General features: G+C 44.8%; 2 protein-coding genes across 2 annotated transcripts; one reads left to right on the forward strand and one right to left on the reverse strand.

Annotated features, from left to right (window-relative positions):
* The first annotated feature begins 356 nt into the window (after nucleotides 1-356).
* On the forward strand, nucleotides 357-20,083 carry LOC104065023 (interleukin-2 receptor subunit alpha). Its single transcript, XM_054057057.1, has 6 exons — nucleotides 357-628; nucleotides 11,122-11,307; nucleotides 11,533-11,655; nucleotides 12,227-12,463; nucleotides 15,844-15,891; nucleotides 16,785-20,083. Exons 1-6 carry the CDS (start codon nucleotides 568-570, stop codon nucleotides 16,826-16,828), a joined length of 699 nt encoding a protein of 232 aa, XP_053913032.1. The 5' UTR covers nucleotides 357-567; the 3' UTR covers nucleotides 16,829-20,083.
* Nucleotides 20,084-25,047: 4,964 nt separating this feature from the next.
* Nucleotides 25,048-31,180, reverse strand: LOC104065017 (endonuclease domain-containing 1 protein). The gene is made up of 3 exons (XM_009567438.2): nucleotides 31,028-31,180; nucleotides 29,064-29,373; nucleotides 25,048-26,728 (listed from the first exon to the last, which is right to left on the reverse strand). The coding sequence occupies exons 2-3, from the start codon at nucleotides 29,346-29,348 to the stop codon at nucleotides 26,183-26,185; spliced, it is 831 nt and encodes a 276-aa protein (XP_009565733.1). The 5' UTR covers nucleotides 29,349-29,373; nucleotides 31,028-31,180; the 3' UTR covers nucleotides 25,048-26,182.
* Between the last annotated feature and the right edge of the window lie 40,594 nt (nucleotides 31,181-71,774).

The following is a 71,774-nucleotide window of genomic DNA, read 5'->3' on the forward strand; positions in this document are numbered from 1 at the left end:
AACAAGTGGAGCTTTAACATCATCAGTCCTCCAAAAAGCCAAAATGATACCCTAGTGGGATCTTTTTTTTGTGTAGACAGAGCCCACAGATGGTGTCTGAGGTCCATTGCCATACACTGGACAACTATTCTACAGTGATGGTCCCTCTCAAATACTTGTCCAGCCATAGATTTGGGCTTCAATGACTGCATAAACCTGCTACAATCGTGCTTCCCTCTACTGACTTCAGCTGTACTGGAGCAGCTGTGGAGTCAGTAGCTCTGATGTGTCAAACCACTTCCTACACACGACGGCATGCTCTGCCACACTGAGCATCGAGTTTGATTTCCTGGATAAAAACTACTAATACCTGAACAGAGAGCAGCTTTTATTCTCTCTTGCAGAGCCAGCGAGTGAAACGATGATTTGCTGACCAAAGAGCAAAGTCTTTGTCAAGCACCCAACACAATGTTCCTCACCAGTCTAACCAGGGAGTAGACAGCTGCCTGGCTTGGTTGGCACCAGCCCATCACTTCTAAGAAACTTCATCATCCTCATCGTTGCGGAGAAAAAATGTGAGCAAGTCCCATGGAGCTCAAATGCCTTTTGATGTGGCTCTTGCTTGGATCCATCAAGGGGAGCAAGACAGGTAAAAGACTATTTTTGCCTTTCGGGGAGGGAAAATATGATTTGCTTTTTTGTGCTGGCTGCTAGAGGATGTTCACAACATCCTGACTCCTTTCAGATAAGGAAAGATGTTAAGAGTTTAAGGAATTTATTATTCTAAGGAAATGAGAGCAATGGGTTTTGTGCCCGCAAACCATCAACTGCAGACAATCCAGAGCACAGGATATTTATTGTCTGAGTAATGTATGTATTCCCCAGCCCATCGCTGGCACAGTGGGCAGATCAAAGCTGCCTTATGCACCTTAGGTAGCTCTTTGAATCTAGTTATTTTCCGTTTTGCATGTAACTTTAGGAAATATAAAAATAGACATTGAAATGTCAGTACCTCTGTAGGTAAAATAGATAACAAAGCTACTAGTTAAAAGGTGCCATCCAAGTTTACTATGGGTACTATAAATACCAAGTATTCTTTCAGCCACGCCTCCCAACCACTAGTGCCTATAAACTGTGAACAAAGGCAGCTAATTCATTCAGCATAATTTTACACATTTATAAATTGTGATACCGCTTATATTTGGCTTATTTATTGTGACAAGTGTGCGTGTTGATAAATGGTCTGGTGACATTTATTATTTATTATTATTCTGGTGACAATATTAGCATATTTGAATTTAAATTGCTTTGTTTGGAAGGAAACAAAAGAAATCTTACACTCTCAATGCTCCGTAAATGTGATATTTCCTTCTCTATCTAATGATAATGTCCAGGTTGAAAGGTATGAGCAGATACAACCTAAGGCAGGTTCTTACAAACACTGATGCTGTAACTGCTAATGGATGATCTAGCAGGGCTGCGAATTCTACCAGAGGCTGAACATCTCAAGGGGAGATTGTGTTGTTTATGACCAAACTCATTAACGCAGGAAGTACCTTCACAAATGTTTAAGCCTCAGGTGATTTTATTCTTGTTAAAGTATTTTGCTAGTAAACACCGTACCTTTTCTGTCACGGGACATTTTACTTGCCAAATGAAGTGCCAATGCCCATGGCAGTTGCTGAAGTGTTGCGTGCGAGAGCATCACTGCAAGAAGTTCAGCCAGAGATATGTAAATAGGATCAGTTCTGGGATGAGTCAGGTCCCATGTATCACACTTTCTGTATTACTGTGCCTGGGACACATTGTGAGATTTCTTGCTGGCAAGTCTCGTTTATCAGAAATCTTTCTGGTGTTTTGGAAAAAAATGAGGGGTGTTAGAGCAGTTGCATTTTATCTTATTTGATGCGACTTACTTCTCTGCTGAATGAATAAATGCATAGAATTGCATTCTTCACTGTATCTCTAACCTTTTCTTTTCTCAGCTTCCTGTATGCATTTTCAAAGTCTCTTTCAATGTTTAAATATAGTGTATATACATATAATTTTAATTTCTCACTGCAAATAATGCACTAAGGTCGAAACACACCTTTTATCAAATTAGGGAATTTTATTGTAGAGATGCCTGGACTATTGTGGCTGTAAGACCTATTGTTTTCAGTTCCTTAGAGGGATTAACAAGGAGAACTAGAAACAGACATAAGCAAAGAAAAGGGAAATAGGCTGGGTCAAACTGGTCAAAAATCAGTTGTGTCTCAATTGGTATGACACTATTCATGTTATTTTGCCTTAGTCTTTTCAGCTTAGCCCAGCAAGTTCGGTTTCGTAAACAGATCCTGCCATAGATGTTGCTTGCAAGAGGGTTTATGGCAAAATGCACTGTCAAATAAGTATTACTGGGGAAAAAGAAAATAAAAAGGCTTTATTTTCCAGAATAGTCTCACTGATAGATCTCAAAGTGCTGTGAGAGGGCAACATCCTCTGATACATATCTGGGGAAACAAAGGCATGGACTGATCATTCATTTACTAAAAATTAGACTACATCTTAGAGCTAACAAGGGTAAGAGAAACTGATTTTCTTGTGACAAGCATCACATTTCTCTCATTTACTTAATACAACAGCAGCGCCTAGAAGCTGCAGACACAGATGAGGCTTGAAGCGTGCTAGGTGAGGGTCAAATACAAGATAAAAGCTGATCTGTGCTCCTATGACCTTTCCATCTTGCTATTCATCTTACAGGAATAGATTTGCAAGTTAAACCTGGAAAGGATTAAAACTCACAGAAGAAAGAATTTCATTCAACTGAATTTCATTCACACAAGATGGGTACCAGATCTCAGTCATTTAAATGAGAGGAATTTCTTTCCCATTATACTTGCATATTAGTGCTCGCTCCCATGGATTTGAAATGCAGTGCAGAATAAATTAAAGTTGTCAAAAACATAGAAGTGTTTCTTGCAAGGTCAACCAATGAACAAATACCTCTATAACCCTTCCAGCCACAGTTGCCCTCAGCAGCCAAGTGCCAAATATACAGCTACAATTAAAAAAAAAAAATTAAAAAATTGTTAAATAATTGTGATCCTGCTGAGGAAAAGGACGTTACAGACAGAGATCCTGCAGTATCTGCTTCTGCCTTCAGATGGAGAATTCTTCTCCCCACCTCATTAGAGAAGAGATGTTATGTCTTTTCCTTTTATCAAAAAAAAAAAACTTTAAGCAAAAAAAACACTCTTTAGCTCCGGCTAGAAAGCCACTACCTTTAACTTTGTTCACTGTTGCCTTCAGAGTGTTGCAATTTTGGTCTCCCTGCTTTCTTCCTTGATGTTCAGCTTTGTCTCTCCTGTTTTGCCTATTGCATTACTTCTATCTTAAAAGCCTACCTTTTGGATGTTTTCTACCTGTGCTTTTCATCTCCCATCACTGATCCTGAATCTTGGAAGAACCTTACTTTCTGACTTACTTAGCGACTTGATCTAGTGGAACAGGAGTTGGAATTGGATGATCTTTAAGGTCCCTTCCAACCCAAACCATTCTATGGTTCTAGGATTACTGAGTCCTTGCTCCATCTCCTTGAGCACTTCTCGAAATCTCACACTTCTAAAGTCCTTCCATAACTTTCTCCACTTGACTCCCTGTTCCTCAGCCCTGTCAGGGCAGCAGCACTTTGTCATCAGCTACTTTTTCTTTTTGTTCCACATTTGTAAAGTGTGAGCCTTCAGATAAAGGATATACTACCCTTTTTCTTTGTAAAAATGTTTCATGCATTACAAGGTCAGAAAAATAATCAACACTAACAATTTCCATCTGCTCTTGAGAGCTCCAGCAAAAAGCTCGATGGCCATGCTAAGGCTACAAGTCAAATGAGACAAGTCTTAAAAAGGTATTTGAAATCAAGAGTTCCACCAGACCCTTCTTCGCTCCTCATCAGCCAGTTCAATTATTTTCAGAAAGGATATTCTCTACTGCCCTTCTAACCCAATAAAAGGCAAGGTTGAGGAAGTTCTAGCAGAAGAAAAGTATCTGAATCTCTACTGCTATTTAAAGAGCCAATTTTCTTTCTCAATAACATGTTTTTCCCTTCAAATGAAAATACCGAAGAGGCGGATGTTACAGAAGTCATAGATTTAAGCAAAAGTGTAGCCAAACCTATTCAAAACCCAAATGTCATGCACTAAAACAAGACTTTCACATATGATAGTCTCAAAACCAGACTCTGTTCTACCACATCATGTGCAGCAGTTGCCTTTAAGAAGTTTGAGTTCTGTAGCTTTATCACAGAACCGAGAAGTTTATAAACATCCAGAAACAAAGGAATAAGAAAAACAAATGCTCCTCATTCTACTCTTTGTACATTTTCTAAGCATTGCACTGTACTCACTCTAGTATTCCTCCATCTCCCTTCCTCAGGAAACACTCTCCCACATTCCTAATGCTTCCTCTTCCAACTCCACATTGCAGTCCGAGTCCCCAGCCCAGCTTCCCTGTAGGGCAGGTGTGAGATTAACTTCAGCTGTCTGCACTATTGTCTCCATCGAGCTGGACACGTAGACCCCCATCATAGCCAGGAGAGAGAAAGCAGCACTTTCAGTACACATTTCATCTACTACATTGCAGATAAGGGTACAATAAGTCATATCCTGTAACTGTCTTTCTAGTGACTACACAGGGAATTGAAATGTCTGGGGTTTATTGGCTGGGTGTCACGTAGTCCATGCCTTAAAACAGGGTTGAGTTGGAGATGAAGGGAGATAGTTGTGTTTAGGAAGAGGAGAGACAGATCTTCAGTCAAGAAACGTCTGTCAGTGGAAGACACAACCACCTCTATAGGCTCCTTTGCTGGGAACTCACAGCAAAGTGAGATGTAAAGTTATATCAATGCATTACCTAAATCACAGTAATTATCAATGTGAATATGTAAGAACATTCCTCCGCCACTGTAGTAAAAAGAAAAAGAGAAGCACCTGTATGCATTGCTTTGGAGAACTTAAGTTGGGTGTCTGCTGTCCTCTATAGAGGTCTGTCCAACTTCAATCCTTACAGGAGCTAAGTAGGCAGATTCCTGAAGCTAAATGATGCTTATCATGAAAAAAGCTTAGTCCACTGTCAAACCAACAAATTTCTGTGTATGGAAGGCTTTTTTGCACTAGATTCCACTGTTTAGGTCAATGCAAAAATAAGCCAAGAGATAAGAGAAGTGCATCTTTCCCAAACCTCATTTGCTATGGTGCTACAAAGAGTTAATTGAGAGCTCCTGCTGGTTCATATTCCAGCTTATTTTACACTGTCCTTCCAACAGAGACATCTTCTAGTACGGCAAACTCAGCAGGCACTGAACTGCTTAGTCCTTAGAACAGGACATACCTCTTCTCCACTACTAGGAATATTAAAACCCATCTCCTGCCCCATAAGGCTGATCTTTCCTCCATCGCTCTTTGCATTAAATCTTGTGCCTGGCGATTGTGTTGCATTTCTGTCACTTAAACTGCAGATCCATTACTACTAAGATGTCTTGTAAGATAAGCTCTCTGTGATATACAGTACAGCTAGCCAAAATCTCACAGGCAAAGTAACGTAAGATTCAGGTCTGCACCCTAGCCCCAGGGCTGGGTTCCATTGCCAGTTTACTAATCCACAGAGACTATAAAAGACATTAATCAGAGGAGAAAGAAGCAAGCAGAGCTGTAGCTAACTTGTTAATGGACCCTTTGGGAAAAAGTTTTAAAGTCAGGAAAAGTTCATTACCATTTCTGTCCAGTTGTCGGTATCAATTCCTTCTTTTCACCCATATCAGTTTCATCTTCAAGAGGCTTGCTTTATTCAGAGACCATGTAGTTTCAGGAAGCAGATGAACCTTCAGGGCTGAATTAGCTTCTCAGGCACATTGGGGAAAATATCTTCATTTTAGCATTGCTTGATTTCTTGCTGTCTCTGGGGAAAGGCTTTCTTCATCTCCGAGCTGGCCAGGTGCATGGACTGCCTGGTTTCTTCCATTGCTTCTACTCAGACCTGCAGAATAGCTGGTTTCCTACCAACCCATCCTATCACCTGTGTATTCAGGGGGAAATTGTCCTAGTTTTGCATCTTGCTGTTTTAACTTGATATCAGAATAATGTCAACACCAGTGACACACAGCCACATGACAGAGGAAATTCTGAGTTCAGGTTATCGTGGCATGACTCACTGTCTGTGTTTACCTAATACCAAAAATACCTGTTAGAAATTTTCTCCATTCACTTCTTCTAGACAAAAGATGTTGTTCTGATGCCTTTTCTAGCACTGCTCTGCCAGCTGAGACATGGACAAGAAATAGACAGGGGAGCTTCATAAATCGTAGTACTGCCAGCGTGTCTGCTGTGAGGAACTTTGTGTTGGGTCAGTAATGTATCAGTACTGAAAGAACTGACGATGATTTAGCTAGAGGATTTCTTCTCTCTGAGCCTAGATATTGATGCTCAATGTAAGAAGCATATGTGACTGTTGGAATGGGTCCAGAGGAGGACTACGAAGATGGTCAGAAGGTTGGAGGACCTCTGCTATGAAGACAGGCTGAGAGAATTGGGTTTGTTCAGCCGGGAGAAGAGTAGGCTCTGAGAAGACCATATAGTGGCCTTCCAGCACCTAAAAGGGCTCCAGGAAAGCTGGGGAGGGACTTTTTACAAGGGCATGGAGTGACAGGATGAAGGGGAATGCTGTTAAATTGGAGGAGAGAAGATTTAGACTAGATATTAGGAAGAAATTCTTCATGATGAGGGTGGTGGTGAGGCACTGGCACAGGTTGCCCAAGGAAGTTGTAGATGACTCCTCCCTGGAGGTGTTCAAGGCCAGATTGGATGGGGGTTTGAGCAACCTGATCCAGTGGGAGGTGTCCCTGCCCATGGCAAGGGATTGGAACTGGATGATCTTTAAAGACCCTTCCCACCCAAACCATTCTGTGATTGTATGATTCTATGATTCTATGCTAGATGCTGAGGGCAACAAAGGCAGGTAAGCTTTATTTAGCACACGGCAATTAACTGAAAAAAGACAGGGATTGAAGGGTGTTCTGCATAGCACAGCCTCCAATAACTCCTGTATGATATCTAACAGATTATGTGGAGGTCCTAGGTGCTTTAAGACCCCTCAAATGACATCAGGCACTGTTGCTTAAGCAGGAATAGCAAGAATCCCACATATCTTGTGTTTCAGATGACAAGGAATAGATTGCAGGTCTCAGAAAAATTATCAAACTTAATTTTCATTGCACACCAAAAGATAAAATAGTTGACTATTTAATTTTTACCTTTTATGGAGGTCTATCACCTGAATTGACAAGCCTCCTTTTAATTCCCAGGGCATGTCCCCATATGACAATATTTATGTGTTCCAAATTTTCCAGGAATGCTGTAGGCACCAAAAATCCACTGATATGGGGAGAATTCCAGTGTAATCCCAGGTGCCTTTCTTAGGTAAGCTACAGGTTCTAGCAGTTTTGCAACCAACAGAAAGCATTTCAGTACATAACGTCAGTAACTGTAAATGCAATGACAGGGATTCGCAGAGCACTATTGGGGCATAGGTAATGAGAAATGTAAGTGAGGGCTAATGAAGGCTGTGAATGAGAGAAAGGGAGGACATTGGATAACAACATTGGAAGAGAATGACATGGGAATACACAGTGCTTTGTCACGGGGATGGAGAAATTGAAGATGGGGGAAGGGAAAAAAAGGAGGCAAGCAAAACCTCAGATTTCAAGGTGATGTGAGGGCAGTCTTTTAAACCAATACTAGCAGGAGTGTAGCCCTGGAGCAGCTGTGGGGGAATGACTGACTCCAGAGGTCATTCTGCATAGACAATTTGATCCAGACCTCACCAAGTCTGCTTCCTCTCTGCACAGTCTTTTCACACTGTGCCAGGAGGTCCAGTGCTGTGAAACACCCCTGCACGCTTTTATTGGACCACCTATGGCCCCTGCAATTTTGCAGGACACATATTCTTCCCTGATGGGAGTTTGAATACAGCAGCTAGCTTGGATCTGTTATGCACTGGGAGCTTTTCTGAGTCAAACAGTAGCTTCCATTCTCAGATGACTTCACTCAATGTGTAATCATTACCCTGAGTTATTATCACATCTCCTTCTGCCACGCCTGGAGTCTTGCCTGATAATTAAGACTGATTTGTGTTAGGTACAGTAGAAATGGCTCAACAACACAGGAACTTCAGGATCCAAATATAAGACAAGAAAATACAGAAGCAATACTGATCAGCACGTTGGGTGCCTACTTGTTCTCTAAAGATGAGTAAAAGACCACTTAAAAAAACCCACTTCTGAAGATACTTAAGATATTTAAAGACAGTAAAAAGGAGTAATGGCAGTAGGTATCTTCAAATGCCTGTATTCATGCATGGCTTCTCCCAGTGCCCAGCGTAAGGAGTGGTACAACAACATACGCCAAAGCTGATGATTATGGCGTTAAACAGGTTGGTGAGGAGGTTTAACATGGAAAGGGAAAACAATGTTTTGAAAGGTTATCATGATTGATAAGAAGAAGGTACTTGAAAATGGGAGTAAAGTATTTAATGTGACAGTGAAGCAGTTAGAAGTCAACAGAGGGAAGCAAACAGAAGGTCACAGTGAGACCTAGGAAGTTCATCTTTCAAAATGCTTTCTGAATCAGAGACAAGGATATGGCTGTAAAAAACAATGAAGTAGTTACTGCTGTGGTTTAGATGTGAGAAGACAAGAATGAACGATGTTGATGAAATGAAAAGTCTGGATGCTGTGAGTGTTGCATGAGATCCAGCTGCGAAGTGGATGAGTTGATCCAAGAGTGCCAGCCTGGTGAGCATTGCTCGCCGTCACCTGTATGCACGATTTCTGCACAATACCTACAGACGTGTGCAAGTGCAGAAGAACCCTAATTTCATTTGATCGTCGATTAAAACAATAGTTGCCCTTTGCGATGAGTAGGGTAAATGCTGTGGGTTTTCTTAAGAAGAGACTAAAGAGCTGTAGATTTGAGTGCCTTGTACTGAGATTCAGATCTGCAGTCTGCTTCAAAGAGGCTTTTGAAGTCTTGAGGGAAGCATGCTTTTAGCTTTCAGGGAAAGTGAGAGTACATGATCTCAACTTGCTACTAATCTGATAACTCTTTAATTTTAATCACCCTGACAGTCTGTGGTAAACCATGTGGTTAACTATTTCGAGTGCAGTCACTTCTCTTGAAGCCACAGTCTGATGTAGTTTACAATGCAAATCCTTTGATAACCCAAAGATACAAGGAGATTGAAATATCCCTTATAGATCTTAGCTGTTAAGCCACTTACTATACTTTTCATTGTTGCCTTCTTCAAACTTTATGACTTATATCAAGTGGCAATTTACAATGAAGAGTAGAAAAGGCAGCAAATATCAAAGAGAGAAAATAATGGTTGGCTCTGAAAGAAAAGGGCATTCCAGGACTGGGTCTGGGAGTCACTGATTAGGTCGCTGTCAGCAAGGCATGGCTTTGTTTCAAGGAGAAGCACATTGGGGGTCAAGGGCGGACACCAAACGATTAACAGCTATCAGGGATTCAAGGCACTTTTGCAGTCATTCTTGCTGGTTGCTAAGGCTGCATTAATTATGGCTGCAGAAAATGTGAAGACATGATGACTAAGAAATTTTACTCGTAATAGCTGTTAATATTATGCATGAGCATAAAGGGACACAGATCATGCACTCAAAGATCCGGAATGCCAGCCCTGATGCAACCAGACTGTTTTATCTTTTAATTTCTCAGCCGTTAGGCCTTAAATAATCATTTAATAGTGCCTTTATCAACTTCTAGGGCTCCAGCTCAGTGGGCTTTTCAAGTGAGCTGAAATGGTCTAACTTAATTCATTCCAACTCATTGAGATGTATATTTAGATGTGATTTGCTGATGACACAGCACTTCACATCCTTGTTTTGGGACAAGTTATATTTAGGTTTGCAAACTTATTTCACAGTAAGTTGCTCTTTGGCGTTCTCAGACAAAACTGAGAGTCTACTCCCCTTTCCAATATTTGCTTGTAGATGATTTCAACTTCTAATGACTTAATTTTGCTTATCATGCCTCACTGGTGCAAGCAGCAGCTCTATGATGCGATTGTGTACAGCTCCATTAAGAAAATGTTGGTAGTGTTTCATGTTGCCCATCTTCTGGGTGCAGGAAAAAAGGGTTCAATTGCCTGCTTCAGGAAGCAGAGGCAGGAGCAGGCAGATAGGCCTGGCACTTTCCACCACCACTCTCAGCTGCTGCAGAACATCTTTGCTCCAGCACCGTTTCTCCTCTAGAAGAAACACAGAGGAGTCAAATCAGCACCTTCTAAGTGTAGGCAAATGCAGGCTTCACACCTCTTGGTGGACACACACACACAAGGAATTTTTCTGCATCCTGAACAAATCTATACTTGTAACATCGATGACAACAGTTAACTCCAATGTAAAGAAGGTTTTGGATGGTGGGATTGTGCAAAAATTAAAATAAAAAATTTTCACTTAAAATAATTAATAGTTTTACCAGACACTCAGAGCCTTTCCATGGCTCAGAAAAAAAATCAAAGAAAAAAATCTTTGATACCCCGATGTTTCCTTCATGACATCCAGCTTCATACCTTAGACCAACCTTCCAGTACTGAAAGGAGGTCTACAGGAAAGCTGGGGAGGGGCTCTTTATCAAGGAGTGCAGGGACAGGATGAGGGGTAATGGTTTCAAGCTGAAAGAGGGGAGATTTAGATTAGATATTAGGAAGAAACTTTTTTGCTGTGAGAGTGGTGAGGCACTGGCACAGGTTGCTCAGAGAAGCCATGGATGTCCCATCCCTGGAGGTGTTCAAGGCCAGATTGGATGTGGCTCTGAGCAACCTGATCCAGTGGGAGATACCTCTGTCCATAGCTGGTGGGTTGGAACTAGATGAGCTTGAAGGTCCCTTCCAACCCAAACCTTTCTATAATTCTATGTTTCTATGATCACTCAGCTGTGACTTTAGGCCTGTGTCTGGGAGCGGAATTAGGCTTACTTCACTGATCTCTGGGAATGATCTGGTATTGATAAGACCATAATAAAAATGTGGGAAGTCCACAGCAGATATGGTAGATGTGCCAGCTGTCCTGATTCTCAGGCTTTCTGTTTGCAGAAGAATGCCCAGATCTTCCAGTGACTGAATTTGCAGATGTTACTGCTGAAACGTATGCACCGGGGACCAAACTGTATTATCAATGTGACAATGGCTACACAAGAAGAAAAGGCCAATATTTGGGAATTGAGTGTATGAGAACAGAGCACGGTGCTTCTTGGGAATACGCGGTATTTCAATGCATTGGTAAGTGTTTATTGTCCTTTTTCTATGCTTCTAAAAGGTTTTTTTTCCAATGGGTTAGTCAGTACAAGACACATCTGGGCATTGCTCTAACAAATGATTTTTTATATTTATCTTTGCAAATCAGAACTTGCAACAATTCTATCCTGCATCTGAAAGTTTGGGTGCTCTGGTTTTGCTCTTCTATTGGTCCTGTTTGTAATTCGGGAAATATAACTTCTCCCACAGAGAGGAAAGATTTGTCTTCAGCAGCTCCCACAATGAAGTTAGATTTTACACAGAAGTCAGAAAGAAAAACAGAGAGCCCTGCACCCCAGAAACCAGAGAACCTGTCAGAGTTGGGCCAGAAAGGTAAGCAAGAGCCCATTCAGTACTGTAACACTTCTCCCACTGATTTCCATGGAAGCAGTGCAAGAATGATGAGTAATTTTTAATTATTCATAGAATCATAGAATCATTAGGGTTGGAAAAGACCTCTAAGATCATCAAGTCCAACTGTCAGCCCAACACCACCATACCTATTAAACCATGACCCAAAGTGCCACATCTACACTCTATTTGAACAGATACAGAGACTCCACCACTTCCCTGGGCAACATTTTCCAATGCTTTATCACTCTTTCCATAAAGATTTTCTTTTTCTAATAGCCAATCTAAACCTCCCCTGGTGCAACTTGACACAGTTTTCTCTCACCCTATGACTTGTTACTTGGCAGAGGAGACCAGCTCCCACAATTTTGACTGAGAGAAAGAAATAACTACTATAATATTTTGGCTGAACAGGTGATATGGTATAAGTGAATGAGTATTTTGTATCCTAACAAAGAATCAAGAGGGCCTGGTATATCCTGTTAATCTGTATTGTTTCAAGAACAAAAATAGTAGAAAAACTTTAAATGTGTGCTGCCTTGTGATCCTGCAGATTTTTGTGGTCCTCCCAAGAGTATTCCACATGCCTCTTTAAGCTCGGAAAAAAGCTATCACTTAGGACAAGTACTACATTTCAAATGTCAGAGTGGTTTCGATAAGCGATTGCCCACCTCTGGCACCATAGTTTGCAAGATGGTGAATGGCAAAATCACCTGGACCCCCCTTGAAATGCGATGCACCAATGACAGCAGCTATTTTGAAGAATCGCCACCACAGACTATTGAGCAAGGTAAGATGGTTACTTTGACATCACATCACTGTCATTACCTGCACATGTAGGGTCCAGACCACCCAATTCAGCACATCACTCCTAGGGAACAACCTGCTTGGGATTCAGGATCAGCAACCTTACAGCTCTGACACTGATAGAGATGTCTTCTATGACTATTGAGATGACATATCTGGGGAGGATATAGCTGCATAGAATCACAGAATCATAGAATCATAGAATAGTTGCATAGAATCACAGAATCATAGAATCATAGAATAGTTAGGGTTAGAAGGGACCTTAAAGATCATGCAGTTCCAACCTCTCTGCCATGGGCAGGGACATTCCACTAGACCAGGCTGCCCAAGGCCCCATCCAACCTGGCCTTGAACACTTCCAAGTATGGGGCATCCACAACTGCCCTGGGCAACATATTCCAGTGTCTCACCACTGTCATGGTGAAGAAATTCTTCCTTATGCCTAGTCTAAATCTGCCCCTGTCCAGTTTATACCCATTGCCCTTAGTCCTATCACTAAAAGCCTTTGTGAATAGTTCCTCTCCAGCTTTCTTGTAGGTTCTTTCAAGTACTGGAAGGTCACCATAAGATCTCCTCTGAACCTAATCTTCTCCAAGGCTGAAAAAGCCAAACTCTCTCAGCCTGTCCTCATATAGAAGGTGCTCCAGCCCTCTGATCATCTTTATAGCCATCCTCTGGACCCGTTCCAATAGCTCCATCTCCTTCTTATGTTGAGGATTCCAGAACTGGACACAGTATTCCAGATGAGGTCTCACAAGAGAGGAATAGAGAGGCAGAATCACTTTCCTCAAACTGCTGGCCACGCTTCTTTTGATGCAGCCCAGGATACGATTGGCCTTCTGGGCTGCAAGAACACATTGCTGGCTAAACACCCTACTTTGTCTTGGATGTCCTTTCGTACTAACTGCAAAATTGCAGGAATTTGTGAGCGAATAGAGCCAGACTGTCAAATACTGGGAAGAAAATAGTACAATATGCCTTTTTCTTTTCTCCTTCCTCCTGACAGCTAAAGGTCATCTGTTGTCACTACACAGTAAGGAACTTCAAAAGGTGTATCTAAGCATCCCTCATGACTACTCCAGGTTTTAGGATCCAGAGTTCAGCTAGTCCATAGCTGAACATAGTCCATAGTCACAAATGATCAATGTGACTTAGTTTTTAATTTAAAGCCAGGATGCTGTTTTGAACAGAGACGGGATAAAGCCCACCAGTATTGCCCATTAGTCCTTAAGGACCCAGATTCAGCAGGACATGCACCACCAGAGCCTGACAGCTTGAGTTTCACTACTCGGGGAATAAGCAGGGTTCTCAAGTGAGGTTGCAGAACCCCTGTTTCTTGCTTTCATGCCCTTAGATTGGTTAATGCCAAAAAAATAAAAGACCTTCATGGCCTCTACCCCAAACTAATCACCTACCTTTTCTAATCACATCTCTCCTAAATCTGCAGTTAATGATTTTAATACACAGAGAGAAAACAGAGCCCCTTTCCCAAGCATATATGATAGCATTGAGTGTCTTGTGCCTTTTCTGAGTGGCAGACAGAGCTGTTGTAAGTGGAAGGACCCAGATATTCACCACTTCAACAGTCCACAGGTTTTCATTACCTTCCCAGCTTCCTCTGAGGCAGGGAAATGCTATGGATGGAATTTTACACAAGTGGGGGCCAATGCCAAGTCAACACAAGATGACTTTTCCTACTAATAGAGATTAGAAAAACCTGTTTTTCACCTGTAATTGGGCCATTAAAGGGAAATCAATCTTGCAGAACTGTATACATCTGCTGCATACATGCCCTTATCTGAGCTGGACTGCCTTTATAACCAACAGAAGGTAACAGGTGTTGATGGTGCTGTGTTAACTGTCCTATTTCACAAGTCTATTTTAGTGTTAGATAAACTGTACCCTTTAAAGGTACAATTTTTTGTACCTAAAATTGTTTCTCCTTGGTTACTACAGCAGAGCCCAGATGACTGCCTCAGAGGCCCCACCTATGTAATGGTAGGTGAGACGAATTCCAGCCCTTGTGAGCCGTACCATGTCATGTGGTAGAGCAGGATGGTTTGGGCAAGCCCTTCTGCCTGCAGAGTGACTGCTCAGATGACACTTGACCATCGTTGCCTCTTGCTGCTGCTCTAACTGTAGGAATGGATCACCTTACCTACAGGACACACAAATTCAGCATTAACCCAGGACTTTCTCCCCTTCTTCACAGATCTGCTTTTTTCCTGAGGTGCCCAGTTCAGAGTGTTCCAAGTACAGCAGTCACGATTTGTTGTTTGGTCTTTCCTTCTCCTTCAGGGCAGTCATTTTTTTCACATTGATGATTTCACTTGGTACTACCAGGATGAAAGAATTTCTTGCTATGATGGAAATAACCCATCAACAGACCAGTCCCAGAAAATGATACAATCCATTGAACAGTCAGAAATTAGAAATATTTGAAATTTTAAAATCCAGATTATGAAAAATGTGAAGCTAGATGATGAAATAGTCCATCTTGGCCCTCAATTCAACAAAACAATAATTCCTGTTTCCTGCAAATGTACACTCAAACCTGAGTAAGATCAGGTCTGTGTGATTAGTGCACCAAATATTTATTCCCCGATAGTGTTGTCTTTCTCTTTGTTATGATGTGGTGTCTTTAATGGAGCTTGATAGGGAATATCCTCCCCTTTCACAGTTCTCACCTCAGAATTCATAGAATCATAGAAAGTTTACTTTGGAAGGGACCTTAAAGATCATCCATTTCCAACCCTCCTGCCATGGGCAGGGACACCTCCCACTGGGTCAAGTTGCTCAAAGACTCATCCAGCCTTGTCTTGAACACCTTTAGCACAACTTCCACAACTTCAGCATGAAGAGGTTTAAAGAGACCACTTTTACAGGACCTCTTGTTAAAAACCCGCCTGTATCTCATATCGACTCAAGTTTAGACCTTCCTTTTCAGGATATGGGAGAAATTCAATTAATTTCTTGCACCAAGGAAGTTTTGGGTTACATTTCAGGGAAAAAAAATAGGTCCTGTTTGAAGCCATGGTTCCAAATCCTAGCATGGCACCTTGAAAACCATCCTTCCCGGTCTCATATGAAATAATGACTTTAGCTGGTTCCCATTGCTTGGAAGATGCCCATCTTCATGCCCATCTTCATGCCCAGCATTAACATATATAATCAGATCAGCGCATATGTTGGCATTCAGCCTGGAAATATCTATTGGTGGCCAAGAAACAAACATGGCAATTATTGTCTGTTGTGCAGAGGGAGAGCTGTCAGACCTAGCCTGACCCTATCCTCATCACCGCTTTGATGCTCTTCACCAGAAGAGCAAATCAATACAAATCAAGAATTTCTCTCTCTTTGCAGGTTCGAATCACCCATCCTTTTCCTCATCTGTGATACTGCCAGTGACAGGTATGCCATTTTCTTAATTGGACTCAGACTTCACCCCATCCCCTAGAGAAGTTACTTTCCCTTTCAATTTGCTCTTCTAGGAAGAGATCTGTCTCTGTTATAAGAGCTAATATATATACCGCAAGACACATCTATGCCCATGTATTGGGTGAGAAATCAGTAAAGAAAGTGTAAATAGATGCTATTTGAGCACTTAAGCTTTTTATAGAGAGATTTTCAAAGATTCATAAGAGATGTAAAAGATAAATGAAGCAATTTTCAGACCCTTTCTCTGAGACTTTCTGTGAATTCAGTGAATAACTTCAACTGGAAAAAAAAAGGAAAAATGTAAATATTTAAATGATGTGTTTCTTTCACATTTTCAAAGGAGTAAAAAAAAAAATGGGCAAAGACAATATTTTCTTACAGCTAAACTGATGCACTTAGGTCAGCCTGAAGAGATTTTCTTCTCCTCCTTCTCCATCTTCCATTCAACAACTAGCTGCTAAAATAGAAATTGTTTTTCGCTGTGCATATACTCAAGACTTTGTGCAAGGGCTCTTGATCCCAGCTGGAGTCTGCTGACAACTCTAGCAGAAATTATAATAAGGAGGAATGATGGAGTGAGATAAAGGAAGGGAAGGAGAAATATTCTAAACTATGCCAGAGATGGCAGTATCAGTAGAACCTGGTTATTTGGCCCTGGTTGCTTTCCAGTTGCTCAAGTTTCTTTGACCGGGTCGTGTTTGCCCGAGGGAGCAAAGGAATAGGACAATATGGAAAAACTATTGCCCCTGGTCACAGGGGCAAGATGAGCCCCTGTCCCAGGTCTTGCCTCTTCCTCTCAGTTGAAGTAATTTCAATACTCACTGATAAAATCAGATACTAATTGTCATCATTTTCTCTTTTAACAGCTATCTTTCTTGTTCTGGTTATCATTCCCTGTGTCTTTGTGTGAATCACCAAGCAGAGAATACAGTAAAAGTGGGAAGGAACTGGGAAAATGTGAAATCTAAAAAAAAAATGAAAGACCTATCAACTGGATCATCCATCTCACTATTGCACTGCTGAAATTTCTGAATACCTTCTTTGGTATTACATGAATGACCTCGGATTTTGGGCTGTCTTGTTCAGCTATCAAATACTGACACAAGAAAATGAAGAATCAGAGCTTTTGTAATCAAAAAGCATGCTTTGTCCCAGCCATTGTGGAGCTGAGAATGGCAGTTCAAATAATGGGTGGAAAATTAATCCCATGGGGAAATTAAGGTTAATTATGCAAATGTATTAGTTTCAGATAGATTACACAATCAGTCTTTTTCTCTCTGGGAAGTCTGGTGGAGCATCTGCCACCACAACCACGTAATTCTTCTTCCTTCATCCCCCTGATTTTTCAGTCGTGTCATGACAACTTTTTACTTCAGACTTATTTTAGTCTGGCCTCCTCGCTGTTTCTATTACTACACCAAGATGCACCAAGGCTGTTCCTTTTCATAGACTCCCCAGCCTAGTTAATCCAAGATATCCCTATTTGACACTTTGGAGTTCTCCTTTTCTCCTTTCTCTTTGCTAATCCTCATCTCCATTTCTCTTCACGTTCCTTCCTACTTAGTGATGGGCTCTGGTTCTCTTCTGAATGGGGATTTTTCTCAGAAAGGAGAAGGACCTTGTGTAACCACATCAACGGTGCTTTTTTTTGCCAGTTCATGGTAGGATAAAGCCATAGAAAGCATAGGCAACACTTTGAAACATGTTTTAGTGAAGATGGTCAACTGTGATGCAGATTGCCTGGGCCATTCTGGCATTTCTGAGAATATAATAGGCAAAAAGTTGTCAAGAATGATCTACATTTCACTGGCCCTGTGGTGGAACAAGTGGAGAAGGAGCCGATACCAGACGAAACAATAATGGAGAACCTAAATGGTGTCTTCTGCAGAAAGGACTGTGAGGTTTCTCATAGTAAATAAAGAACAAGCCATAGAAAACCTGCCTCTTCCCAGCTGTAGTAAAGACTTTTTCCTGCTGTGAAGGAGACATCTCAGGGAATTGCAATGTTAAGAGTCAAACTCAAGAAATCAGTGCCTTGCCACAAAAGAAACCAGATTGCACCAGAAACTCCAAGACCAGCAACAGTAAACAAAGAGGAAGCCTGGACACTCAAATACAACATGAGAAGGAGGCAGAAAATATTACAGTTTAATTCCTACAGGGTCAAAGTGGCTTTCAACCTACAGATTATGGATAGAGGGAGTGCACCCCATCACTGACAGATGGGGAAAGAGCTCTGCCTTAAACTGCTTCCCAGAAACACTTCTCCTCCTCCTCCTAAATAGCAGATGTATTATTGCTAATGTAACCGCAGCCTCTTCCAACCTACCAGGCGTATATATGGACCACTCACCCAAGCACATTAGATGATGGCACCATCTTTACAGCCCACACGCCACCTTCCTCACAAAGAGAGATGCTGCACATCTGATGTTGCACCATCTCTTCCCTACACAGACAGTTCAAATGCAGTCACACGTTTCTCCTTCTCACACTGCTTCTCTTGGAAAAGGAAATTAAACCCACTTATGCTCTGCACATAAACTGAAAAACTTACTAGACTCCCTCATAGTTCAGCATCCACATACATTTGTCATCACGCTGCTTTTCCCAATTATTTTGGACTAGCCCCCTCCACAACGATACTACTACAATATTTTTCCAGCTCAGGGAAGGATGCTGCAGGTTGTGGCAGCTGATTAATTTGACAGCTCCTTCCATAGCTGCAAAGCACCAAAGAACCTAGCACAAAGGCATTTGAGGACGAGCTCATGCGTACATGGTACTCGGTATATACTTACTTATATTATTGGAAATTTGTGAGGTTTGAGTAGTCTTCTGCCTCCTTTTAGCCACATTCAGCCTGGTGGGATGGAGTTATCTGACAAAATGCAAGCTTCTATGTTTGACAATGGGAAGGATCCTCTCAGAGGGCAGTTTATCTCACCCTTTTGCCTATGTATATATGGGTATATGTGCGTATTTATTTTTGCCACATATATAGATATATATACATATAGGCCAAATGACTTGTGGTATAAAGGCATCTGTTTTTCTGCATGAATTCTAAATGATGCTTGAATTGACCAGATTAGCTGTAAACGCTGACATGGTGTATTTCAAAAGCAAAATGGGATGAATCCCTTCCTTATTACTCAGGAAGCATGAGATCTTAGCATAGTTTTCTGTTTTCAAATAGAGTGTGTATGTCATTGATTTACTGGGTTTTATTCCCGTTGAGTTATTCTCACTCCATATCCTTGGTGTTGATATTTTCCATGGCTCTTCTATTCCTATTGGAATAGGACTTATTTGTACTATGTATTTTTATAAAGATGGATAAGTAATGGTCTATTTCATGCTCTTATTTTGTATGGTAACAAACAACAATTTGTATTTACACAATAGATTATAGGATTTCATACTAGTCAACTTCTCTGAAGGCTGCAAGCAGTGGTACTAAGCTTTTCTGCTTCATTTGGTCCATGCGCATTACTCATTGCTAACACATCTCTCTTAGGCACTGCAGTTAGGCTTGCACAGCTTGTCCTGCTCAGGGCATTTCCCTGGAGAAGGCTAATATTTCACCTGCTCCTAGAATGCACGTTTTTATGCAGATAACAAGAGCAGAGTCATATGTGTCCTACTGCTCCACTGTTTTTCCATCTTTTATCTAACCAGCTTGGCTTAGGGGCTCTCCCTCCACATTTTGGCTTTTGTTTTTTGAAATTAATAGAGACATATTGCTGGGAAGGGACCTGTAAGAAATAGTGGGTTACAGGCTGGATAACTATTATGGGATTTAATTTTCCTTGCTGTTACAGTTTACATAGAGTATCTGAACGCAGGTCACCTCTAGTACAAGAGCTGCGTATGTAGTTTATCATGAAACTATAACTCCACTTGAGCTGTACTTTACCTCGCAGTAGGGATTGTTGTTCCTCTGGGGAAGCGTTTGTATCTGAGCCTTTATCCTTCAATAGAACATGCAGAAAGCATGCAGAAACCAGGAGAACTCATCCTGGGAGTAAAACTTCGCCACTAGAAGAGGCTGTGGCCAAAGGGACGCTGTAACTGTTGCTCTTTCTCCATGGCCACTCTCACTTATTTTACATAACGTGTGGTGGTTGATGGTTTTATTTTGTAAACTTTTATTTTCTTGGCATGGAACAACTAATAACTATGAATAAAGTATAACAATAAATTGTTCTGGATGCTTGAAATACAGCTTGTCCTTCTTGATACTGATCTAAGCTTTGAAAAGGAAAACATTCACTTTCTGTTACCTTCTTGTTTTAATGAAAGATGTGACAAACTCAGCAATATCTCACAGGAAGGTGAAGCTACAATATAGAATCATAGGATAGTTTGTGTTGGAAGGGACCCTAAAGATCATCTAATTCCACCCACCATGCCATGGGCAGGGACATGGGACCTATGAAGATCCGTCCTCCTCTGCACTGATAGTTGGAAGCCAAGCAGCGTGATTGTGCCCAGCATGCAGAATTACCCCATGTGTTAATACCTACTACAAGATGTCGCAATAATTAAGCCAGATCCCAGCCCTAGAATTCAAGAAGACGTGCAGAATCTGGGGCCTTTTACAAGAAATGAAACCTCGTATTCGACTCTAACAACAGCCTCCACCTTCTCCCATCTTCCTAACACAGCCCCTTCAACAACCAGCTGCACGCACAGGCGAAGTGCTCGGACCTCGATGTGCAATGATGGAGAAGTCTGGCAGTGCTGAGGGCTCCCAGACCAACGTTGAGAGCCCGGTGATCCTCAAAGAGGCTCCTAGAGAGATGTCACTGCAGATCTCTCTAGAAAACCTCCCACCTCCTCAGGGAAGCTGGTGTCGTCGTCACTGCAAGCTGACACGAAAGCTGATTTCGCTCAGCATGTCTGAGGCAGGAGGCAGGTATCAGAAACACCCTGCCTCAGCGTTTCCAGACCAAAATTCTCAGAATTTCTATTTCAAGGGGAATTTGGAAATTCTTGGGGTTTTGTTCTGATTCAGACTGAAACCACATTTTGAAACGACAAAATTTCCTGTGCACAAGTAGCCCTGTTTTCCAGCTCACTTCGCTCAAAACCAAAGGTTTCTCTCTCCTCTCATTCTTAGGGTTTTCATGCTGCTCAAACTCACTCAGTCCTCAGTTATGTTTGATTTAGGGCAGAGTAAGAGGAAAATAATAAAACTGAAGGTTTTAATACTCTTCTTTTTAGCCTTAACTCACAGTGCACAGTAAAATGGAGATCTTCGTTCTATGGATTGTAAACTGCAGCACTGAGGTGACTTCATAAACGAGTCTCAGTCATGGTTCAGTGCTCTGGACATTCAGAGGAGGATCTCAAAGCCCCAATGGTAAATTACTATTTACGTTTATGCAAGTAGCAATTTGTTAAAACAAGTCTTCATTTACTGAACTAAGAAAATGTGAGCGGGTTACCCAGAAAGAGATTAGATTTAGGTAACAAAACTGGCAAAAGAGATGTGGTTGTGTAATTTGTCAGAAACAGTGCAAATTTACATTATAAGTACTTTACAGAAGCCAACAGGATACTTAGAAAGCAAACATTAGTTCGTAGCAGGAGACCTGGCATCTTGAATCTGAAAATATTGATCTCACTGATATCATTATGGCATGTGGAACAAAAAGCATTCCCAGTAAATGTTCCAGGAGTTATGTAAAGTGGTACAGCCACAGCATAATGCCCTTCAGTGTGCACTGTTAACTCAGCACATTTTTCTTCTTCCCTCTCTTCTCCAGTTTAAAATCTTATTAATGTCTCCACATCAGGTCTGAGATCTCCACTTTCCTTCCTGCTGAAGGTTTCCCCCAAGCGCAGTTTACAGCTGATCTGGCAGAAGTCTCTTTCTAGAAGTTGTTCTATTGAGTAAATATGTTCAATGACCCGGTTGCTTTGATGGTGACATTAGCCTTTCATAAGCTCTCCACAGACCCTTCTGCTCTCTCAAACCTTCAGTTCATTCCTAGAATCATATACATATCCAGGGGCCTCTTGTGTATCCCACACTGGGTTTTGGTCTAGCAGTTCCTGACCATAAATTTACCCTTTTGACTCCAGAAAGGGAACTAAAAATCAGACAGAAGATGTGGTAGAGATGCAAAGATCCATGATTTATTGTGCCTTCATTTAACTAGTCAACAATAATCACAGAATAATAGAATAATAGAATCATGGAATGGTTTGAGTTGGAAGGGACCCTAAAAAGCATCTAATTTCAATCCCCTGCCATGGGCAGGGATACCTCCCACTGGATCAGGCTGCCCAAGGCCCTGTACATCTGGCCCTGAACACTTCCAGGGATGGGGCAGCCACAACTGCCCTGGAGAGCCTCTTCCAGTGCTTCACCAACCTCATTGTGAAGAAATTCCTCCTTATGTCTAGCCTAAATCTGAACCTTTCCAATTTAAAGCCATTCCCCCTAGTCCTATCACTACATGCCTTTATAAAAAGTACCTCTCCAGCTTCCTTGTAGCACCGTTCAGGTACTGGAAGGTCCCTATAAGGTCTCCCTGGAGCCTTCTCTTCTCCAGGCTGAACAACCTCAACTGTCTCAGCCTGTCCTGATACAGAAGGTACTCCAGCCTTCTGATCATCCTTGTAGCCCTTCTCTGTACCCATTCCAATAGTTTCATTTTCTTCTTAATTTGAGGAATGCTTCATGTTAAGATGAAGAATCAAGAGGGAGAAATATTTTTCAAGTCTCCAGGCTTTCCAGGTTATTTGGTGACCTTGCAACAACAATGCATAATGTGAGAACAGAGATATTTGCTTTTAAATAAACCAAACTTTCCTCTCTTCTAATAGCTCCCAGCAAGAAAAAGCAGTTGGATTGGTGGAATGACATGTTCCTTTTTATAGATCCACATTTATCTGAAAACAGGAAAATCCCAGTGGGACCTCTTGTGAGACTCAGCAAACAACCTCTGTGGGGTTGAGCCTCATTTCCCAGGAAAAAGCCTGTTCCTGTAGAGTGAGATTAAGAGATGTGCACTCCCTCTGGACAACCAGCTAGGAGATCAGTTTGGTAGAACCATAAACACCATGTGTTTAAAGCAGAATCACACACAATACATTTGCTGCTTGCATGAAAGTGACAGGCAAATCCAATAGGTACAGTGTGTCTGACCCAGCAGATGGAGATGGCATCTCCTTTGGAGATGGCAAAGTCCCAGTAAGAGGCTCCCAGACTGCCTTCTCTGTGTAGCAGCCAGAGATGCTCGTGGAAAGCTCTACAAATAAGCATATTGTGTTTACTTTTGTGAAATGTTATAGCTGCTCAAGATCTGGATGCATCAAAGCAGTTTTGCCCAGCTGCTTTCTCAAGCAGAGGCCAGATGATGCTACTGTCTTGATTTTCCCAGTTCCTTCATTTTTTTTCGGGACTGAACATGACAACGCGTTGTTCAGTTCAAGGAGTCTAAACCATCGGTGCTTTTGGAAAAGGACTAAGCAAACTGCACGTGCAAACCACAGTGAAGGGAGCTCAGACAGCAGCGGGGCCCTCTGTAAGCTGCACGCCTGTTCAAACAACCCCAGTGGGTGATGCAATAAGTAAGAGGGCTAATGGGGTTTAGCTCCCAGCATCCCCTCACAGCTCCTGGGCAAAATCATTTTTCCTTTATGTCTAAAATCCCAGGGACCCACCAGTGTCCAGAGCTCTCCACAAAGACAGATGGACACAGCTCAAACCGCAAAATTACCTTCTCAGCTCAGCTGTATCTTCCCAGTGATCCAAGGAGTTTCCTATCCCATTGGGGGCATGCACACCATGCCTTGGCTGGCTATGGGCTCACCAAAGGGTTGCATCAACCTTGTTCATACCCAGCTGCAGCAGAAACCAGAATAAATCACATACGAAAGCTGCCTGGGAGGATCTCGTGGAGCTGGGGACCATGGGGCTGGGGCAACCCTCTGCTCAGCTCTAACCCAGGGTGCTGTGTGAATCACCTCAGACATCTGCTGGAAAGATGGGGTTTTTTTGCTTCCCGTGTATTCCACGTGCTTGCTGTGGAGGGGAGAGCATTTCTGGGTACTGCTAGGGGAAAAGGTCCTCAGAAAGCCCACGGAGGGTGATCGGGAAGCGGGGGATTCCAACAGAGCTAGAGAAGTGAAGACAGTGGGGCATTGCATAGGCAGTGGGGAGGATGAGTGTGGTTTCTAGTCCCAGAAGGCTCCTCTGTGAGGAGGTAGTTGTGTGAGTCAATTGAAGCCCCATGGGCAACCCTAGAGGTATCTGCAGAGGTCCCTCAGCCTGAAATAGTACTGATGGTTTCACCCCAGCAGTGGTCTGTGTCAGCATTTGAACTCGGAGCAAAAATCTGTCCAGGCTGGGGACCTCAGATTGCAGGGGTTTATCCAGCAAAGCTGGGTGTGAATGTTGTTCCTACCTTGTCCTCCTAAAAAGCAAAATATTCTCCTACCTTACTGAGCAACACAGCTGGCACCTGGAGGTAACATGGCAGCTGGAGGTAACAGGAGCAGAAGTCCATGATGCTGCCAGGCAATGCCTCTTTGGTCTGCAGGCTGCATGGCTCAGCTTCATAAATGGAGGCATCCTGGGCCACTTGAGATGCCCTGATGTATGCAAGACATCCAGTGGGGCTGGCAGGCAAGTTCATCTCGGACATCTCCAGTGGCTCTGGACACCTGAGTGCAGGCAACCAGGTCTCACTACTCTGCTGGCTGCAATCAGAGCTCAGACACTCAGCACATGTGGAGAAACCTGCATGTAGGTGTCTGGCTCTGCACCTGGACTCCACCCCAAGTTTCTTTGAAGCCTCTGAGGAGGTTTGGCCTGGGTGAACGATAAGACCCAGTTGGCTGATAAACAACTCCTGAGCTGAGTTTAGACTCAAGCTGCTATCTCTGTGAGAAGGTTTCTAGGAGATGTTTGCACCATAACCGCTTTGTTCATGTATATTGATACGTGCATTCATGCATACTTCTGTAGTTGTTATAGCTCCTTCAGATTGGATTTGGACAGTCCTCCTGCAAGGATGCTGTAGTAGTGGAAATTTCAGTGGAAAGCAAATTCCGATTTACATGTAAGGTGACCCCACAATCCAGCATTGGAACGAATAATTTATATTGTAAATTACTCAGAAACTAAATTATACAACGTACATCGATCTTTTACACTCATTGAATATATTTCACATAATCAGTTATACATAAATCTGCAGAAAAAGTTCAGAAGTAGAGCAAAGAATAGAATTATAGAACCACTGTATCACAGAAATTTATCTTCGACTGGTCAAAGACTGCTGTATATCTGATCCTGGTTGTCTGATACCTCAATTCCTGCTCTAAAGGTGCATGATCCAAAAGAAAGAGAACAACTCCTGCTAGTAAATTTACACAAGCGTGGTCTTCATGTAAGTTCAGGGAAAGGAAGCCTGGTGATTAATGTAGGTTATTTACTTTCTTCTCCTTTTTTATCTATTTACAGCCTTCAACAGAGCAAGAATTTTCCTCCTATGCTTAGTTGTCTTCCTCTTTCCACCTTCCTCTCTCATTTATGCTTTAATGCGGTCATTGGCTATGCTGGTCAGAAAGTATTTGTAGGATAACCCTTACAGTCTTTCAGCAAACCTCGGGGTCTTCACTTTCCTGGCCCCAGGATGAATCACAGAATCACTGAATTGATAAGACTGGGAGGGACCTGTTGAAGTCCTCTAGTCCAGACACTTGCTCAAGCAAGATCAGCTACAGTAAGTTGTCCAGGACTGTTTCCAGTTGGGTTTTGAGTATCTCCAGAGATGCAGACTTCACAACCTCTCTGGGTAACCTGAGCCACCTTAGACGCATACCTTCCTAAAGAGGGGAGGGACAAGTCATCAGCACGTAATCAGTGATATCTAATGGAGAAGAAGGAGCTATGATCTGTACACGGGCATGGAGAAAAAGGGGGAAAAAAGGCAAAGCCTCTCTAGTCTCAGTGACAAGCTTGGATTTCATTGCCCATGGGCTATTATCCAACCTGCCCCTCCAGAGCAGCTAGGGCAAGGACTCTTCCCTGAGAACTCCTTCCAAGGTTGGGCAGCAAAGCAAATCAGCTGGAGGCTCTGCTGACTTCTTTCTTCCTGTTATCAGAGGAGAAGATGCTCTGAGAGACAGAGCTAGAAAACTGCTGGAGAAGGAAGCAGGATAGATGCTGCACAGGACATGTGGCGATGCTGCTAGTAGAGAGGGCTCCTGAGTCTCTTACACCCAGGATGTGAAGTGGGGTTTATTCTCGGGGACAGTCCCTGTCAAACAGAGAAACCTGGTTCCTCCCATAGAGGCGAGTCAGTACATCCTCCAGTTCACCCAGTGTGAGGAGCTGGACTTCGTTCTTGTCGTTCTCAGCAATGACAGCCCAAGTCTTCCTGTGGTTGTTGTCCACCACGCAGCAGGCACTCGACCAGATGTGGCTGGGTTTATTAACCTTCCCTTTGGCAATATAGTTGTTCCCAGGCACAGCACCCACGACGACGTATGTAGTCTTACAGTCCTGGGTACTCCTGATCATTGTTTGCTGCTCATAGTTGTTCCAGGCACCGCCGTTGAGTTTCTCATTCTGGGGCACTATGTTGGTAAGAGTGAAGGTAGCCATCCTGCTGCTGGAGTCGGAGTGGTGACCACTGGGGTTCAAATGGCCACGGTTCAAACCTGTCAAGTTCTTGTAGTCTTGGAGGACAGCCTGGCTCTTGCTGAGTTTCTCTAAGCTGACATTGAAATTGTTTAAGAGTGTCCACTCTCTTTCCATAGTTTTAGGATAAGTTGGACCCATCAGCTTGACAGGTAAAGAAGAGGAAAAGGCGTTAGTATTAGGAGTGGGAGTAATGAAGTAGGTTTCCATGAGGCAGAAGTCTCTGAGTGCCAAGCATCCATTTTTTTTCTCATCTCAGTGTATGAAAATGCATGAATCAGAGAGAAACCATAAAGCTGCCCCTCCTGAATGAACACAACAGATTACAAAAAATAAAACACAGTATCTAACTGCTCTCAATTTGACTTGTGACCTTTGAAATCCAGCCTGCAGCCTATAGCGAGAGTGTGGGTGGACGCATGAGACAATGAGCATTTTCCACTCCCAGGTTTGAAAGGTGCCCAGTGAGACATCTCCCCTGCCGCATCTCATTCCCTTTCCTCCTGTCTCCACATCCTGCATCTGCCCAGGGCTCTCTCTAGTGCCTCCCACCCCCATTAATCACATCCAACCTTCATCACCTGCATCTAAACACTCTGTCATCAGCCCTGGCCTTTGCTCCATCCAGCCTTATTTCCACAAGACAGCTCTCGCTCTCTAGGAAAGGTTTTCATGCCTTTTTAAAACCCAGTCTGTCAACATCCTAGAGTTTTACAAGCTTAGGGAAAACAAGCACACAGATATCCTCTTTGAAGTTTGGGTGTCTGAGGGAGTCCTTGAAGATGGACAGGGTGGAAAGAGGATGAGCTGAAGAGCTACGGAGCCCACAGGACTACCAGAAGGAGGTAGAGAGGACTCAGACCTTTCTACTTTTCTCCTGTTTTTCTCCTCACTTGAGAAGAGGTATGTGTGATTGCTGCAGGTGTATCACAATCCTGAAGCAGTAGCGTTTGCCTCCTCTAACCCCATACACAGGGAGATGTGTTGGAAAACTGACCCTAGAGGTGACATTTCTCTGGGAGGGCTATAGTTCATTGCAAGGATGAAATTTTTGCTCGGTAAGCAAAAATACCTCAACACAAGAGGGATCTGCTACTGCAGTGCTAATAACATGTGTCAGAGCTGATCTGTGCCAAGGAGAATCATAGATTCATAGAATCACCAGGTTGGAAAAGACCTCTTGGATCACTGAGTCCAACCATTCCTATCTGCCACTAAACCATGTCCCTGAGCACCTTGTCTACCTGTCTTTTAAATACCTCCAGGTGTGTTCTTTCTGCAGCATCACTGAAAATAAATTAGAAATAATTAGTCTCTTAAAGTAGCTCATAATCATCAAAGAGACCTGGGGAATCTAAATAATGTAAAAAGACCTCTGAAGAAAGTCAGCAAAATCACAGATGGCCTGGATCCACGGAAAAGAGAAAAGTTTTTATCCCTCTTTAATACGTATTTTTTTAATATGTGGAAGCTGCAGGGGTGCAACACCATATCGGTTGCTTGAGTTCCTATAACAAGTGCAGGTGCTTTTTTTTTTTGTAACTATAACACCCTTCTTTTCATATTTAGGGAAACCTATTTAGCCTTCCTCTGGAACAGGGCATATGGCTTTCTTCTGTGGCTCATTTTCACCTAAATTCCCTACTGCTACTGTGTCTCTAGCAATGACCTGAATTTCCTCTTCTTTTGCTCCATAATTCGCTTGGCCTTTTTTACTGAAGGTCTGACATTTGTCAGAAAGACATTTGGGAGGCTGTAGTTTGCAGAGATCTGAACCAATCCTGAGGCAACAGTGGTGAGGGGCAACTGCGAGTGGATGGAGATCATGCACTTCTGACTTGACTGCCACTGAACCTACTCAGTTTTTGCTGCCTGAAGTATCACTCAATAAATTTGACATGTTAATCCAATCCTCTTGTGGCTGAGCACCTGTACCTGGACTGTTCCACTGTGTCATCTCACCTGGTTCTGAGTTTCTCTGCAGTTCTCTCATGCCATTTACGAAGCAAAATTAACTCTTAGCCAGGAGAAAATAAGCTACGTGAGGGATGCAAAAGAGCTCAAGGTGAGGTGGAGATCGGAACTCAGCCCAGCTGGTCCCTCAAAGTTAGCTGCTGCTAGATGTCTTTTCGCCATCATCTCATCCCCCATCTCAGCATGGGACAGGGCGGAGGGGAAGTCATTTGACTTTGTACTGTAATGTAATATAATGTAATGTAATGTAATCTGACTTAATGTTCCTATAAGGTCAATGTGGAAAAATGAGCACTTTTAGGGTATGACTCATCCTCCCGCTGATATCTCAGACACATCAAAGGAATTCTGTGGTGAAGGTGTTTGAAGTTAGATGAGACACACCCCAACCAGTGGGTCCATTTGCATGTGTGTGGGGTTGAGAGGAAAAATAAGTGTTTGGTTGGATGCTGCAGTTCACCTTTTAATGACTGGAGGACAACACATTGTAAGAGAGAACACTCACCTGGGGCTCAACCAGCCATGTTTTAGGTCTTGTGCCAGATCCAGGCTCGTAGAGGTAAGCAGAGTATACAGGAATATACCTTTTCCTATCGTATAGGGTTGCAAAGTAATACTGGTTCTTGTAACGCTGGCAGATCCAAGCTGGGCTCTCCGGCTCCAGGGCTTCATTTGGGGGGGTTCCCCGAAAGAAAAACTGAGGGCATGAACTTTCAAAGGACGTCACCACCTCACTGCGTCCCAGCCAGAGGCAGCTGGCTGAGATCTGCAGCAGCAGCAGCAGCAGCATTGCAGGGAGGATTTCAAGCGCTCACCTGGAGGGCAAATGCAAAGAGACATTCAGTTCAAAGAAAGGTCATCATGGCCTGGAGTAATTTTGTGCACGGCTGTCAGGAAAGGGGACTATGAGAGACCAAGAAGGGAACAACTTCTCTCTTCCTGCATGTGGAAAAATTAACAGTAACAAGGGCACAATCTAAGATAGGTTTTAGGTGCCTAGAGGAAACAGCAGTGGAAGAATTTTGCCTGTCTGAGGAGGGATCCAAGCCCGACCCATCTCTAACCAGCTCACACAGAAAAGTTGTCTTGGAACTGAGGCACGGTGTTGGGACAAGGCCACCTTTTCCAGCCTACCTGCATTCACCAAAAGGTCAGCATTTGCATTGGTACTGGAGAAAAAAGCCTGAAGCAACTCCAGGGCTGGGAGCCCTTGTGTGAAAATACCACCTTGCTCCCTTCTGCAATGAGGACCTTTCCACAGCAGAGGACCTGCAGCCCGGAACATACTCTGCCCAGCCACCTGCAAGGCTGAGCTGGGCTTTAGTCTCGCAGGAGATTCGGAAGAGAAATAACAGTGATTCTGTGCCTCCTACATGTCTCTGGCCCTGTCCCAGTTCACACAGGCATGCAGCTCCTCTATAACTCCTCTGTGCTTGCAGCAGGATTAATCGCCCCTAAAGTTAGGTCAGATGTTTTACTCAGGTGGTCCAGCTTGAGGTCCTGGCTCTTGGACAGCTGACATTAGGAAATGTGTGTCTTGCTGCTCGGCTTGCATTTTCAGGTTGTCCAAACCCAGACGATGAACTTCCAGATGGAGAAAGGGACAAGCAGATGGTAGCACCAAGCATGAGGGATAACGACTTTATCTCATCAGCATCCTGGCTGCTGCTGTAGCAATGCAGATATTGAGGGGCAGATCAGGATTCCCGCTGATCCACATCTTTAGCTTTGCTTATTGTTTTGCCTGTGCACTAAAATATACTGGTGCAGGAATTACTATTTCTTGAACAGAAACAGGTCCTATTTTGTCTTTCTCATGTGTTGACATGATTTTCAGCAGTCGTCAAGATGTTTCTCTTTGGAAGGAACTGCTGTTCCCCGTGATGCTGGCAGTGATGCAGGGCGCTCTATCTTCTTTCAGATGCACTACAGGCTTTGAGATAGCAGCAATATTTCCAGTTTCATTGCTAGACTTTTGACAGATTTGTTTTAAAATAATTAGTGTTCTAAATAAGGCAGACGGGAGAAGCAGCTAAAATGGGAGAGAAAGCTGCCATGGCCTCTAAACCACAAAACCCACCTTTGCCTGGGGAACTCTCTGAGCTGAGAACTACTGAAGGCTTGAAATGTCACCTTGCATATTTGCTCTTTTCATATTCTTTTCCCTGTCCCTCATCAATTAATTTCCACTGGATCCAGGATTTTTGAGCTGGATATACCCTTGCTCTGACTCAAGATATTTGTTCCTTTATCTCTTTACTAGCACTGGATGAGGAAGTGGTGACCAGTAAGTTGAAAACTGAGAAAAGTGAACCACAAGAAGTGACTTAATACCATACCCTCCAGAGCGTGACCTTGTCTGCACCAGCTCGGGCAGAAAAGTTACTGAAAAGTCCTTCTTCTGCACCACCCCCTCCACAAGCTTAAAATATATCTAACTTAATATCAAATAAATAGAAACCAACCTACCGTGTGAAAGAGCGGCACATAAATATTTTTATTCACAAGGCTCAGCTTGCAGCCCCACAGTGGCAGAGGACTCTCAAATGCCTCTCCTACAGTCTGAAACTGGCTGTGACCTTAGGTCGGTTTATATATGATCTCCAGGAAGGCAGAGTTGTTAGGTTTCTCAAATGGGGTTTAAAGTGTTTGTCCAGGGGTGGAGCCAGGACCTGTGTTTTTCCAGAGATCTTTTGCAAGGTCGTGGATAGAGTTATGGTACTCAATAAACTCCCTCTCCCCTATTTTTCAACAGTTTGGTGTGAATTTTCCAGGTGGCTTGGCAATAGAAACTTAATTAAACAAGGTGGTTTATGGCATTTCTGATAACCTTGAATCAAGTCTTCTCTACAGCTGTGAGCCAAACTCTGCCAATGGGCCAAAATTAGACCTTGGATCTACCCTTTCCCAATGTTGTGCATGAAAGAGGGTATAACCCAACTCGAGTTTGCTTGTGCGCAGTGTAATCAACAGGCAGTAATTCATAATATAAGTGATGTTGCCAGATCTGGTGTAACGGAGTGCCTGGCTGCATTCACCACCCTCAGATCAGGAGGGGGCTCTGAGCCCAGCATCTTCAGCGTCTCTTGTACCACCCTTTTCAGATTCCTGTGCAGCAGGCAGGGGCATTCAGGCACAACCCAGTGCCTGGTGTTCACTCTTATCTAACCAAGACCTTACTGGAGCCTAGGCAATAACTCATCCTTAAAGAGATGTTCAAGACAGGCACAAGAAATTGCAAAAATCAACATAAATAATGAAAAAAAACCCAAGATAGTATCTCTTTTTCTACAATTACACATCTCACTCCACCATCAGACATCTTCTTGTGCATCTGTTCCCATGGTTTCCCATGCTGATCACTTCCTCGAAGCATCCCTGGCCAGGTTCAACATTTGGCTGGGGCAGCAGGTGAGCAGCAGAAATACTTTCACCACTTCAGTGTCCCACCAGGTTTCTGTGGCTTTTCCAGATGGGTGACACATTGCCAGAGCTGCTGAGGTCTTCAGATCTAATTGGATCTGGGAGATCAGCTTCTGGGAATGCCAGTTCATAGTGGGGTAGTTTGTTCCCTTTGGGAAGAGCATTCCTTCTTTGAGGTTTTGATCCAAGCATCACCGAAAGTATTTTTTTTTCCATCTGATTTTCTTATTTTTTCAAAAACCAAAGATTAGCTCATGTAGTGACAATTTCCATGATTCATCCAGCCTCTTCTGCCTCTGTCTCCTTTACATTCTTCAGATCTTTACTTTTCTATGCATGAGTTTCTTTTCCATGTCATTCCTTCTATCCTTGCCCTCCTTAACATAAAATGTTAAAGCGCTGCAGAATACGGTGCATGCGTAAACTCTCATCTTCTCCTTGGAGGGGGGATGTTAGAAGTCAGCAACTGCAGCCCACCCTTTGTCTGACAGATTTAGTCTAAAGCCAAGTAATCACTTTAAATATTGGAGTCAATGGTGAGAAATGAGCAAGAACTTACCTTGAAGCAGCGTCTCAGAACAAGCAGCTGGACTGTTGCTTGTTCTCCCTGGACAAATGGTTGTCTGATCCCTCAAGAGCCCCACTGCAATTTATAGTGTCATAAATATGTCCTTTTTCAAAAAAAAGAGAAACTCACAGGAAAGAGGAGACTTATATTGTTACTCAGGGGAGATTTGTTCAAGCCTGCCCAGGAATGGGGTGACAACTGCTATTTGCTGTTTCCTCAGAATTTCTCCCAAGTTTGTTGACTTGCAGCATCACATGCCAGAAGGAGATAACCGTGTCTGGTGATTTCTCTTTTCATTTCCTCATTCCCCATGCTGGTGCCACAGTACCCGCTGTGTTTCTGTTTCTCGTTGACAGTCTCTGGTGACATTAGGTCAACCAGCTTGCATCTGAATACACACACACGTTCATGGTCTGCTCCTCTACAGCCTCTCAGAATTCAATAATACAGGCAAGCTACGTATTTTACCTTGCCTGACTGCAAAGGCTTTATAACAGCACCTATTAATGCCATCCTACAGATCATGGGGGCACATCTTGGTCTCTGTTTACTGCTGTACAGCTTCTGCTGAGCCTGTGTTCAAACAGGATCCCAATCCGCCCAGAAGGGAGGTTTGGTGGAGTAAATTTACTCCCCTTAGGAGAGGATGAAAAGGATTTGAGAGGATGGATACAGACAATAAGGTTTCATAGGCTCTTGACCCCAAAGGGCAGAAGAAACGAGAAGGGTTAGAATCATAGAAAGAGAGAATCACTTGGTTGGGAAAGACTTTTGAGATCATTAAGCCCAACCGTACCTGTCCACTACTAAACCATATCCCTAAGCACTACATCCACCTGCCTTTTAAATACCTGCAGGGATGGTAACTCAACCACTGCCCTGGGCAGCCTCTGCCAATGCCCAATAACCTTTTTGGTGAAGAAATTTTTCCTAATGTCCAATCTGAACCTCCTCTGGCACTACTTGAGGCCATTCCCCCTCATCTTACCACCTATCACTTGGGAGAGACCAACACCCACCTCACTACATCTGCCTTTCAGATAGTTGTAGACAGTGATGAGGTCCTATGGTCTCTCTAAGGGCAGCTGGAGTAAAGATGCTAGTTTCCTACGTTATTTGTGGGGTGGAAATGAGATTGTTAATGATTCTGACAAAGAACCATCAGAAATGCATAGGACAAAAGTCAGGGATCCGGCAATATTTTGAACAAATATTGATTAAGAGCTGCAGGGAACATTATTTTATCTTGAATTTTTTATTTCTATACAGACTCCTCATCCCCAGGCCACAGGTTTCTTGTCTTACCCTACATTTCTTGAATCCCTAGGTTCCAGTGTCTCTGATCCAGCAAATGTTTCCTCCGGTAGCACAATAAAAGCATCAATCAATGGGAAGCAGTTTCTTACACTGGTTTTCACTCCCTGAGCTCTGCCTTTGCCTTCTGGGTCTGATCCTGCTACGTTTTGTCAGTGCTGGAGCTTGGTCATTGAAAGCATGTCATGAAGTAGTAAAGCAAAGGGATTCTGCAGCTCTAGTTCAAAACATCGTTTGATGGACATTTCTGAAGAGGAATAGCATGTGCTGAGCTTGATGTCCAAGCAATTCTTGTTGATCCTCTCCTTTAACACAATAAAGCATCAGGCCATGGACTTAAAATATCCACAATGAAACAATAAGCAGCCAAATCAGATGTCAGCTTACGATCAATACCCAGTCGGTGATATCTAAACCACAATGGAAACATAGCTCAAGATTTCAAAAGGCCTGATGGTGAAATCCCATGCAGAGCAATTTGCAGCAAGTCAACCTTGGATGGCAAAAGGTTTTTCCATGTAACTGGTATCAACAAAAGCTGACCTGGGTTGACTCTCACATTGGACCTGTGAAACTATTTAAAATCCTCGTGTAAGCTCTCTTCTTTTGTAAATGGAAGAAAATGAGTCCAGGTTAGCTGTGAATAAACGAGCAGTGGAATGAAACCAAATTCTTTCACTTACTGACAGTTTTAAATTTTCTTGAGGGTATCCAAAAACTATACTGTGACTAAAATACAGATAACAGTCCAGGAATACTGTAACAGCTGGTTGTCATATCCAGAAAGAAGCAGAAGAAGTCATGAACCTCCCATCCTTCTCCTGAGGTCTACGGGTCATGCTTTTGCATTCCATTGATTTTGCAAATATTGTGCTAAAAGTTGTGCTAAAAATAGCTAAAAGTGCCAAATAACTGGCACTATTTTGCCTTTCATATCAGTGCAGGCAGTGCCTACGTGTTGTCCAGAGCCGTGCACTTTCTAGATGGAGAGGTTATGTGAGTGATATTGACTGAGCTCTCCTGCAGGCCAGCTTCCATGTGGTCTGCCCTGTAAAAGCAACCTCCATCTCTTCAGCTTGTAAAGGTCAGAGGTGGAAAAATCCTGTTGAATCCTCCAGTCTTCTCCCAGCCATGTGGGATATTTCCCTGGAAACCCAGAGATTCATAGATTAAATAGTTCCAATATTTTTTCCATCTCAGGGTTGAAAAGAAACAAGATTTGCATCACTTTTCATAGAATCACAGAATGGTTTGTGTCAGAAGGGACCTTAAAGCCCATCCAGTTCCAACCCCCTGCCATAGGCATGGACACCTCCCACCAGTCCAGGCTGCTCAAAGTCCCATCCAACCTCATCTCCTCCAGGGCTGGTCCATCCATGACTTCTCTGGATGACCTAAGGCAGTGCCTCACCACCCTCACAGTAAAGAATTTCTTCCTAATAACTAATATAGATCTCTGCTTTTTCACCTTAAAACCATTACCTCACATCCTATCCCTGCACTCCCTGATAAAGAGCCCCTTCCTAGCTTTTCTGTAGGTGGGAAAGTGTACAGAAGTCCAGACCTGGCTTCTCCACACGGATGTTCTCCTGGTATCTACCCGAGTTTTCTTTCAATCAGATGCTAATGCAGTCCAGCTTCCTGCTCAAAACAGGGCAAGCCATGAAGCAGCCATCCAAATGCAGGGAAATGCAAACACCTCTTGTGACTACAGACTGGGGGAAGAATGGCTGGAGAGCTGCACGGAAGAGAAGGACCTGGGGGTGCTGGTTGACAGCCGACTGAACATGAGCCAGCAGTGTGCCCAGGTGGCCAAGAAGGCCAATGGCATCGTGGCTTGTATCAGAAATGGGGTCACCAGCAGGTCCAGGGAGGTTATTCTCCCTCTGTACTCAGCACTGGTGAGACCGCACCTTGAATACTGTGTTCAGTTCTGGACCCCTCACCACAAGAAGGATGTTGAGGCTCTGGAGCGTGTCCAGAGAAGAGCAACAAAGCTGGTGAGGGGGCTGCAGAACAAGTCTTATGAGGAGCGGCTGAGAGAGCTGGGGTTGTTTAGCCTGGAGAAGAGGAGGCTGAGGGGAGACCTTATTACTCTCTACAACTACCTGAAAGGAGGTTGTGGAGAGGAGGGAGCTGGTCTCTTCTGCTAAGTGACAGGGGACAGGACAAGAGGGAATGGCCTGAAGCTCCGTCAGGGGAGGTTCAGGTTGGATATCAGAAAAAAATTCTTCACAGTAAGAGTCATTGGGTACTGGGACAGGCTGCCCAGGGAGGTGGTCGAGTTGCCTTCCCTGGAGGTGTTTAAGGAACGGGTGGATGAAGTACTTAGGGACATGGTTTAGGGAGTGTTAGGAATGGTTGGACTCGATGATCCAATGGGTCCTTTCCAACCTTGTGATTCTGTGATTCTGTGATTCTGTGATTCTGTGACTGTAGTGCAGGAAAAAGAGGACTGTGAACCAGCAGTGTCAGGGGAAGGCATTATTTCAACTGCAGAAAAAGAGGTGCCACCAAAGCCTTCTTTTGAGTCTATGTTCCCCCATGAAAGAAGCAAATGAATAGCTAAAGAGACACCATGTAGACTGGGCAGTGCGAGCCTTCTGGAAGGAGTAAATTACAGCAACAGGAGCCAAATGCACATGAGAAAACAAAATGCAAGGAAGAGAAATATTGCTTGGACATGTGAATTGAGGAGATGTGTGCTGTTCTGGACTATTTTCCTTAGAGGGCAGCAAAGATCCTGGTATCCCATGGCCACCAGGAGGATATGAAAATGTCTGGACACTGGACACGCCACCCTCATTGACCTGTGTGTCACCGCTGGTTTTGGGAGGTTCTCTGCTGATGTAAGTGAGGGCAGAGCAGGAGTGCAGACACCTCAAGGGTAGCACATTCCTTTGCAACAACCAGGATGCTGAGACACGCCTGTTTCACCCCACTGCTATGCCAAGTATGTTCATCCTTGCCAGCTGTCTGAATGAGCATGAGCTTTGAGTGAGGGTTAAAAACTGACCGAGACCAAAGTTTTGAGGTGCTGAAGGTGTTTCTCCTGTCCCTCCCCAATGTCAGAGGGGTGGTCTTAAAGCAGCTCTGCATTGCGGCAGAGGAACCTGGCCCAACCCCCATACAAACAACACAACCCTTGTTCAGCCATGTAGAATTACAACATTTACGGAGAACAGTCAGGAAAAGTCAAGGATATAAAAATTTTACTAGGCTGCATAATCCCTCCAAGGAGAATGAGTGTATATTATTAGTTTTAAAAAATTTGCCTTGAGCTACTCTTTTACACAATATGTTAAAAATGCTCATTTACAGGTTCACGGAATGCTTTGGGTTGGAAGGAACCTTTACAGGACACCTAGTTCAAACCCCCTGCAGAAGCAGGGACATTTTTAACTCGATCAGGCTGCTTAGAGCCTTGTCCAACCTGACCTCCAGTGTTTCCAGGGATGGGGCCTCCACTACCTCCCTGGGCAACCTGTGCCAGTGTTTCACCACCCTCACTGTAAAAAATGCCTTCCTTATATCCAGTCTGAATCTACCCTCTCTTAGTTTAAAACTATTACTCCTTGTCCTGTCACAGCAGACCTTGCTGAAAAGTCTGTCACCATCCTTCCTATGGGTCCTCTTTAAGTACTGGAAGGCTGCTATAAGGTCTCCCCAGAGCCTTCTCTTCTCCAAATTGAACAACCCCAACTCTCTCAGCCTGTCCTTGAATGGGAGGTGCTCCAGTTCTTGGATCATCTTCGTGGCCTCCTCTGGACTTGCTCCAACTGCTACATGTCCTTCTTGTGCTGAGGGCTCCAGAGCTGCACACAGGACTCCAGGTGAGGTCTTGTAAGGTCAGAGTAGTGGCAGAATCACCTTCCTCGACCTGCTGGCCATGCTTCTTTTGATGCACCCCAGGATACAGTTGGCCTTCTGGGCTGTGAGTGTACATTTTTGACTCATGTCCTGCTTTTTGTCCATCAGTACCCTCAACTCCTTCTCCTCAGAGAAGGTAGTTCTTGCATTGTGGAGACAAATGAGTTCAATCCATCCTTTCCCCGTAAGGATCAAGCAGTGGTTTTGATATATTATGGTTCAGCTGGAAAAGCAGGCACATGATTTGGGTGACTTTAATTACATTAGCTCTACCAGACTGAGTGCCACGATCCCTTTGCTTGCAGAGCAACTAACAGTTAGGTGGCAGTGGGGTCTCCTCCTTCTCACCAACAAAGCATCACCCTGCTACAAGTACTCACCAGCTGAGATCTGTCGGATTGCTTGTGGTTACTTTCACTCTTTCAGTTTCATACAGCTTTGGAGTCCAAAAATCAGCCTGTTATTTTCACTTTCTGATACTCATGCAGCAGCACATGGTCCACTGGAAGGGTTAGACAGTAACTGAAACCTCTTGTCATAGACGTATACCAATACTTCTGTGGGTTAGGTGTTGATGGATGAAGAGATGATAGCAAGGAAAAAGCAGGATATTTGCCTGGGAGCAGAGGTAAAATGCAGACAGTAAAACCAGTGATCTGCTTATCTTATAACACATGGAAATCTTAAGAGAACCTTACACAAAAATCCTACAAAGGAAGAAACAATAAGAGATACCCATCACCCAGATTTCTATATATGGGCTTCATTCATCCTAACTCAGGCATTTGAAAGTCGATTTCCAAACCTGTCCTTTACAGTCAATGGAGTGCCTCCAGAGACGAGTTCATGTTAGCCCAACTTAATCAAATGTAAAATGTGAAACTATAAAATAGTTCAAATTAAAGTGATTGGTTTTTTTGTTGAGTATAAAGGCAGTCAAAGCCAGTAGCATGGTCACAGATATCTGAGTTTTAGATACTTAAAAGGCTTGCCCAATAAATTCACCTCTTCCCTTGGTGACTCTGATTTTGCGGTATATCTGGATAAACATTTTAGGCCAAATCACACCATTACTGGACTCACATTTCAAAGCAGCTCTTTCTCACATACTCAGGAAGAAGCTCGGTTCTTGCACTGTGGTATGAAAATCAGCAGAAAACATCTTAGCATCTTTTGTGGACTAGAAGTTGTTGCACATGCAGTCTAGGTTATGTCAGATGGGTTTCCGAAAAAAAATAGTTTGCCTGAAGTTGAAACCCAACCCATGAGTCAGGGTGGGGAGGGCTGGCTTCTTGTTGATTTTATGGTGCTGCCCTAAAAAATGTTGAATTGATGGGGATATCCTAACAGTGAGTGGAACAGGAGGGATCATGTGCATTTGGATCAGTAAGCACTGATCACTCCTGACTAGGTTTTCCGAGCAATGCCTGTTTGCATGGCTTGGGTCATGAAAGATTGGCACTGAAGGGAAGGTCTAGACAGATTGGGGATCTGTCCTTTCACATTTTCTGGGGTTTGTGAGACCCCTTTCTTCCATCCTCCGGTTTGCTTCTCCCTCAAAGGGCTCTCTTGTTCAACTTAGCAGCATGGTGTCTTTGCTGCTATACCTGAAAAAGTCAATCCCAGCCTTCAGCACAGCATGTCAAGGCAATTTGGTGAGCAAACGCACTTTTCCTGCAAAGCGAGCACAACCCGCTATCCCAGCTCCAGGATTTGCTTACCTTTATGGGCAGCAGGTCACTTCCCTCCAGCAAGGTGCAAACTCTATCCAGAGAAAAGCAACAACACCAAGCCAATGCGCTGCTCTGGTTGACTGCTAGTCTTGATGACAGCAAGGGAAATTGAAGGGTCCTTGGGTAGTAAGTGGAACTGCAAAGTATCTCACACCTTGAAGTTGTTCCTCAGGTAAAATGCGAGTCCCAAGACATTAAAGCAACTCTGGAGTCTGAATCTGAGGGATTTTCTGCTTTCCACCACGCAGTGATAAAGGCACACTTCTTCATAAGCCATAGCAAGACACAACTGTGCTTTGATTTTATGAGCAGATCGGTCTTTGTGGAATCTAATACATGCTGTGGTCTCCTACAGATCTGTTTTTCAGAGGATGAATTATCTTTACTTATTAATACGACCCGTTTATTAAGTCTTCTCTGATTTCTCTTCCTGGAAGCCATTTGTATATTAAGGCCAGGATTCCACCACGTAAGTGGACTCCCAAACCCTGTTGATACTTGACTATTTTGAGCTGCTCTTAGATATGCTACCAAGGTGGTCAAAGGCATAGGGCACATGACTTGGGAAAATAGGTTGAGGGGCTCAGGCTTCTTGAGCCTGGCAAAGGAGAGGCTGAAGGTTAACCCAAAGGCTGCCTACAGCTGCTTGGAAGGGCAAAGATAACAAAGTCAAGCTCTTTGTGGTAGAGTCAGACACTATAACAAAGGGCAGAAGCCACAGACTGTGGCTTGGGACATGCAAGTTGGACAGCAGGACAAAAGATGTCTCTAGGCAGGTAGTACAGTGCTGTGACAAGTTGGGGAATGACAAATGATGAATTGTGGAGGTGACTCAAGGCTTAGATGGATGAAACCACGGCTGAGCCAGTCCAGAGCTGACAGTGCTTCCACTTCAAGCACAAGGCTGAATTAGGCCTCAGGCTGATGTTTCCAACTAACCTTTCTATGACCTTATGGTGGATGCATCTCCCATCTTTCCTCTCTGCCTCCCCCTTGGGGACACACTTAGATATAGTCTGGAAAATTAAAACAAGGCAGTAGATGGCCAAATTCCCTGAGCCTGAGAGTTGTATATTGAATTCTTTTACAGCCCAAAGCCACAAAACCCACATCACATACCTCAGAGAGCCAAGAGGAGGGCATGTTTCCAGATTCCTTGTTCAGACTCCTCTAGGGGATAGCCATCAACCAGATGAGACCCCATCAGCTCATCTCCCCCCGCAAGGAGAGACTGATGATATCCAGCAGTCTCTGCACCAGCCCAGTTCCTCTGCTAGCCACACAAAAACAACCCACTGAGAGAACTGAGCTTCAGCTGCTCGGGAGCCTCAGGTTGGCCCCCTCTGCAATAAACACAGGCTGTGTTACTGCACATTAATTATGCTGAGGGTAATTAGCAGTTACGTCAACATGAAGATTTCCAGTTAAGCTGCTGGCTCACTCTATATGGAAATTAGGTTGTTGATTTTGTGTGGAAATATGTCAGACTAAACTCCAGAGTCTCGTCGCTAATTAGGAAGAGCAGCCCCTTTGCTCTGGGGTTGTGCCTTGGGATACAATCTCTGCTGGGCTTGGCATTCTCTTGAAGCTCATGGATGTGGCACGGCAGGGAGGGCCAGCTGTCCACGGCAGGCAACCCTGACCGTCACTTCACCTCTGAAGATGTCAATTCTAGTCGTTCAGTGCTCGCTGCCTCTAGCCAGAATGGATGTGATAATGTCACATTGTAGGAGGGTGGCAGATCCTGCTGAAATACAGGAATCATTTTGTCTCAAGACCCAGAAGCTGTGATTTAAGAGAAAGCCCTGAGAAATGCTGAAGCTGCCAACAGACACCCCATTCCTGTTCAGTATAATCTTAACTATGCGTTTCATCATTTTATCTATTTGTGACTTTTTTGCCATAACTGAAAAATCCAGACTTTGAAGTAAAAATCTAAGTAAAGTAAAGTCTATGTCTAAGTAAACAGATCATTCGTTCATAAATCTTGCTCAGCCCTCGCATCCATTCATACCCGAACGTATTTGTGATAAAAGGATTCAGACATAACACAGCTTTTGGGAAGGCGATAAAACCACTGAGTATTAAGTGCTAAAATGCCACTTTGGTTGATCTTAGGAGATTCAACAGATACGCTAAGTTTAACTTAGGACCTGCGTTTAAGAGATCAAGAGCAAACAGCCTGCTCTTCCCAACTGCAGGGTGATGTTTTTTCTTACGGTGGTCAAGGAGCAGGAGCTTACCACTTCAGTGCACGTGATGGGAGGTCAGCATGAAACCTTCAGCATTTTGAGTGCCTGAAATATAAGACATTAATGTTTTCCAAATGTGTTCCAAGGATGTATGTTAAATACTGTGACTAAATCTAAAATCAACAAAATCTGCTCTCTATTACTTGCTACTTCAAATTTGCATCTGGAATATAAGCTAAGGGCCAGTGGGAATAGAGAGGCAGTGCTCAGGCACAGAGGCCTGCTGCTGCATCACGATGCGTGGGCGAAGAAAGCAGCCAGGAAAATCAAATCAAACCCTGGCCAGGAACATTTCCCAATTAAGCTGTATTCACAAGAAACTGGCCCTTGAAGCCAGACTAACACAGAAAAACAATTGCAACAATCCTATCGTCGTATCTTACCCCATCAAAATGATTCAGACTCCTTTATCTGTTTCTGGAGCTCTGTTGATGGGTACGCAGGATTGACCCTGTTGGAGATCTCGTTCTCAGCTCTCCCTTTAGAGTCGATAAAAGGTGAATACACGTTTCCAGGACACAGTTCACAGCAGGCAGATGATATGAATTATACTATAAATGTGCTTATTTCTCTCTGATGACCATAAGAGATCCGAGGGTGACAAGCTCTGATTTACACCTCTAATTACATGAGATGAGTCCCACTTTTTTAATCCAGATATATAATCTTAGAATAGTTTGGGTTGGAAGGGACCTTAAAAATCATCTAGTTCCAGACCCCTGTGGTGGGCAGGGACGTCCCACTAGATCAGGCTGCCCCAGGCCCCATCCAACCTGCCCTTGAACATCTCCAGGGATGGGGCATCCACAACTTTCCTGGGTAACTTGTTCCATATACATGATGTCTATTTAATATTACTTACTTAGCCAAAGCATAAAATAAAAATACAAAAGCTACCCTTTTCCAAAGCCCCTTTCTTAGAGACAGATCTCTGATGCAAACAGTCTCTCCTCATCCACTCTAGTGGCCTTGGCATGTCAATGCAGCAGGACTTTCAGGGGAGTTTCGCAACCTTGTAACAGCACCTTTCCTGTGTGGTGAGATGCTTTCCTCAGAGTACAACAGAAAAATAATTAGTGTAGCAAGGAATAGAAGAGAAGGACGCACTTCATGCAATTCAGTGTTATTGTTCTTAGATCTAGTCGTTTGATGTGGTTGAAGAAGCCAACAGAGAGTAAGGACCAGAGATATATTTTTCTTACTTCTGGGCAGGGTTGGCTGGGTTTGGAGTAGAGCTCTGCATGTTACTCAAGCCCAAAATAGCTGTTAGCACCAGAAAATCACCTAGTGTGAAGATAAGCTCATGCTAAACTAGCTGTGGGCTAGATGCAAAGTTGAGGGGCTTGAGAAGTGAAGCCAAAAGCTGTCTGTGCAGGTGACTCGCTCTGAGTCAGACCTCCTGCTAGACCAAGAGGATGCAATGAAGCAAGTCAAAAGTCAGTTTATCCCTGCTCTAGGCTGAATCTTCCCCTTGTGGCATGGCACATGTGGCATGTTATCCTATAACACTCCCCTTTCAGTCCAAATAGATGATCTCAGAGGGCTGGGCACAACCCAAGAGGACCAGTGATGCATTCTTTGTGGAGCGGTTTTCTGCTGGAGACGCACTATGTGGAACATGGCCACTGCCAATAGGACATGTGAGTATATCCTGAGTTTCGATGCTATGGATGCTGAATTCAGCACTTGTTTTCACTATCAGCATGTGGAGAACAAGTTTACTATAAAAAGTATACCTGTGTCCGTAATAAGCAAGTGGGGAAATTTGAGAAGGGTATTTCCAGGAGTATGTCAACAAGATACGGTGACTCACGAACTGTGGTAAGCTAGACTCAGCATTTCCTTTGTTTTGTGGCTTTCTGCATTAACATGGTTTTGAAAGTGTGGTATACGAGCAGCACTCATCTTTCCAAGTAGGAGAGAGAGGAATGGGACCATGGAGGGCTGACAGATCTGCAGGTCTAACTCAAGCAGGGTGAGAAAATGAGCTGTAAGGATGGACAAATTCTTCAGTGATGAACAAAGATTTTCCTTAACCAGAAGCAGACAGGAACCCAGCAGGGAAATGCAGAAACCTCCACGCAGCCAGCTCAAATCTCACCTTCGCTCGTTCTTTGATGCATTTCCTAAGATGAAGGTGTTTCCCTAGAAGACAAAATTCACAGCAAGGACAGACTGCCGTCTCTCAGCGGGGGATGTTTGCTGGGGCAGAGAAGGTAGCTGATGTGGTTAGAGAAGCATTGGGTGGCAGCTGCCTTTTTTTCTAGGCAAGCTGCAAGAGCAATTGGCCTGCAGTCCATCGTATGAGTCTAACCACAGACTGCTTTGCTCTTGAAAAGCAAAAGCAGAAGCCTCTGCTGACATCAGTGAGGCAATTAGCTCAGGAAAACTGTTTTATAGGAGATGCATCTGAAACCCAGACTGGCTGGTAAGAGGCAGATCTCATTAATAATAACTCTTCGAAGTTTTTTTAGGTGTTTCTGCATGTTTATTCTTTGGTGTTGGACCACACCTTGTTGCCCTCACTGGATTTCTAGGTTGCCTTGGTGGAAAAAGGCAGATTCACCAGTTCTGTTACATCTGGGCAAAGCCAGAGCAAATGCCATCAGCAACATTTGGGACTGGAGAACCCTAAACCAGAAGCACATCAACCTCGTGACTGAGGTACTGGATGTAAAGTGTGGTGGACTTGCTCAAACTGTCTAATGTCCACACTTGGAGACACAATAAAACTTGGGTTGGAGTCAACTGTGATCAACCTGACCTAACATTGATGTTGGATCTGGCGCAAGCAAAAGTCTGGGCTCTCGAGAGCTCCCTTCCAATCTTGTCTTGCTCATGATGATCTTTCTGTTCTTGTTTGGACTTCACAAGATGTGAAGTGCAGTTTCAGCAAAAGACGAATCCATGTCTCTCATGCTGAGTGTGTGGCTGCTGACCCCATGGGAGCAATGGATGAGCTCACTGACTTGGAATTTGCCATCTACATCTTTTTTCCTCCCTTTAACTCCTGTATTTTCAAAACCTAGATGTCTCTGTTAAAAAAAAACACCCACCTTGCTATGGTGACAGAGGGTCCTATAGCAACCAAAGGAGGTTGGGGGCACAGAGTCAGTGTGGAGTGAAGTCCAACTTCAAATGTCAAAAGACAAATGTTAATAAAGCCATGGACATTACAAAAAAGATCTGCAAAGTTACTCAAAATATGACCAAAATACAGGTCAATGTGGGTAAGGCTGGAGCAATCAGAAAGTAGAAAATATCAGTTTTAGAGCTTGGTTTCTGTGTCCTGGATCTTGTTTTTAAGTCAGCCACAGACCTAAACCACAGAAATCAGCACTGAATGCATTGGCTGATAATTTTCAGTTTTTTCGGTGATAATCATAGAATTATAGAATCATAGAATCACCAGGTTGGAAAGAAATGTTCCTGATAAATACAGAGCTGTTACCATCAGCCCCAGCACAGTATCCTGGGAGGTGTGCTACAAGAAACACAAGGCTGACAACGTGACTCTTTCTTTTTCATAGATTCATAGAATTGTTTGGGTTGGAAGAGACCTTAAAGATGATCCACTTCCAATTCCCCCGCCATGGGCAGTGACACCTCCCACTGAATCAGGTTGCTCAAAGCCTCATCCAACCTGGTCTTGAACACCTCCAGGGATGGGGTGTCCATAACTTCCCTGGGCAACCTGTGCCAGTGCCTCACCACAATAACAAATTTCTTCCTAATATCTAATCTAAATCTCCCCTCTTTCAGATTAAAACCAATATCCCTTGTCCTATCCCTGCACTCCCTGATAAAGAGCCCCTCCCCAGCTCTTTCATAGGCTCCCTTTAAGTACTGGAAGGCTTCTATAAGGTCTTCCTGGAGCCTTTTCTTCTCCAGGCATTTTGTACCACTCTGACACTAAGACCTGGATATTCCCCATGGATGCTTTATTTGGAAAGCATGTTGGTGTTAGTGGCACATACTTGCCATTAAAATCCATGCATTTGTTTAATATCAACTTTCCAAACACGATTCTTCTGCAGGATTAAAACAGGTAACACTCCTCTTTCTTGTAACCTAGGGCAACTGCTCAGCCAGATTATTCCATTACAGAGCTCATCTCTCCTGAAGACCACAGGTGCTCTCCAGCTACTTGGGTATTATTTGTCAGTGCTTATAGCATGAAGTCTTCTGCTCATCTGAGATTCTTCTCTGCATGTCATGCTGTATATTGAACTTTTAATTCTACTCTTGGAAATCACTCAAATGTTCAGAAGAGAAATTAGAGGAGTAGACTTAAAGATATTTCTCTCAAACTACTCCTTCATGCTCCAAATTATTTTCATTTAGCATCCATTCAGGCAGCTTATCTAGATAGCTTTTAAAAGGCTGAATATTGTTTATTCTCAGTCATCCAAACAAATTGGCCTGCAGGAACAACCTGTCCCTGAATAGAAATAAATAACATTTACTAATGGCAGGTAAAAACCCATAGCATTATTGGTTTCTCTAGCAGTCATGGACTGACTTGCTGATAGAAGATGAATTTCAGTGCAAGTTACAAACATTGCAATTAATATTTTTCATTTTCATTATTGCAATTAGTTGCAATAAGGTTAGATAACATTGCTGATAAACTGAAAAAAAAAAGAAGCCAGTATGGAGAATATATTTATCTGCCTTCTGCCCAGTGATGTTCAAGGGTAAAACACACACAGACACAAAATATTAAAAACTCAGGATTTTTTTTTTTCTCTGACTATATTGTTTGAACAAAACCCATCCAGAAATTCCCACCTTCCTAGCCTGGAAGCTGTCAGTCCTGGCAATCTACATCAGCAACCAAACACAAGGCAAGCAGGTTTTACTGTCAAAAAACCTCAACTGTTTTTAAGGTGTGCATTTCACTCCATCCCATCCAGGGCTGAACATGTCACACAGGAGGAGGAAAGTGCAAGGTCCTATATTTGGGTTGGGGTAATCTCGGCTTTCACAATGGGAGATGATGTGATTGAGAGCAGCCCTGCAGAGAAGGACTTGGGGTGCTGGTCGATGAGAAGCTCAGCATGAGCTGGCAATGTGCACTCACAGCCCAGAAGGCCAACCGCATCCTGGGCTGCATCAAAAGAAGCGTGGCCAGCAGGGCAAGGGAAGGGATTCTGACCCTCTACTCTGCTCTTGTAAGACCTCATCTGGAGTATTGTGTCTAGTTCTTGAATCCTCAATGTAAGAAGGATACAGAACTGTCGGAACATGCCGAGAGGAGGGCTGCAAAGATGATCGGAGGGCTGGAGCACCACCCATACAAGGACAGGCTAAGAGAGTAGGCATTGTTCAGCCTGGAGAAGAGAAGGCTCTGAGGAGATCTTATAGCGACCTTCCAGTACCTGAAAGGGGCTACACGAAAGCTGGAGAAGGACTATTCATAAAGTCTTGTGGTGACAGGATGAGGGGGAATGGCTATAAACTGGAGAGGGGCAGATTTAGACTAGACATAAGGAAGAATTTCTTCACCATGAGAGTGGTGAGACACTGGCACAGGTTGCCCAGGGAAGTTGTAAGTGCCCCATCCCTGGAGGTGTTCAAGGCCAGGTTGCATGGGGCCTTGGGCAGCCTGGAGGTGTTCCTGCCCATGGCAGGGGGTTTGGAACTAGATGATCTTTAACGTGTCTTCCATCTCAAACTATCCTATGATTCTATGAAAACAGCCTGCCCGCTGCATGGCTCCTTGCATGACATCGAGAGTTCTCGATTGGTAAAGGGCTTTCAGCAGGGGCCACTACCTGTGTGCACTGCTTTGGAAAAGGAAAAGCAGAGCCGGGACACTTTTTTTGGTCATTTTATCTTAGGAGAAGCAAAGCTGCCCTGCTCAGCATTGGCCACCCTGATACAGGAAAGCGGGCTATCTGCAGTGCGTGCCAAAGAGTGCTCAGCTATCGCGCGTAGGAAGTGGTGTGACACTTCCACGTTCACAGCAGTTACTGATACCACAAGACCTCAGTTTCGGCTGGGGACTGACACGAGCACAGCAAGCCAGCTGTTTTGGTTCCTTACCCCAAAGCAGAAAAGCTTTTGATCTTTGAACAGAGTTACCGAAGTCAGCAAGATCTGAAGTGCAACTGGGTTTCACTGTCAAAACATGATAGCGTTCACTTAACTTGCAAACACAGGGGAAGTTCTTGATGGGAAATGTCAGACCTAGTCCTCCTTTGACTTGTTTCTGCTGTTACGAAAAACACCCTGCTGGCTGCAGGGATGGGAGCCAGGATTTCCCGAGTTCCATTCTCAGCTTTGCCAGGGACTACCCAAAGCACTGCTGCAAATGCCTAAATCTTCTGCTGCAGCTCCTCCACCTTGATATGACTGACATAAAGCACTTGGGAGCTTGCGAGTGTTCCAAACAGCACAGCAGAGCAACATAGAAAAGGTATTTAGTTCATTACCAGTCTCCAGAAAGGTTCAATCTGGAGTACACCATTCCTGGCAGCTGCCTGTCCCTTCTACTCACAAAAGCTTATTTATTGTAGACTCCACTGCATGCCTGGGCAATGCATGCCTACCTGCATTACCTAACTGCATTGGCCGCTCTTGCTGCTGGATTTGGGTTTTCCTACCGTAAATCCTAAATATGTTTGTTACTGAAGTTGCTGAAAGGTTAATTTAAAGTTCAGTGCATCAGGACTTCAAAGAGGAGGTGGTCAGCCTTCCTGTACTACACACTGCAATTCAGGACAGCTCCACAGTTTCATAGCTGAAAAGGTTTTTTTACATGACACAGGCATCTATCCTCCCTTTAAACTAAGGGAAGATAGATTTAGACTGGATACAAAGAAGAAAAGTTTTTATAGTGATGGTGGTGAAACACTGCCACAGGTTGCCCAGGGAAATAGTGGAAGCCCCATCCTGGAAACACTGAAGGTCAGGTCACATGGGACTCTGGGCATCCTGATCAAGTTAAAGATGTCCTTGCTCCTATAGAGAGGTTGGACTAGATGACTTGTAAACGTCCCTTCCAACCCAAAGCATTCTATGATTCTATGGTTCTATAATTCTACGATGTATGATTTTATGACAATGCATTATTTTTCCTTTTTAAAAGTATCTGTTTTGGAAGAGTTTCAAAATTCAGATTTGCAAATGTTTGCAGCTGAATACGTGTGCCTGCATGCTTGACTTGTTTCTCAATTCAAAATAAATGATAATGAGATCTCAAGTACAAAGTCCTCTAAAGTAAAAGAGAGAAGCTTCATTATAGACATGGTAAATCTCAAGCTCTCCATTGACCTCAGCATTAGGAGGCAGCATATAGAAAGCAGAAACCAGGTCAGCTTCAAAAAGATGAGCCTTCTTCTTGTATTGAGCACGCTGGGACTAAAACTGACCTGGGGCAATGGAAAGTCCCTCCTTACTTGCTCTGAACATCACAACATGACCAGGAGGAGTTTCAATCTTCTGCTCAGTGTAGAGGGTATATTATTGACAGGTGACACCTTCAAAGCTGAAAGTACGCAGAAGCAGCAAATACCTTCAACTTGCCTAGATCTCAGGGACTCTTCTGAGATACTTAAAAATAGCCACTATAAGTTGTCTCGGGGAACTTTAGCTGGGTGAGAAGATGCATTGAGATGCAGGAAGGGGAGAAGTTATCTTCAAAAGGAAAAAGAAAAAAGGACCAGGAGGAAAAGATGGATCGTGGAACCTATAGATCATAGAATTATGGAATCATAAAATAGTCTGGGTTGGAATGGACCTTAAAGATCATCTAGTTCCAACCATCTAGTTCCCTGCCATGGGCAGGGACATCCCACTAGATCAGGCAGCTCAAGGCCCCATTCAGCCTGGCCTTGAACACCTCCAGGGATGGGGCATTCACAACTTCCCTGGGCAGCCTGTTCCAGTGTCTCACCACTCTCATGGTGAAGAAATTCTTCCTGATGCCTAGCCTAAATCTACCCCTCTCCAGTTTATACCTATTGCCCCTCGTCCTATCACTACACGCCTTTGTGAACAGTCCCTCTCCAGCTTTCTTGTAGCCCCTTTCAGGTACTGGAAGGTCGCTATAAGATCTCCTCAGAACCTGCTCTTCTCCAGGCTGAACATCACCAACTCTATCAGCCTGTCTTTGCATGGGAGGTGCTCCAGCCCTCTGATCATCTTTGCAGCCCTCCTCTGGACCTGTTCCAACAGCTCTGTAACCTTCTTATGTTGAGGATTCCATAACTAGACACACTACTCCAGATGAGGTCTCACGAGAGAGGAACAGAGGGGCGGAATCCCTTCCCACTAGCCTGCTGGCCGTGCTTCTTTTGATGCAGCCCAGGACACAGTTGGCCTTCTGGGCTGCGAGCGCACATTGCCGGCTCATGTCAAGCTTCTCATCGACCAACACCACCTGGTCCTTCTCTGCAGGACAGTTCTCAATCACATCATTCCCCCATCCTATACTGAAATCAGGGATTGCCCCAAGATCAGGACTATGAACTTCATTTCACTATGTCCCCTTGTTCTCCTGATTCCTCTGAACGTGAGGCTAGATCCAACATTAAAGCAGAATACATTCTGGTTCCAGTTGATCCTTGACAACACCTGGTGAAACTTCTTGATACAGGATCACACATGTCAGTACTAGCACAAAAAAAACGCTGAGAAGATGGGTATAAGACCTGCATGGCAAAGAGCTGCAGTTAGTGGAGTGAAGGGAGAAAGTGCTATGTGCCAAACTGCAAAAGGTAATTTGTGGTTCCTAGACAAGAAGCATATGTCATCTACTTGCTTTGCAATAAAAGATCACAATGAAAATATTTAGCATTTCAATATTTGAAAGGTCAAATCCGGTGTTTACTGGACAGCAGTGTGTGGTCCTTTGGTTCAAACGCTGACCCTAACCCTGACAGAAACTGGGAGGTGACAATGTGTGTAGTCCCTGATTCAAAGATTACTGATGCCCTGCAGTATCTAATTTCTGCTGCATCAAGAACTGGAATTTCTGAAGTAATAGCAAATTTGGGAAAAACAGTGCATTATTTTCAGAACCCACTCCCCTACTGGTTTGGCCAGTCCAAAAATTGGACTGGAGATGGCATCTAACGATTGATTATCAGCATTTTAATGCCAACACAGCTCCACTAATGGCTTAACGGCCACGCTACAAGCAGCCACACATCCATGGATGGCAGTGCTAGATGTCAAAGATAAGTTCTTTCTGATTTTCCTTGCAGGAAAAGGGTAATGCAAAATTTGCTGTTACTTCAGAAGGTAAACAACACACCTTTAACAGACTCCCACAGGGGTATAATCATAGAATCATAGAATCATAGAATCACTAGGTTGGAAAAGATCTCTTGGATTATCAAGTCCAACCATTCTTATCTGCCACTAAACCATGGCCCTGAGCACCTCGTCTATCCATCTTTTAAAAACCTCCAAGGATGGTGACTCAATCACCTCCCTGGGCAGCCTCTGCCTGTGCCCAATGACTCTGCGAAAAATTTTTTTCTGATATCCAGTCTGAACCTCCCCTGGCTCAGCTTGAGCAATAAAGTCTTTCCTCAGCCTCCTCTTCTCCAGGCTAAACAACCTCAGGTCCCTCAGCCGCTCCTCATAAGACTTGTTCTTCAGCCCCCTCACCAGCTTCATTGCTCTTCTCTGGACACGCTCCAGAGCCTCAACATCCTTCTTGTAGCGAGGGGCCTAGAACTGAACCCAGAATTCACGGTGCAGTCTCACCAGTGCCGAGTACAGGGGCAGAATAACCTCCCTGGACCTGCTGGCCACACCGTTTCTGGTACAAGCCAAGATGCATTTGCCTTCTTGGCCACCTGGGCACACAATCGTTCAGTGAGACCCTTTGAACTCTCCTGGATCACAGTGGGCTGTGAACAGCATCTCCCCCTGAGCTCAGACAGTCTTTTCAAGACATAAAGACCATCCACTGATGAAACCGACAGCTTGAGATCATCCACTAAGAAAGCTGATAAAGGGCAAGGGCGAAGTCAGTCTTCTTGAGGCTCAAAAATCACCTATTGAGGAATGTCAATGCCTTAAAAGTGAGTAATTCACTAAACTCAAGAGAAGGCAAATTTCAGCCCTAGGTTAATCTCTGTGTGTCTGGATATCCGTGCATCTCTGTTTGTTCATGTCTCTATATCTGTGCATCCCTGTGTGCGTGTCTGTGTTTGTGGTTTGATATCACCTTGCAGTAAGTCTCCTGTGAACCTTGCCATTCTCAAATCTTTGATTAAGATCAGAGTCTCTGAGACCCAGGCAAGTTGAAGGTATCTGCTGCTTCTGGGTACTTTCTGATAACAATAAATTCTGTTGTATAGTTTTGTTAAATTGGCACTTTTACAACATCACATGAAATCCACTTTTGCTGATGCTTCTGACAGCAGTTCTTCAAATGATCAAAATCTTCCACTTGTGACACAGTTACCCTGAGAACTAGTAACTAGTGAAAATGTGCCCTGAAGGTGTGAAAGACTCCACAACTGCCTGGTTAAACATCACCTGATATGCTTCTGACCAACATCCTTCCAAAATATTAAAAAGGGCATAATTAACGCCTGCCACTTTCTTTCAGCTTAGTGTCTTCACAGCTGCCATCACATCCCTGCAGATTAGGCTTTTAGCTGAGGGAAATGAAGACAAGTCCTCCATGAAGTCTTTCAGCTCAGTTGCATCTCTCCCGACAGCAGTGATGAAGATAATTTTTGCTGTCCCTGAGCCCTCTGAGGAACGCTCAGCAACAAAGGAGAGCTCTGAGTCAGAGCTTTTTTCTTCTTTCATTCTACCCAATCTTTTAACTGTCTGGGTCTGACAGAGACACCAGTGCCTGGTGCTATTTTCATCTCTCTTTTCTTTGAACACAGAAGACTGTAGACCATGGTGGGTGGAGAAGACATCACCATTTGTAGGTAGGCGTCTCCAGTTGAAGTTCTCCTTCTCAATCACTGATTCAAGCATCATCAAAATTTGACTAGGCCACCATAACTGGAGGTAGCAGAGGTCTCAGATAGAGATAGCTCCTGGGAAAACCATCCTTCTATTGCAGAGGCCTCTGGTGAGTTCCTCTGGTTGCAAAGGGTGAGAAGAAAATAAACAAGATCCAATTAAGGGAGTCAACCATTTTTAGGCAGTCATCAGTAGTCAAATCACCTCATTCAGTAGCTCTGGGTTGAAGCCGCAACACTTGCAGTCAAAACACACCTTGAAAATGGAGCCACAATCCAGAAGCCAATTATCAAACTCATAGCAGTTTCCTGACCATCACAAGGCAGGAGGTACCTGGAGGACTTCAGGATCTAAGATGTGAGAAACTGGACATTTGTGTCATCTGCACCTGAGCCCAGTTCAGCACCCCCCAGTGATGTGTCCAGAGTGGCACTAGAGAAGAGCACATGAAGACAGCCTCCACCTTCCTCTTCAGCTGATGTCGAGGCTCTGCAGGAGGCTTGGGAGTCACAGGAGCACCATAAGACTGAGACTCCCTGCTTCCTACCAGGCATAGCTTTGTACTGTAAGATGGAAGAGAAATGAAGGCTTTACTGGCTGAACAAGCTCTCTAATGCAATCATAGTGATTTTTGACTTTCTCTTGGATGGGAAATCCAACATAGGTCATTTCTCTAAGACCCATTTCTCACTGGGTAGGGACAAGGTCACAGGAGCTGTGGGTCATCCTTGCCCTCCAGCCTCAGCAATTCACTGCATGTCTTCCAGCTGACTTTCAGGGCTGTGTTTAGGGGTTTGACTTGTCCCCATGTTGGCTTCGCAGATATTCCTTTCCCATGAAACTGTCTGTCCTGAAAGAAATGACTCCCTTCAACACACAACTTGTGGAAGCAGCAGAACTTTAGGTGACGTCCAGTTTATGAGTGGTTCCTGAATCTGAAACAGCTACTTTGATGGACCTGCAGAAACTATTTACACTATTTTCCTTTGAGTTTCAGCATTAACTCTTCCAGAGGTGGAAGTTCTATGGGACTAGCAGACCATGGCTGCTCTTCTTTGTGATGGGCCAACACAACCAGATTTGGGTTCCAGTTTTCCTAGAGTGAGCCTAGTCCACAAAACCCAAGAGACCTTTAACTGTACAGCATGAATTTCTAACCCCTTCCTGAGTGCTTGTTTCAACTTAAATTCATTTAAATGAAAGGGAATAATGAGAAAGGCAAAGGACAAAAGTTCAGGGAGGGCATGAATGGAGGAGAAGGACAGCTGTGGTTTTGGGACAGCATTGAGGAAGAAGATCAGGAAGTGGCTGCACTTTGTTAATGTTTTGAGGAAATAAAGGAACAACATAGATGGTGTGAAAACCAGAGGGAAAACGTTCAGGAAGGAGGTTTTGGAGGAGGACACAGAGATGGATGCCAGGAATGAAAGCAGAACCCAAAGTTCCAGCCACTGGGAGAGAAAGCTTTCCTCCAGTACACAGGATGGAAAAGCTCAGGAGATTTGTGTGGGCCAAAGCTTATTTCCCCAAAGTATTGAACAATGACAATGGTGAAAGGGTAGGTTAAAACGGTGACAAGCTCACAGCTTTGGTGTCCAGCAAGAGAGCACACAGCTCCTGGATTCCCTGAATTATCCATGATAATATAATGTCGTAGGACACACTGTGCAGCACTTGAGTGTAATCAGACTCGTGCATTCCTGCTAATATTTGGCTTTCAAACCCAGAGAGGTTGCAAGAAGTTGCAGTTCCTGGACAGCAGTGCTTGTTGGACACCTCCAGTCCTGAGTGTCCTCCCTCCATGGTGACTGAAAGCTCCGTGGGGCAGGAGTGAGGACATGCATGATGGAAATGGGATTCAGAAGATGCTGTGATTTGAAGACCAAAGCTTCACAGATGAGCAGAAGGGAGGGAACCCACAAAGCTCTGCAGGGGCCTAAGCGTGTGAAAGGGAAACTGCTACACATGTGTTAGATGGTTTCTCACTCGGGGTGGGGGAAACGTGTGGTTACAAATCCCTTGCTGGGCAGACAGTGTAAGTCATCTTCTCAGGGGGTGGTACAGAGTGACTTGTGTGACTGGGTCTGATCTGTGGCTGCTGGGAGGATCCCTCCAGGGATTCAGGCTGCTGATCCTCCACCTCTGGGTCAGGGGAGGAAGAAAGGGACTCATTTCATTTCTGAATCCTGGAAAGCATAAAAAGGGCAAGGAAGGCATATTTTCTCTTCTTTCCAGAAAAGAGACATTGCCTATGAACCAAACTCCTAGCAAAGTCCTCTCCACACAGTCCATGCTTCACCCAGGCAAAAGACCAGGGCACAGCCTTGGACCCATTTGTTTTCTGTAGACATGCCTAGAAATTGTCCTCAAAGCACCACCAGCAGCCTCAAGCACCGTTTCATGGTGGGACATGACACAAACAGGGCCTGTCCAGGGAGAAGAGGTCTGTAATTCAATCCCATAAATCTTTTCTCAACATAGGCTACAAAGCCAACCAACTCCAGTTATTACAGCACCATGGAGACAGGGGGGTCACTGAGTGACTGATATGACCCTATGTTGCAACTCAGCACCCAGGGGGGTTTTTGGAGGCTTTTTGCACTGTGAAAGGAGGGATGTGTTTCCATGCAAAACACAAAGACCTGACCAAGTTCCTACATCCATGCAGTTTGGGACAAAAGTCTGTGGTAATTGGGCTTGCACAGGAGGTTCAATTATGCGCTTGGGAAGAGGATGAACAATTGATCAATAGTATATAGTGGATTGAGAACAGCCCCAAAGAGAAGGACTTGAGGGTGCTGGTGGATGACAAGCTCAACATGAACCAGAAATGTGTGCATACAGTCCAGAAAGCCCGACTGTATCCTGGGTTGCATCAAAAGATGTGTGACCAGCAGGTTGAAGGTGCTTCTGTCCCAATACTCTGCACTCATGAGACCTCAGCTGGAGTCCTGTGTTCAGTTGTGGAATCCTCATCACAGGAAGGACATGGATCTGTTAGAGAGAGTCCAGAGGAGGCCATGAAGATGATCCAAGGGCTGGAGCACCTCCTGTACAAGGACAGGCTGAGAGAGTTGAAGTTGTTCAGCCTGAGAAGAGAAAGCTCCGGAGTTACCTGAGGTGCCTCAGGCCATCTGAGGAGCCCACACAAGCCCAGCAGATACAACTCTGATGTGAGGCTACAACTATTGGCAGATGGAAACCAGAAGCATGTAAAATGGCACAAGACACCTATATATAGGCAGTTAAATCACATTCATGTGGCTTGTCCTGAATTCAGTGAGGTGTGGAGCTACCTGTTTAGCAGGTCTTTGTGTCTCCCATTACCTGCAGTCAACCCTTCCCATACTGAGGTGGACCAAGAGGGCTTTTTGCTTGGAGTAGAAAGCAAGGGTGTTCTCTGACTGACATTTGTGTCCTTAAATCTTCTCTGGTAGCAACTAGAAGACCAAGAGCAACAAAGACCTTTCCAATAGCAGTCCTGCCTGCTGTACCAGGCCCCATGGGTTACTCAGCAAGGGAACTAAGAGCCTTCCAGGGTTGGGTTTGGGTGGTGATCTGGGTCTGTTAGCCAGGGTGATGCTGTCCTTGTGATGTGCCCCTTTCATAGGAGCTTCTTGGTACAGTACAGTACCGCAGAACCAGTTTTCGACCAGTTCATCCTCAAAGAGCAAAAGGGTTCAATGCCCCCTTCTGAAAAAAAATAAACCAACACAGCTGCTGCACTTGTTTTTGCTGCAGGAAGTTCTTGGTAATGGGGAGAAAAGAAAGTTCTTTTTTAAAAACAAGGCATTCATCAGCACTTCTTTTTCTTTGCTTTGCAGTCACCATTGGAGCCATTGCAATATCACACTTTTTTTGCACCTGTAGTCTGGCCTGCTGCTGCTCCAATGAGCAATAACACCCTCTGGAGTTACAGAGACCTCCACTTCTGAGAAACAACACAGTATTTTTTTTCTTCAAGTCATTATTTTGCCTCTTCTCTGTCCTCCTGGGCAAGTAATTTTGCCTAGATATCTCTCCTTCCTCACCCAAATTACTACTGTTAAGTTTTAGCTGTTGAGCTAAAGATCTAACAGCAGCTAAGATTTTATCTGCTGCTTCCCAAACAGCATTTAATAGAATCATAGAATGGTTTAAGTTAGAAGAAACCTTAAAGATCATGCAGTTCCCCCCCTGCCATGGATCCAACCCCACCTTCCACTGGATCAGGTTGCTCAGAGCCCCATCCAACTTGGCCTCAAACACTTCCAGGCATGGGGCATCCGCGACTCCTCTAGGTAATCTGTGCCAGTGCCTCACCAACCTCAGAGGAAAAAAATTCTTAATATCTAATCTAAATCTCCCCTCTTTTGTCTTAAAACCATCACCCCTTGTCCTACCACCACACTAAGCAGGCAGAAAGACCTATTTTCTCATGGTAAAGATGTTTTTTATACCATGAACCTGCTATCTCACTCCCTTTGCTGGTGACATTCCTTCCTCTCCATGCTTAGCTGCTCTCCCAAGGACCAGTTTTGGCATCTCTGATGCAAATTCATCACCTTGGGCTAAAAGTGTCTGGGCTATCTTCCAGCTCTCCCCACCTGTGGCACCACCACCTTCAGCCCAACTCATAACCATCAAGTCCCTGATCCTGGCACTGCACGGCTCTGCTTCATTCTTTGCACCTAATAACGAGCTGAGCAACCACCAGCAGCATGGCTCTGACGTTAACCAACAAGAGAAAGATCTGGAGGTACAAAAGCCCAAACCACAATTATTTATTTCACAGAATAACAGAATTAAGGTTTCTGTTGTTATAAGGTTTCCATTGAGTATTTAACTTGACAGCATGGGAACAGTGCAAGGGAATAGTCTCACTGGTGGTTCCCCATGGAGATGCCCTCAAGATGCATCTTCGTCTGCACCTGCCCCATGGCTTATACGGCCCTGGGCAATGGCTGATGTGCAACATGCTGGGACCAGAGGAAATGTGCTCCTTCCGTTTTCTGAGAAACATCGTTTCTGATTATTCAAGCTGATATTGGTTGTTGTTTTGTGTCTTCTGCTGACGTCCTGCCTTCCCCAGGAAACACAGAGCCATCACATGCATCCTACTGCCCTGTTCCCTGCAAAAGGATCATTGCAATATCCTGCGACTGAGCTCTTCTGGCATGATCTCGCTAACAAAATACCCTGAAATTTCCCTGCAGGAGAGACAGGAATGAAAAAAACAGCCAATTTACCTTTGCTCTGTCAGGTTGGCAGAGAGCTATGGTCTCCTGCCAGCCAAAGCAGCAAGCCCTGGCATTTCCTGGCTGCACAACCTGCTATGGGAGAACTGCAATGATTGAGGCTTGTAACGACACGCGCAGAGCTCCATCAGCAAGACTTGTTATTGCACTGAACTCCTGGCCACTGGTGAATAGGTTGACTTTGTATCAAAAACCTCTCAGAAGCAGTGGACAACTGGACAAATTTGTAGGATGCATTGATTTCCAATCATAGAATGGTTTGACTTGGAAGGGACCTTAAAGATCATCTAATTCCAACCCCTGCTGCCGTGGGCAGGGACAACTCCCACCGGATCAGGCTGCTCAAGGCCCCCATGCCAGGAAATTATCCTGCTCTGTGGCTGACAAACACATCTCCCCAGAGATGTGGCCAAGCTCAAAGGTGGGCTGTGGCCAAGCCAGCCCCATGGGAGGGTTCGTGTGTAAGTGGAGACAAGCCCAGTACACAGGGAGAGGAGGGGAATCCTCCACATCTGCAGGGCTGAAGCGGGAAATGACTTTTTGGTTGCTCATCTTCATAGAGAAGAATTCCTCCAGGTCCCAGAGCAGCTGGCTGGAGACCAGCCTTCTCCGTGGGTGGTGTGGTTTCCTCTGAGCATGTCCTCTGTGCTCTCCAGGATGCACTGACCGGCAGCACCGCCAACGCTGAGCACAGACACCATGGCCATCCTTCCAAGGGCAGATAGGGATCCTGTCCCCATCCTGCTACCTCATGCCTCCCCCGCCACCTACCTGTGTGCTAACACATCCCAGAAGAGTTGTGCTTCAGACGGGGTGGTGGCAAAATGATGCTCCACCTGATGAGCACACTGCCCCATTGGCCACCTCCTCTGCAGAGCCACTGGTGCTCAAAGTTCCCAGCCAATCCTGTTGGCCAGGATCCTGCATTACTGGGTGTCCTTGAACCCCACTTCATCACCCAATGCCAATGTGAGTTCACTATGTGTGAAAGACACTGCAGAAAGGGGACATGGGACCCAGTAATGTCCTTGAAGAGTAATAACTGGTCAATGTGGCCCAACATCACTTCAGCTGCTCTCTCTTTCCCTGTGACTTTCATCCATCACTCTTTGCTGGAGCTCTGCCTAGCCCGAGGTGAGGAAGATGTCCCCTTTCTCCAGCAAAGATACCCTGAATGGGTGCTTCTGCCCACTGTCCCCACACCCAGAGCATCCCCGGTGATGCCAGTGGTGCTGGACCAGCTCTACGCACATGGTTCTGCTTCCCTCTAGTGACAAGGGGGCCTCACATCAGCAGAAGTGATGGCTGTGGCACAGATCCTCCACCTCCAGAGAGGACTGCTCTTCCCCTTGGCCTCTGGACATGCAGCTGGTGGGCTTGGAGCTCTTATTCCGTGCCCTAAGGATTTGAGATGGAAGCACCTGCATCCCCACTTAGTTGTGCAGAGCTTGGCACGAAGGATTCTGGGTCTACATAAATAATCTTAATTTCTCCTTCCATGCCCTCTGTGTGCACCTGCCCATGGGCAGTCTCCCCTCCACCAACAGCGCTGGGATGCTTGCATCACGGGGAGATGAACCAGGAAATGTGGATGTTGAGAGAAGTGGGACAGGGGACAGTTGGTGGGAGATACGACCCCTTCATACACACGTATCATAGAATCACAGAATCACAGAATGGTTTGAGTTGGAAGGGACCTCGAAGATCATCCAGTTCCACTCTCCAGCCATGAGCAGGGACACCTCCCCATGGATCAGGCTGTTCATATGAGCCCACCTCCAAATACTGTCCTTCAACCATTTCTGCCCATAGTTCTTTTCCTAAAATGATGCCACAAAGCAGCTATGAGGAAATGCGATAGGATAAAGCAGGGACAGAACTCAACTCCAGTCTAGTGACTGGAACACTCATCTGGGAAGAAGCATTCCTAAATTCCCTCCTCCTTTTGATAAAACAAAAAAATTTCATTTCTAAATAATGAATTTTAAATAATGAATAATAAATAATGGCTTTTTTTTTTTCTCTAGGTAGTGTCTCTCCTATGCGGCCAAAAGCATCCTTGTTCTAATAACAAACAGCTCTGCTCCGTGGTTTCTGCAAGACACAATCTCTCCAATATCTCTCTGTAGATTTATTTTTACCCCAAAGCTTATGTACTTGAAGCGTTTTCCTCAAGAAACCTCTCTCTCCACACTTAATGTAAAGTGATGGGGAGAGCTGAGATTATGTATTCACAGCTATAACATCTAAACTGCTCCTCAAGGAGCTTTGAATGTACTTTTAATTCAATTTCAGTCTTCCTCCAAGGTCATTCTGCCATTTAAACCATGATCCAAATGTCCACTGGCCCTGTGATGCTCCAAGCACGACTCATTCTATCCCCCCCAATACGTTCTTTGTGGCTCGTGAGGCTTTTCCTGGTCCCTGAGACCCACTACCCATCATACAGCAGTGAACACCACCAGCTCCTCTGCCCAGGACAGCTCAACATCTGCAGCCCACTTTTCCTTGTCTGAAACTCCTGGTCCTTCCGTCACTTGGGGTCAGGCACTCAGATTTGGAGGAAGACTCTGCAGATTGTCCATGTCCCCATGGGAGCCCTGCAGAACCTTTGCTTGGTGGACATATTCATGAACCATTGCTCCTGGTGCCTCTCGTTGCCAGGCCCCACGACCACGGCTTGCTCATCAGCAATTGATCTGCTTGCTCAGATTGACTCCCTGCCTTCTGATCGACCACTTCTGCATATTCATTCAGCAGGAGACAACTTCTCATTGCCACATAACTGACTGTTTCTGTCTTTGCTTAATTTGCTGCTTCATCACTGCCTTGTTTTGGGAAAAAGGGGCTTTTCAGGGAGATGATTCATTGGACTAAGGATTTTCTGCATATTCAGTTCATTGGCTGCCCTGTCCTCTCCCCTTTTTGTGCTGTTTCCTGTGATTTACCTATTCCTCAGAGCAAATTGATTCACCATTGAGGTTTATTCTTGGCTTCCAGCTGTCAGGCTCCTCACAGCTGCCTTGAGCTGGAATGTTCCTCTTTGCTCCCCCAGCACCACGTCTGTCCTCCTCCTCCTCAGCTGCTACTCCTGCCTATATTCCTTCACTTTCCTTCCCTGCTTTCTCCTCTGTGCAAGGCTTAGCTATATTTTAATGAGACAAATGTGCCCTGTCAATAATAAACACTAGCCAAAGGCCAGCAGGAATACCGGGGAGGCTTTGCACAGAAAAAAAACTGGAGAAGGGATGGAGGAATGGAGAACATTATGGCATGAGCAGGGTTCCAGGGCCAGGTGTCGCTGGCCTCCGGGTACCATGTTTAAGGGGTGCCACTGGCTCCCCAATCATAGGATCACAGAATCAAAACGTTGGAAAAGACCTTTGAGATTATCAGCTCCAACCGTACTTGTCTACTACTAAATCACGTCCCCAAGAATATCTTCTACCCAGTTCTTAAACACCCCCAGGGATGGGGACTCAACCACCTCCCTGGGCAGCCTGTTCCAGTGAAATCTATGCTGAGGACACAGAAATGTGGATTGAAGCTTACCTGCAAGCATTCACCTATGGGTTAGCACTCAATAGCCTCCTTTTCCTTTTTATTATCTCCTTTATCTCCATGTTCAGCAGAGATAAAAGTCAACAGCAGCAATTTAACAGACCTGGCACTGTGTACACAAGTTTTCCTGGGTGCCAGGGTGGCTTAAACAGTCAGGCTCAGGGAAGGACCCCATTAGATCCAGAGGAGCTGCTGTGTTCGAGTTGGTGAAACCAGTGCAAGTCAGAGACACGTGTGTGCAGGGAATCCAGGCAGCTTGATGCCAACTGCAGCGCCTAAAGCCAAAACGTGGGTCTGTAAATCTGCAGCTCAGCTGTTACTTAATCCCAGAGGCGTCTTAGTTCTGCAGATGCCCTCGGTCTGAGGGTGATGCTGGCCAGGCTGACGGCCATGCCCCGAGCAGGGCTGGGGAACTTCTAAAGCCCGACACCCTTTCCAATGTCAAACTCTTCTGGATGTACAAACTCAGGCAGGGGCTCCACAGAGCTCAGTCACCGGGTGCTCTCTGAACCACCGACCCACAGGAGCCAAGCCCAGGACCAGCACCCCTGAGGGACTTGGATATAGGACTCAGTAGTGGTGGGCAGAGATCAACCCTCCTTGCTCCAGTAACACACTGAGCTCAGGTTCAAACTTTCCAAGATATGTTTCTCTGCCTTTTCCTCTTGGGGCTCTCCTTTGAAAGCCTTTGCATTTTCATCATAGAATGGTTTGGGTTGGAAAGGATCTTAAAGCCCATCCAGTTCCAACCCACAGCCATGGGCAGGGACACCTTCCACTAGGCCAGGCTGCTCAAATCTCATCCAACCTGGCCTTGAACATCTCCAGGGATGGGGCACCCACAATTCTCTGGGCGACCTGTACTAGTGCCTCACCACTCTTCAGTAATAAATTTCTTCCTAATATCTCATCTCAATCTCTCCTCTTTCAGCTTAAAGCCATTCCTCCTCATCCTATCCCTCCACGCCCTGAAAAAGAGCCCCTCCCCAACTTTCCTGTAGCCCCTTCAGGTACTGGAAGGCTGCTCTAAGGTCTCCCCGGAGCCTTCCCTTCTCCAGATTGAACACCATCTCTCTCAGCCTGTCCTCATAGGTGCTCCAGCCCTCTGATCATCTTTGTGGTCTCCTCTGGACTCACTCTAACAGATCCATGTCCTCCTTGCACTGAGGACTCCACAACTCAATGCAGGACTCCAGGTGAGGTCTCACCAGAGCTGAACAGGGGGGCAGAATAACCTCCTTCTGCCTGCTGGTCGCGCTTGTTTTGATGCAGCCCAGGATACGGTTGGCTTTCCCCCGCTGTCCCCAGCCTCTTTTTTGCTCTGTGGATCCCAAACCTGAGCACAGCATCCCTGTGCTTCTCATGACACACTATCCCTACCTTAGCTGACACTCAGTAACCCTAGCTCAAATGGTCCTTGTGTCTCTCATTTGCATGACTATTGATCCAAACACTTAGTGTTTGGGGATTCTCAGCTTCCCAGGCTGAGGTGCTCCAACCCCAGAGCTATCCAGTCCCATCTATGCCACTTCATCAGTTTTGCAGCCCTACAAAGCTTAGGGTTATGCAGCTGCAGGCACCACGCAATGCACCTCACCCATACCAATGGATGGGGGAAGACTTAGACTAGACATTAGGAAGAAATTCTTCATGATGAGGGTGGTGAGGCACTGGAACAGGTTAACCAGGGAAGTCATGAATGCTCCACCCCTGGAGGTGTTCAGGGCCAGGTTGGATAGTGCTTGGAGCCCCTGATCCAGTGGGAGGTGTCCCTGCCCATGGTGGGGGGGGGTGGAACTGAATGATTTTTAAGGTCCTTTCCAACACAAATAATTCTATGATTCGATGTCTTTTATTTTTTTTACCCCATTTTGCCCTATAAACAGGCTCTGTGGTGATTCCAGTTCCTTCTGGGGCTGTATGAAATAGCTGGGAGCAGAGATTTAATCCCTTGCAGTCTGTTTGCAGTCACACCTGTGCTGTGCTAGGTTTAACATGGGCCAGAAGGATGTTCACAGCCTGTTCATAAGAACACCATTTAGGGCTAAGCCAAGCACCTTCCAGAAACCTAAATATGTTACAGAAAATGCTCGCAGATTTTGGATCCTGTAAAAATAAGCTACACCACCTTGTTGTGCAGCAGTCTGGTCCACTACAATGCACAATTTACATCATGCTCTGCTCTCACCAGGTCTGAATTTTCCCTGATGCAAATCTGCACAGATATCTTTTCTCCACTAGGTTGCAGCATTAACTTTTCTTTTTCTATTCTTGCCAAACCAACAAACTGGGGCCCCTTTTTGACAGGCAGTTCTGCGTTTTCACTCCCCCTATACCCTCCTGGCCCCGCTATGGGGCTCCTGGGGGCTGGTGATGACTCAGTGTGGGGCAAACAGAGCCTCCCTTGAGGTCCCTGCAAAAGCGTCTCGGTTCCTATTTGCATCTGGGCTCGCCCTGTTCATATTCATCGTCAAATTAAAAGTGAAAAAATTAGTAAGCGACAATTAACATCACTAGCATGAAGCTCAGAGGAAGGGGTCAGACAAGGAACCACTGATGATCTCCCCGTTACCTGTCCTTCCAGACAGCGTCGATGGTGATGGCTGTCAAGTTCTTGCTGCCAACTTTACTGCTTCACACTCATTTTTCATGCTGATGCTTCACAGATCTTCTTAAAGTTGTGTCAAACTTGGTCAAAAATGAAGGTTGCAGTGATACTGGGGATTTTATGCTACATGTGATGCCACCACCAGGACACTGGTGTGAAGTTGATTGTGGTCTGTCACTGCCTGGCCACAAACGCAGAATTGGGTTCCAGCAGGGCTGGAGACTGCCTGTATCAGATGTATCTCTGCAAAAATGTGTGTGGACAAACTGGGATGTAGAATAGTTTCTAGGAACATGAATGATATTTCCATCTTCTTCCCCTGTCTGAGCCCTGGTGTCCCGCCACCCCCAAGCCCTGTTATGAGGGCAGGATGTGATGCTCTGGATGCTCTCTCCAGGACAGGGCTGAGTCTACCAGGGGACCAGGGCTACACTTGCCACCTCCAAGGCTTCAAGTCACCCCAGTTCAGCAATCTGGAGGTGTCTGGGCTGGAGAGTGGTGAAAGTTGCCGTCTGGACTCCTCCACATGTATAGAAAGCCACCAGCGTGGGCTGAGTCCCATGGGAGATGCTGGTGGCTGGGTGACTCATCCCTGCAGGTGTGCCCACGGATGCTCTGGCTGCTGCCCTGGTTTTGGCAGAGCAGAGCATGGTTTAAAAGCTGGGTTTCTGTGCTTTTGCTACAAGCAAGTAATGCAAATAGTGGGGAGAAAGTCCTGCACAGTCCTAAGGAGGCTGATGAGTGAGCTAGGAGCTGGCGACAGATACACGGAAGGTGCTTGCAGAGACAGAGCCAAACACTCTCCATCGTGCCAGACTAATGAAAGGCATCAGCCGCAAGCTGGGATTCGGGAGGCTCAGGGTGGACATCAGAAAGGCTCTCGCTGTAAGGTAGTACTGCCCTGGAACAGAGACTCTCACAGGGTGGTGAACCTCCATCCTTGTGGGCTTTAGGGCTTGGCTAGACCAAGTCATAGAATCACAGAATGGTCTGAGTTGGAAGGGACCTTAAAGATCATCCAATTCCAACCCCTCTGACATAGGCAAGGAGACCTCCCTTAAAGGCTGCTTAAAGCCCCATCCAAGGTGGCCTTGAACACCTCCAGGGATTGAGCATCCACAACTTCCCTTGGCAACCTGCTCCAGTGCCTCATCACCCTCATTGTGAAGAATTTCCTCCTTATGTCTCATCTAAATCTGTCCCTCTCCAATTTAAAGCCATTGCCCCTAGTTCTAGCACTATGTGCCTTTATAACAAGTCCCTCTCCAGCTTTCTTGTACACTCCCTTCAGGTACTGAAAGGTCACTATAAGGTCTCATCAGAGCCTTTTCTTCTCCAGGCTGAACAACCTCAACTCTCTCAGCCTGTCCTCGTACAGGAGGTGCTCCAGCCCTGTCACGGCTGACAGCCTGACTACAGCCTCGCTCTGTGTGGGAGGGATTTGAGATGTCCTTTTTACCCAGCATTTCTAAGCGAATTTGATTAAAAATAGCTGTTTTCCCTGCTTCTGAGTGTCCTTGAGCTGTTTTTGTGTGTTGTCGCTGCAGACCAGAGCTCTCCTGCGTGGCTGCTTATGAAATTATGATGTTTCCAACAGCAACAGCTACGCAAAGCTCCAGAAGTGAGTGAAGCAGCAAAGAGGAGTGCAGGAATCCCCTATGGCAGCAGGAACAGTCCAGTCAGATGTGTGCAAGGTCCCCTTTGGAGCCATTCAGGCATTGCTCCGTGGTGACTCACCATCTCTACTGCCCTTAAGTCCTTCTCTGTTCCTTCCTACTCAAACCCACACCCCAGGGGTCTTCCGAGGTCTCAGCTCACTGGTACTATGCTCATTTCTTCTGCTCCTGTCCTATACTTGGGACACAGCCTTTGCATGTTCACAAGCCACTTGCTAACATAGCCAAACAAACTCTTCCTGGAGCCAGCTTGGAACATCAGCTTCCCACTGATTTTGTCTGCCAAAGCCAAGGTCCTGAGGCTAAAAGGTATTTTCAGAGATGGAACACAGGACGCGGTCACCCAAAGGCTGCCTGGAGAGAGGACTCTGGGCCAAAATAAAAAGGTGGATGTGCTGAAAGCTCCTGTTATGTCCTTGAGCAGATGCGTATGGCTGCGCTGGGGGCAGCTGGGAGCACAGAGCAATCAGTACTGCTGGTCCCTGAAGGCTCCAGGGGCTGGGCAGTATCTCATGAGGAGCATTGTAGCCCCACCCTCAGAGTTTTCCTAGTGTTTAACCAAGTCCCACAAGTGCAAGCTATTTCCAATGCAATAAATACACACTTGTTACAGCTGGCAGCACTGCTCAGCCTTGTGTCCCTCTACCTTCATGTCCCTCCTGCGGGTCAAGTCTCTCCTCTACATGCAGTTCTTCCGCAGCCACCTCTTCTGAGGCACCGATGAACCTGAGCAGTGAGTCCATTACACAGGTAAAAAGCGTTTGTTGTTTTTTTTTCAGGGATACAGCTCCTTTGTGCTGTCCTCATTCTGTGATGCGGTTTGTGGAAGTCACAAAAGGCAGAAGAGGTGAAGAGATCTCCACGTTGCTGACGTGTACTTTGGTTTTAATGATATTCTATTATTCCTTCCCAGACCAGTGGCTTTTTACCTGCAGTGACCTTCCCTGACTCCTTGTTTACACTGCAGAAAAAGAGAACACTTATTGCGCAGAGCGGAGTTCAGCTATAGCTTTTCAGCCAGCGATCAAAACACTTGAAACCTAAGAGCAGCGTTTGAATTTAAAAATCATAATTAAGAGTGTCCAACAAGCAGAAGTTGGAAGAGGGCAATAAATGGAGCAGGGGGGTGGAAGAAAACAAAGAATGGCACAAAAGGAATCTGTGCTTTGAACAGTGACTCCTGAATATCTTGCACCGGCTACTTCAAATTGGGCACCCAAAATTAATAGCTTCTTTGACCTTCATTTCTCTGTGCTCCGGTTGTCTGTAAAGCAGGAATGACAACAGAGCTTCACCTAGAAAAAAAAGATGTCATCACAGTCATTGCTTTGGTCAAAGCACTTGGATGATGCAGAGATGAGCATGAAGAAGGGCGAAAAAAAGTGCTATATGGTTGTTCACTAAGTGAGCACCACCATCACGTGTACGAAGTAGGGCAGTGACCTGAGGGAAAAAATAATTTCCAGTCACGTAATTAAGGACTGTAGCACAGCGCATGCACCCACAGGAGTTCTGTGGGCAGCCTGAAGACAGACGTCTCCTAACTTTTAAATGTTTTCAACCTTGTCATTTTTGATGTTATTTTGATGTGATTTATGCGTAGTACTGCTCTACTATATTAAGAGTGCATCTACGTATCCTGCAAATAACTCTCTCCTAGAAGAGGAAAGCCTGGCACGTATTCACAAATGAAGCAGTGATGCTATTAGCTCTGGCGTAAGGCACTTCAGATTTTAGTGAGCATAGAAATCATAAATGGTTCAGGTTGGAAGGGATAATCTAGATCCTAATATAGTTCCAACCAGATCAGGCTGCTCAAATCTCATCCAACCTGGCCTTGAACATCTCCAGGGATGGGGCACCCACAATTCTCTGGGCGACCTGTACTAGTGCCTCACCACTATTCAGTAATAAATTTCTTCCTAATATCTCATCTCAATCTCTCCTCTTTCAGCTTAAAGCCATTCCTCCTCATCCTATCCCTCCACTCCCTGAAAAAGAGCCCCTCCCCAACTTTCCTGTAGCCCCTTCAGGTACTGGAAGGCTGCTCTAAGGTCTCCCCGGAGCCTTCCCTTCTCCAGATTGAACGCCAGCTCTCTCAGTCTGTCCTCATAGGTGCTCCAGCCCTCTGATCATCTTTGTGGTCTCCTCTGGACTCACTCTAACAGATCCAGCCCCTCCCCAGCTTTCCTGGAGCCCCTTCAGATACTGGAAGGTTCGCTATAAAGTCTCCCCGGAGCCTTCTCTTCTTCAGGCTGAAGAACCCCGACTCTCTCAGCCTGTCCACACAGCAGAGGTGCTCCAGCCCTCTGATCACCACAGCACATCATCATTGTTACGTGGATCTCACTGCTGATGTGTTATTTGATTTATGACACTGCGGTCTCCGCAATAGCTGGCCTTGCTGCTATACTGGGATGTGGGAGGAAGGTTAAAATCCACACGAGAGCAGCATGCCCTACTTGTGGAGCCTCACTTCTTTAAACACATGTGGGAGGGATGAATGGTAACTCCTTGGACGGTTTTTCATCTTGCCTCGACTGGGCTGGGCTTTGGGCTCAGTCTGTTGTCTGGTCCCTTGTCATAGCTGCTGTTCTAATGATTCATCCATCTGGTTTTCTGGGAAAAGAAAATGAGCTAGGGAAATATATTTTTCTCTTTTTTTTTTTTTGGCTGTATCTCTCCTCAAAGAATTACAACTTTGCACCCACTGGATTTGATGGAGGGGAAGGAGTTTTGCACATCATTTTTTTGCCTGCTGGAGCAAAGAGAGGAGCACCGAGAAACCCATTCCTCAAAGCCAGACTATGACGGTGATGTCCTGAACTGCATTTCCAAGAGCAAAAAGGATCCAAAGTAACTCACCAGAAGATTAAGGCTGTCTTCAGCGTGCACACTGGATAAAACCTCACGCTGATGCACTCCGGGACCCACGTTCAATCCTTCAGCTCCCCCCCGCCTGCTTGAGCTCTCCAGAAATGATGTGGAATGAACTGCAATAAGAAGGCTTGGAAGGAAATGCAGGTGGAAAGCATTGACACAGGAGGTCTTCTCACTTGGATTAAACAGCTGCTCCCATGAGTGGAGTATTTTATCATAAATTAGGTAATAATACCGGGAAAAAAAATCCTAGAGTTCACACTGGGTGATGTTTAGTCTCAGATCAGAGCGCAACAAGCAGCCATGCTGGAGTTTCTCCTTGTTGGTTTGCATGGCAAGGACCAGTTCTTCTCTGACGCAGCCAGTGCGCCCACCCAGCTGGTAAGAGCAAGAGTACTGGGTAAGAAGAGTGGCAATGCAACCTCTCTTTGCCATCAGCCTTTAAAAACACTGTTTTTAACAAGCCAGCTCCAGAGAACATTTCTACCTCTCCTTGCTCCAGGAATCATAGAATCATAGTATCATAGAATCACAGAACAGTTTGGATTGGAAGCGACCTTAAAGATCATCCAGTTCCAGTCCCCTGCCATGGGCAGAAACGTCCCATTAGATGAGGCTGCCCAAAGCCTCACCCAACACGGCCTTGAACACCTCCAGGGATGGGGCACTCACAGCTTCCCTGGGCAACCTGTGCCAGTGCCTCATCACTCTCATAGTGAAGAAATCCTATGCATCTTCCCAGTCCCAGCCTGGCTAGTGGTCAGACTGGGAAAGCAGCAGCTTGTCTGGGAGCAATCGTTCCCTCATTCAGACACACATTAACAAATTATCTCAATGGGGTCATTTATCAGAGTTCTATTTCTCTGTGCTGCTAAAACAAACCTTCCTGTGACAAATTCCTGCCTTTATACCAGCTTCGTGTCCATTACAAGCACACTGCACTCCTGTGAAAACCAGATCCCTCTTGAACCCACCAGCGGAGGAACTGCCCCCCTTGCTGGTCCAGCATCCTTCCTCTCTCATCCCCCTTTTTTTTAGACCTAACACCTTCTTCGTCTCACCAGCCTTTACTCGAATTTGCCCGTTCCATGATTTCATCCGAAGTGGGTGGTGAGTTCACTCTCTCCCACGAGCAGCCTCTTCGCAACGGCTTCTGGGCTCCAAGCCAGCTTCTCTCCACCCACGCCCTCTCCCGTTGAAGCAAACCACGCAGCTCCTGCTGCTTCCCGGCCCAAAGGCAGCATCTCACATCTGGTGGGCTGGCTCGGGAAGAGAAAAGGGAGCCAAGGAGCACCTCGATGGGGGTACGAGCCTCACAGCTATCCCCTTGTCCTAGCACCTTGCAGGGATGGTCACCTCCATCCTCCCAACCCACCCCTGCATCCCAAAGGGTCCCTCGGCTTTCTCCCCAGGAAGTTACGGAAGTGACTTTTGAAAGCTCAAAGGACACTGCAAACCCAAACTTAGTTTAGAGAACAACTATGCGAATCAAATGCCACATGAAAACCGGCCCTTTTATATTTTTCAGAGTTACTCCTATTCAAAAAAACCTTTGCGTGGAACGAAGCATCCCCAGCCCCAGGTAATACAGAAGCATGAGACAGTGACGCCAACTGGTCCCACAGTTTCAGAGATGGTGGAGATGAGCAGCACACTGGAAAGGGGTTTGATTCAGATTATGAAACTGAACGTGTCAAAACAGAGTACTACAATTGAAAATAGAGCACAGAGCAGCTTCTCAAACTTCTGAGGTTCCTTCCCGTGCTCCTTCTCATCTACTGTGGCTTTAAAAATTCATCTTTTAACTATTCCTCCCGAAGCCATTTCTGGGCTGGTGGCCCAATTCCGACACCGGTGATTTATATGCTTTGCTCAGAACACAGTGCACGAGTACTTCACTTTTTGACTTGTCCTTTCCAAACGTTTTTAACGATCTGCTTCCTCAGATCTGTTTACATTTGGGAAATTAAAAACCAAGCAACAACTCCATTATGAACAAGAACACCATAGATATCCCATGATTGCCAGAAAGCATCTCAATATGGTGACAAACGTAGCCATGCTCTGGTACTGCTGCTCATCTGTGGGAAGGCTGGTTTATAAATTATTCATGAGTATCTTAAAATTTCCAGGCTAATCTCAACTAAAAAGCAGTTTTTTTACACCACTGTTTCACCCAAAAAAGTTCTCCAACTGGAATTTTGATTTACAGAGTGAGATCTGCAAATTTACTTGCATTGAAGGTAATTTCTCTTTCCTTCATAAACACATAAGTTGTAATTTCAGTTATCACACTGGAAATGAAGCGGAGAGTCTTTATGTGACAACTTAGCTGAAAGCCTGGGATTTGTGATCATTTCCATGAATTTCCTGAGAAACCCAAGTTTTCCCAGATGTGATTTTGAGCAGAATCTGTAAGGATTTTGGCACCTTTCAGCAAGGAATCCCATCAGCCCAAACTATTTCTAGTAAAGAAGAATGATTTGGGAGATTATGAAGTCATTCCTATCCCAATTTGTTCCACAGTAAGGACAGGCGAGACTAAAGATTAAATGATGGCAAAATCTAGCGGAAAGAATCACTATATGGTCCTCTGGAGGCTATGAGAAGATTAAATAACTCACCTGTATATACAGTGTTTACAACTGCCAATCTGTTTTAGTTCTATCCTGCACGGTGGCATTAGAGTATCTTCCAAGTGTAATCACTAATTCTAACCATATCCTACTGGGTTTTACGTTAACGCTCATGCATGCACTAATGTTTCAGTAGTACAAAAAGTAATGATATCTGAAGAAATGCCTTACGTTCCCTGCAGATGTCTATGCTCTGCACTGCCATGTGTTCCTTGGAAGACTCTACCATAGCCGGCTTCTCCAGACCATGCTTGGACGCCCCTTCCAAAGCACCTCATCCTAGGCTGTGTGGCTCCGAAGACGTGCAAGGGTCAGGCTGTGGAGACCAGCATCCAGCCAGAGATGTGTACAGCTTGACATGTTGATTGCTTCGGAAAGCAGAGCCCAAGAAAATCTCTCTGCAGCAATCATGTAAACACTTCTAGCATCAAAATACTGAACTCAAATCCATTTTTTTTTATGGCAACTGGACATTAAAAACCTGCTCTTTGACACATAATGACACTGGTTTTAT

This window comes from Cuculus canorus, chromosome 1 (assembly GCF_017976375.1).
Source record: "Cuculus canorus isolate bCucCan1 chromosome 1, bCucCan1.pri, whole genome shotgun sequence".
Taxonomy (NCBI): Eukaryota; Metazoa; Chordata; class Aves; order Cuculiformes; family Cuculidae; genus Cuculus; species Cuculus canorus.

Bases quoted from the DNA above. Each gene is read 5' to 3' on its own strand.
- LOC104065023 (XM_054057057.1), top strand. From the start codon at position 568: ATGGAGCTCAAATGCCTTTTGATGTGGCTCTTGCTTGGATCCATCAAG. The intron at 629-11,121 runs GTAAAAGACTAT...TTCTGTTTGCAG, and splicing joins CATCAAGGGGAGCAAGACAG to AAGAATGCCCAGATCTTCCA. The intron at 11,308-11,532 runs GTAAGTGTTTAT...CTTCTCCCACAG, and splicing joins CGCGGTATTTCAATGCATTG to AGAGGAAAGATTTGTCTTCA.
- LOC104065017 (XM_009567438.2), bottom strand. From the start codon at position 29,348: ATGCTGCTGCTGCTGCTGCTGCAGATCTCAGCCAGCTGCCTCTGGCTG. The intron at 26,729-29,063 runs GTGAGTGTTCTC...TTACCTGTCAAG, and splicing joins CATGGCTGGTTGAGCCCCAG to CTGATGGGTCCAACTTATCC.